At 42.9% G+C, this 72089-nt stretch overlaps 1 protein-coding gene across 1 annotated transcript; it reads right to left on the bottom strand.

Annotated features, from left to right (window-relative positions):
- Window positions 1–50054: 50054 nt before the first annotated feature.
- Window positions 50055–70344, bottom strand: LOC105931285 (androgen receptor). Its single transcript, XM_012869900.3, has 9 exons — window positions 69037–70344; window positions 65845–65981; window positions 65476–65592; window positions 63958–64092; window positions 63604–63804; window positions 61897–62041; window positions 58801–58931; window positions 58486–58637; window positions 50055–51252 (listed from the first exon to the last, which is right to left on the bottom strand). Exons 1-9 carry the CDS (start codon window positions 69903–69905, stop codon window positions 51088–51090), a joined length of 2052 nt encoding a protein of 683 aa, XP_012725354.2. The 5' UTR covers window positions 69906–70344; the 3' UTR covers window positions 50055–51087.
- Between the last annotated feature and the right edge of the window lie 1745 nt (window positions 70345–72089).

Raw genomic sequence — 72089 nt, 5'->3', positions numbered from 1 at the left:
TATTGGTTTGGGTTAGCCATTTTTAGGAGTGCATTAGCAGAACAAAGGGAAGAGAGCCTGAGGAAGTCAGTCTGTCAAAAGTCAGAGAAGGGTGTTCTTCAGTTCACAGCATTGTCACAGATCACAGCAAGCCCCTTTTTTGCTTGATGTGGCATTTTCACCCGTAAAGAAACTGCTTTGGCTGAAGATGTCTTGTGTTGACGCCGGTCAGCGAGTCCACGTGAAGCCCAGCGGTCGGGGAGGGTTTACATTTCTAGTCTCAACTAGCACTTGAAGATGTTCCAGCCTCTGTAAAATCAGTCCGTAAAATCTTTTCAAAGTGTGGCGGGGCATTTTGTCGACTCAGCTTGACCAAGCAGAAACATGACCAACTTCCTCGCTGAACCCAGACAACCTTTTTGCAAACATGTGTAGCTCTGGCAAGGCATCCCGGACCGAGAGTCTTTGCCTGGAGAGATTTCACCAGAGATACTTCCTGTAATGCTTTCAGAAGCTTGAAATAACAATCACAGCCTGTCAGCTGCAAACGAAAAGAATGTTTACTTTAGCGGCATGATTGCCTAATGTGGTCGTTTCACGGTGACTGGTCAAAGCATGTTAAGTGTGGGCCAACTGCGAAGATAAGACTGAAAAATGAAACAAAAAAAGCAATGGCACATTTTCTTTTCTCTCAGTGCACTGAAAGCGGCTGCACGTCTGTTTTTATGCCTTCCACTGTTAAAATCTGAAACCCTGTGATTAGGTCCCAAAACCTTTTTTCTATGCACACTAGTTCACAAAGTTTGTGAGATAAAATAACAGATTTCTGGTCTTATAATGCCTTTGATCAAATCTTTCAACAGTTCAGAAGTTGGGTACTATTCTCAATCAAATGTAAAGTGTGGGAGATATTTGAATATTTTGCAGTGCACAAGTCGTACACCAGCCATGTCCAAAGTGTGGCCCCCGGGGCCATTTGTGGCCCTTGTAGTGATTTTTGGTGCCCCCCCCCCCCAACTGCATTTCAAGAAAGATTTGGTCCACCAGCACATGTGCTGATGAAGATGGAAGGTTTCAGCTTTTATTTAGGGCAGAATTATTACAGAAAAGTTAAAATCCTACAACTGAAAATGTTAAGTACAACACAAAGTATTCATCTTTTAATAAACACACTTTTAACATTCTCTTTAAATTTATAGTAACGTATATCTAATGACATTTAATTACTCAAATGCAGACTGCTTTGAATTCAGTTGTTAAAATTGGCCAATTACAGCAAGTGTTTCCAAAGAGTAACTGACCCATATACTGTTCTCATATTGCTTGACCAAAAACAGTAAAGTGTATTATTGTTGAAGAGTTAAATGAAATTATTCAAAATAATTTGCAAACTGGATCACCATCTTTTAATACAACAAATGAGCAAAACCTTTTTTTAAATTTTGGATTTTCTACAAAAAAAATCAGACTAAGTTATTTATTTAAAACGTTTAACATTTATTACCCTAAACACATATAGCCAGAGGTACAACATTTACATGTTCATGTGTCAGAGTGGCCTAGTCAAAGTTCAGAGCTGGATCTAACTCTGAATCAGTGGCGAGACTTAAGGATTGCGGTCCAGAGACGCCATCCATCTGACATGATCTGAGTTTTAGTTATTTTACAAAGAAATATTGACAAAAATACTTATCTTTAGCGTTATAAAGCTGACAGAGACATGCACCAAGGTGGTTGTAAAACATATAAACTCATTTTTAAGATTTTTGTTGGAGAAATATTTTGAAATCATTTCCATTCCACCATTATGTCCGTTGTTGTGTTTGTTGTGTTGTTGTGTTTGTCACATTAAGGTTTGTGACTGTAACGTGAGCAGATGAGAGAAAGTTGTTCTTTTTCAAAGCACCGTAGATATGACACTTGGTCGCAGGTCTGACATTCAGAAAGATCACTAACATTAGACTAATTGGACCTTTGATTTGGCCTCTTATTAAACCGACAGGTGGAGAGAGGATCTTGATATATACGGGGGCAGATTTCAATCAGTGTGCATCTACGAGGGCCGGCCAACAACTTCAGAATCCACTAAGCTAATCTGCCGTGGGATAACTGATCACACTTCATGGAACAATTGCACCCCGCAACCTACACAGATGCTCTTTCCTGAGGTGATCTATAGGCTTCTCTTCGTGCATGCTCCCATACGAGCACAATCAACACAATACCTGTGCAGCTTTTGGAGAGCTTTCGGACTAATCAGCTCTGACAAGTGGAACAAAACAATTTAATACAGAGCTGATTTCACATCTGAGCGGTTCGTCATTTACATAAGCTTTTCACAGTCTGCTCACTGAGCTGCAACAGGCATGTGGTGTGTGCCAAGAGAGACCGAAAAGGCTTGCTCCAAATATTCTGCCCCCTCTTTATCTGACCTCCCCAAGGAGAGTGCCCCGCATGCACGCACAGGCTCATTTGGGATACACGTGTGTGCAGATTTTTTCTTTTTTTTTTTTTATTCCTTTTTCGCCCGCAACCACCCTGTTTCCGTCTTGCACACACAAAGATAGGCATGCACGCATACACACACTTTTAGTGTCCTGTGGTTAGCAGAGAGAGGAAGCAGTGGCGCGTCTCTGTGCTGACTTAATGTCTTTTAACAGTTTGGCTCCAGGACCAAGGGTTGGTCAGAGATGAGCTAAAGCCAAAACTGGGCCTGATCATCTGTGACGGCAAGAAAAAACCTGAGGCGAAGTGGGTTTGCGTGTGCATGAGCGTGTAAGTGTGTGTGTGTGTGTGTGTGTGTGTGAGAGAGATGAGCTCCCTCACTGCCTCTCCTCTCAACCCCTCATTTTCTCCGTTTCAGTGTGTGTGCCCAGATGTGTGTGAGACCATTTGTTGGCGGAGGCTACAGGGGACAGAAACACCAGCAGACTGAATTATCCCGGACAAAGCCATTGACCTCGGCATTAAAGTGACAATGGAATATTTACAGCGCACGGAGCCAGTTCAGTCCACTACCCAATGTGCGGCGCATCAATATCCCGCAGAATGCTTGTAGCACACTGCAGAGGAAATTAGCCCACTGTACAGGCTTGCATGCGCATACAGTGCTGTGAAAAAAAAAAAGGGTTTCTCCACGTTACAGATTTCTAAATCTAGCTGGGCCTACGTGAAGCTAGAACTGCCTGTTTATCCATTAGTTCTCCTCTGGAGGAGGGCAGTGATCCAGAGCACAGCAGCCAGTCTAGGTCTGAATTAAGCAAATACAAATTTTTTTTTTTTTTTTTTGAGGGGCTTAATTAAACTCCAGAATTAGGATGAGATTGAGACGCCGTGGCAAGACCTTAAACGAGACCGCTCATGATCAAAAGCTCCCCAACGTGACTGAATGGAATATATTCTGCGAAGAATGGAGCACCAAAATCTCTCCACAGTGAAACAGAAGAATTGTTAATGCAAACGTTCGATGGCAGTTTTTGCTGCTGGGGATGCTACGGCCATATATAACTTTCTCACCTTGGTCCCGGTTGGATTGGAAAAATACAACCAGAAATGAAAGAAATCCTTTGAAAACACCACTTTGATTTTAGCCTGATGGAAACATTTATTTGATGATTTGAAACATCTAAATGTGACAAAAAAAAACAACAACAACACAAAACAAAAGAAAACAATTAAAAATCAACACAAAAAACAGAGGAAATCAGTATGGGGAGAAATACCCCTGTCCCCCCTTTTATATGCACATCCAGACTGACTAGTCTACTGGTGCTGGCTTGAAGGCAAAGCTGGAGGGTTTGGGAATAGAGCAGAGCAGAGCGGGGACATAGCTGCCACTCTGCCTAGACAACAGACTGCAGAGGCCTCACCTCTCAGGTGGCCACCGTGTCACCTTGTCAGCTAATATCTGACACAGTAGAGCAGCTGCACCTCACCGGCGTTAATGCCGGCGGGGATTCGGTGGTGCAATTACACCAAGCCGGGTCCAAACCTGCTCGTGAACCTTCAGGAACGATTCGAGGTTCGCAGCCCCCGAAGGCTCGAGGTTACCCAGCTCCTACGGCTCAGCTCAGAAAAAAAAAATCTGCATCGGATCAGGCAAACATGTCATTCGGTTTTCAAAAGTTCCACCCCGCCGGCTAACCGCTGCTCCGATCCCCCTCCGTATTCACAGCCAGTTAGATCATGCTCACAGGCACCACAGACCTCTCTCCCTCCTGTCTCAGTTTCACAGTCCAGAGCCGGGCGAAATAGCCAACATATGTTGGGAAAATAAATGCGGAGTGTGGAGGTCAAACCGTGGTCTTTGCACAGCTCTGTTCTCATTTAGTTAAGTACAGACCACCGCATACTTAGCTTGATTGTGAGACGCTTTCTACAGTTGCTCCTTTGCTCCTTTTTAAATATTTTATATCATCCGTAACTCGCAAGCTGTGGAAAATTAAGAGCACTTCCAACAGCTGTAATTTGAGAGAAGAAACAAGTCAGTGGAGTGCTGCATGTTGACAGTGATGTATTTACGCAGCACTGATTAGAAATGTACAAACTGCTATGTTACATGCATTAGAGGAGAAATAGAGCCTGATATATTGCACGTTGGCATACAGCGCTGCCGCGGAGTGCTGAAATACACAGAGCTGTGGTCCAGGACCGTCGTACGAGTGAGAGCGTTTCTTCGCGTTTTTTTGGCATTGAACGTGCTTTGCAAGAAGATGTATGACAAGGATCTGCAGTCTTTACGCAGCAGAACATCGTGGGTTAAACCATGACTTCCTTATGTTACAGCAATTAAAGAGGGGAATGTGGTGTTTTATCATGTGCAGTACAAAAGTTCTTTTCTGTGCACAAAATCTGCTGCCTGAGTAAGGAAATAGAAAAAATCCCCATGCCAAGCTATGCAAAAACGACCCAGATGAAAACCACTTGCAGTGTTCCCAGAATGTCACGGAGCCACAAAAGGAAAAAAAGAAAAAGAAAAAAAAAAACAAGTAGACTGTCCAGATCTGGCAGGCGGTTTCTGAGCTGGCATTTTGCTCTGGTTATGGAGGTGTGGAATCATCGATCTCTCCACGGACGTGGCAGGTTGGTGCCTTTGTTTATTGAAAACTCAGAAAATGACTGCATCAGCCATTTTTAAAAGTTTGATAGCTTTGCCTATTACTTACAGTATATATATTTTTTTGTCAGGAGCACTCTGTCTCAAAGAATGGGGGAAGGACATCACGACAGAGGAAAAAGGTGACCTAGCACTAAAAGTGGCAAAAATATCAAGAACCACTAATATGGAAGATTTCTGAGCTAGTCATACTGAATGGAATGCAATAAAATCCTGAAACGAGTTTATCTATGACAGGAGTCCTGGCACGCATGTTAGCTAGACTTGGTCCTCTAGCATGAGCAGAAGGAAGCAGCAGAGGTGGCTCCTGTATGACAGGATCCCTCTGCAAGCAAGCCCACTTTTCTGTTTCTCCATAACGTTTCAATTATGGTCCATGACTTTCTTTGAGTGCACGGTATGGGAACAATAAAAACTGATGTAACACCCTGCACACATTTTATTTCTGAGCAGACAGTACGTAAGTTTAACAGATTAAACACACACATATAAATCTGTTAAATTCCACCCAATTTTCAGAACTGTAGTTACTAAACAAAAAGGAAATATATATGTATATATGTATATATATATATATATATATATATATATATATATGTAAATATATATGTATATATATATATATATATATATATATATTCTGTGTTATGCTGCCATTTTAACAAAAAACTTTGAAATACCTTCAAATTGAACTCAAATTTCCACCTGACAGCTACAGTTTAATTGTAGAGTTGCCGATTTTTCCAGAAGTTTCCCCAAGTCCCTTTTTGAGTGACTCTGTAACCTGCTCTTTCACTCTGGTCTTGTTTCTTTCTACTGAAGCCTTCCTCTTCTTCTTCTTATAAACTTGTGCACAGTTTGCTTCTTGCGACTCTCAGCCATGTTTAAAGTATACGAAGAGAGCAGCGGAGCTACAATAAACGGCTAACACCGAAGCTAACAGGATACAGAAATGCTAAAAGTGTACATTCGCAGCCATCAACCAGAAACTAACAAGGAACGTGAGCACTATGTGAGCATGTCACAATGAGCGGCATGTAGGAAAAACTAAAAGAAATAGATAAAGTAATACCCCTGAAGCCTCTGACCAATTCCTGCCAAAATCACAGGATTGGTTAGAGCATTTACAGGCCTGCAGCTCTCACAGATTTTTTTAACCTCCTTTTTCTGAATACATAATGTATTGACTACTTTCAGGATGGAAGGACCATTTTTACCCGGTATAACAAAAACTGTTTCTGAACAGGATTACCAACTACAACTTCAAATGTGCCGTTCACGTCCAAGTTCAACTTGCTAGCAAGTTTGAGTTTAGCATTTGTCTCTAAGTTACCTAAAACTGGAGTCAAACATTAATTCTTGCTCTGACCCAGAAAATAAACCACAAGTCAAAAGACAAGTTGTTGCTTAACTAAGTTGTTGTTTATATTAATTCACATTTGCAAACCAACAGCAACTCTGAAGTCTGTCATTGTTGTTGTTTGAGTTAGCGCAGTTAGCGTATGCACGTTAGCGTAGGTCTACTGTGGCTTGCATGCCCAAACACAGCAGTTTGTTGGCAGTTATGTGGATAGGGATGTGAAGATGACGACGTACCTTCATAGCTGTCAGACTTCTCCACTTTGGGAGCCAGTTTCAAATGTAGTTGGTTTTGCATTTGATATAGTCGACGATCTTTTTTGGCTTCGAGTTCTGGGGGTCACCTTATCTATTGGTTTTCCCACATGCCAATCATTGTGACGCGCTCACATAACGCAATGTGCTTGCACGCTCCTAGTTAGTTTCCTCTTGCTGCGCATTCGCACTTCTAGTGTTTATGTATCCAGTTACTTTTGGAGTTGGCTGTTCATTGTAGCTCCGCTGCTCTCGCCGTATACTTTGAAACTGGCTGAGAGTCGCAAGAAGAAAACCGTCTGACAAGTTTATGAGAAGATCCTCAGAAGAAAGAAATTAGATTCTTTCACGTGATCCCCCAGAGGAGAGCAAGAGCAGATAAGATGGTCTTGCACAGTTATTCAAAAAGGGACTTTGGCCTTTCTTACTTACATTTCCGGAAAAATCTACCTTTAAATGCTAGTTAAAATGTTTACAATTTTGTTAAAAAAAAAACGTTGCCAATTTTGAAAGAATTGACCGTTTATCAAGCATTGGATGTACAAACTAAAACGCTTGATTAAAGTTTAAATAAAGCTAATGTCTAATATTCAATACACACCAAAACACCACTTTATAGTGTACCTCTGTTAATTCCCCTTTTAATGGGTTTCAGGGAATATTTTAAACTGCGCATAAAATGGAACTGAATGCATTCTCATGTCATACAAAGCAAACAAGCTGGTAGTCTTTAGAATCTGAGAGTCTAACTTTTCAAAGTCTTTTTTATGAAAAATAAATAACAGATGTCAACTCACAAATATTCATATTTAGTGGCAGAAAATAAATGTAAAGATTGCTTTGGCTCTGTATGTTGACATGATTATCAAAGAAAAGAACAGTACTCTCCCCACGAGGTGCGAGACTTTCTCCTAACAGTCGCATTAGAGGGAAAGCAAAAGCAGGGAGCAAATCCACAGGCGTGGGTACGAAGCAACAACAGAAGACAGATGAAAGAGTCCAGCTTGTCTGCTGTCCTTCATTAGGACTTGTCCGGGATGCAGCTGGATGTACTTACCTTTAATAGTGCTGATAATTAGCCCTGCCATTCTATATTCTCCTGACATAAACACACCGCCACTCACTCACCGCACACAAGCGCACACGCGCACTCGCCGCAGAGTTTATTACTTGGACGGGAATCATTATCGGGGATAATTTGAAAGCAATTTTGAGGCTCACCTATTACCTCTGTTTTGGTTCCTTCTGGTCATTAGCGGAGCTGTCAGGAAGATTGAATATTACACATTTCGAGGGGGGTCCCTGACTCCAGGTGTCAAGAGAGGTTAGGAGGAGCAGAGGAAAATGACAGAGCGGGGGCGCACACAGAGCCCCGGCCGATCCCGAGAACTGGACCCACGTCTGTGTTTCCAGCTGAAAAATGAGTTTGGTTTGTGATTTTCGCCCCGTTTGTGTTTCTATCTGTCGCCCGGGGGAGGCTGGGGAAGACTGAGGGCCGAGATAAATCAGAATTCTGCTCCTCGCTACTTGTTGTTGCTGTAGGAAGTTGAGCACGTCTCATCGCCATTTTTTCTCCCCCCCCCCTTCTTCTTTTTATCATCCGGAGTGAGAGATTAATCACTGTTTCAGGTGATGTGCGGGGAGAGAGGGCTGCGGAATATCAATAAAGAGCCCAATTATGGATGTGAGGTGCGACCATTGTCTGTGGAAGTCTTCCTCTTTGTGGGATTAATTATGAGACTGCATTTTACCTGCTGATTTTATTAAACCCTTTCATGTCTCGGCTCCCATCTATTCTTTAAGGCATTAATATGCAGATCAAAAAGGAAGGAAGAGAGAGAAAAAAAAAAAAAGGGAGACTGATTTTCTCCGGCAAACAGCGAGGTCATGCTTCAAATTAGCATATTACTAATCTACATAAAACTGCTCCAAAGACATAGTCTTATTAGTGTCACAGCTCTGGGTGCAGTTTCACGTCGCCTAAACCGTGACAAGGCTGAGTGGGCTTGTTATTCTGAATGTAACACTATTAGCTTTACACCGGTACATTCCATGGTATGCGCGTGCATATATTTCAGCTAAATGACGCCGCGCTCATGGGCTGTGATTTACAGCTCCCGTATCAGATGTCGCTCCGTTGTAAACTTCGTCCCGCTCTGTCTGTTTCCCCTTAAAAAGTTTTTAACGGGTGAAACCAGAACAGAGAGCAGGAAGTCCCATTCACGGTTTTTATCACGTTACAACTTCAAACTTCAATGTGTTTTAATGGGATTTCGTGTCTTGGACCAACACAAAATTTTGAGGTGGAAGAAAAATTACTCCAAATAAAAAAAAAAGAAGGTGTTTCATGAATTTGTGTCATCGTTGTGTTATCCTAAGATACTTGGTGGAAATGCGTTTTGCTGCCATTACGGCTGCAATTCTCTCCCAGCCTTACGTTCTTGTCCATTCTTTGCCAAATATACTCCAGCTCAGTCGAGTATGCTGTTCACAAAGAACGTCTGTGAACAGCACGTTTCACGTTTTGCCAAAGATTCTCAAAAACATTTAAGTCTGGACTTTGACTGGGCCGTTCTGACACGTGGATATGTTTTCTTAGACTTAGACTTAGACAAACTTTGTCATTTTGTATGCACAGAGTGCGTACAGAACGAAATTTCATTTGCATACAGCTTAAGAATTTCAGTGAATTGCAGTGGATTCCAGAATAAAGTAACTTTGCAGGATAATAAAATAACTTTGCAGAAAAATAAAGTAACTTTGCAGGAAAATAAAGTAACTTTGCAGGATAATAAAATAACTTTGCAGGAAAATAAAGTAACTTTGCAGGATAATAAAATAACTTTGCAGGAAAATAAAGTAACTTTGCAGGATAATAAGGTAACTTTGCAGGATAATAAAATAACTTTGCAGGAAAATAAAGTAACTTTGCAGGATAATAAACTAACTTTCCAGGATAATGATGTAACTTTGCAGGATAAATACAGTAACTTTACAGGATATAAAGTAACTTGCTGGATAATAAAGTAACTTTGCAGGAAAATAAAGTAACTTTGCAGGATAATAAAGTAACTTTGCAGGATAAATACAGTAACTTTACAGGATATAAAGTAACTTGCTGGATAATAAAGTAACTTTGCAGGAAAATAAAGTAACTTTGCAGGATAATAAAGTAACTTTGCAGGATAAATACAGTAACTTTGCAGGATATAAAGTAACTTGCTGGATAGTAAAGTAACTTTTCAGGAAAATAAAGTAACTTTGCAGGATAATAAAGTAACTTTGCAGGATAAATACAGTAACTTTGCAGGATATAAAGTAACTTGCTGGATAGTAAAGTAACTTTGCAGGATAAAAAAAAGGAACTTTGCAGGACAGTTCCAGGATAAAGTGCACGGTGATTTCACAGTACAGCAATTGAGATGTAAACAGTGCAGGACTCATGTGGTACAGAGTCCAGGTTTAGCTTCAGCAGTTCAACAGTCTGATGGTAGCAGGGAAAAAAGCTTTTACAGAGCCTGGAGGACCTACAGCGGATGCTGCGGAACCTCTTCCCAGAAGGCAGCAGGGAGAACAGTTCATGGTGGGGGTGTGTGGGGTCCCTGATGATGTTACGGGCTCGGGACACACATCGCTGTGATGAAAGGTCCTTAATGGAGGGAAGAGGAGCCCCAATGATCCCTTCTGCTGTCCTCACCACTCTCCTCGCGTTCTTCCACCTTCCACCTTCCCACCATTTCCGAGAAGCTTCCATCTCCCTGTGAAGGGCTCTGATTAAGGGATTTCTGAAGGACCTTCACTTTAAGGTTTGTAAAAAACGCTGCTATTACGTTTGACTCAATAAATTAAACACAGCTTTTGTTGTTGTAAGAAATCTACATAAGGTGTATGAATACTTTTGCAGCACTCTGCAACCGGGGTGTCACTGAGTGATCAAGCAGGCACTTGCAAGGCTGGGCCTATGAATAAACTACCGGAGAGTTGTTGGTATTTACAAGCCGAATGCAAATGTCAGCGTCTCTGTAGATCATCCGCTGCTCTCCCGCTGAGCTCTTTACACTGTTTTGTATTCTCACAGCACTTTAACTTAAAGCCAGAGAAAATTAAATCATGGAATCATTACGGAGAAAGGTCAAAATATAAATATTTCATCATCTCATATTTCCTGTGTAAGGGTCGGGTTTATGCAGACTGATGTTAAGGCTGTGGGAATACATATCCATCAGGCTTCTGTGTCTTTATTTTGACTGAGCAAGGTCACACATTGATGGAAGGGCTAAACTCAGAGCAGGGGCTGGACTAGGCATCTGATTATCATGGCGTGATAACCGGTGGTAAAAATACAATTATTTCCACTGCTGCTAAAATACAGTGACACTGATTAAATTGGTCATAATAATGGTATCAAAGATAAAACACATAACTAAAACCCACATTGGTTTTCCAGCTGATTAAACAGTGTAACTGAATGAGGAATAGTATCTGTACTTGGACTTGTTTTTCCTACATTTAGAAGCCCTAAATTAAAAGTTTTCATTCACTGATTATTACAGGGAATATCAAATTCCAAAACATATTTATAGTTATTTGGACTTTGATACATAGACACCCGGACTGGATAACGGAATCAAGATGGTCTGGGGTTTTAAATGGCTGCCTTCCAAAAAGTCAATTTCAAGTAGCTTTAAAAGGCTGAGGTGACAAGAGTTTTCTTTGGCTGTGTGAAGCGTTCAGTAACACATCGCTGCCCCTCCTCCACCTATTACTGCACAGCTCTGGCCAGCCATTGCTGGACAAATGTTTTTCTTCATACTTATTTCAGAAAAAAAGATATTTTGGCTGTTGGGGAGAAAAAAAAAGGACATTCAAGGCATGGAAATCAAAGGGTCACCGCCCATCACTCCTTAACCATTACAATTGGAAAATTGCAAGGTTTTTCAAATCAAAGTAACTCATTATGTTAGAAATTTTTCTTCTGAATCTGTGTGGCAATACAGCAACACCGCTGTATTTTTACACCAGGGGCTCTCACACTGACCCATACTAGACACACGTGTGGAGAATGACAATGAATAGGTGACCATGCTGACCGTCTGTTTAAAACCAGTCACCTTGTTCATGGACTCATCACAATAACCAACAAATCAGTTTTCAGCTGAGGATAGCTTGAAAATCAGGGTGAAATTCCACATCAAATTACAACTAATGAGATTAAATTTCAAGTCAATACCATCCATTTACCAGTTACAGTGCTTACAAAGAGGGGTCTACTTTTTCCTACTGGGTGCCATATATGCTGCCACATAACAAGCATACATAGTGGTGAGAACTTCTTCAATGCTTTTCAAGAGGCAAGTTTAAAGCCTTCATTTCCTGGCTCAACATAGTGGCCTAAATAAAAACAGCAACCCGATGTTGCTTCACAAGAAATATTGCTAGTGCCACGATATGGCACAGTATGTTCTTACACCGCTATTAAACTCTAAACAGCTACTGAATTTAATATCAGGTTTTATGTCAACCTGCTTTTTGTACATAAATAATTTTTTTTATCTTGATCTTTATAGATGCTAAGAGTATAAAAATCTGATATTTGCTGGTGAAATAGTTCATACTTGCAAATAAATGGCATCATATGAAGAGTGATGGTCACTACAACCTTTTTTTTTCTTCATTGCAGACCTTATCTTTCCTGCAGCATGCAGAAACAGGTGAGGGAGGGGGAAGCATGAGGGGATTCTGCTCCACACAAATGGAGTAAATTATGGCCACTCCAGAAGTTTCCCTTGGACTGGACTGAAAGCATTATAAGCCGTAGAAATTCTATGAAAAATGTAAATAGTTTGGAAGATTTACTACTTTAAAGCCTATGCTAAACCTTTATACCACAAAGTGACACATGGTGGGTCCGAACAGCGATAGGTGGAACTAAAATGGCGGAAAATCTTTGCTGTGTTTGCTCCAGCTGTCTTGCATAAGCTAATTTATTTTTTAACACTTTAGGCAGATCAATGAGGCTCCTTACCTGCCGCTGGTGCGACTAATAAAACGGTCGAGTAACTCAAGTCTACGCAGCCTGTCCTGGAGTGCTGAGGCCCACTTCTCTGTGCGCCCCCCCCCCCACGAGCTCCCCACACCCTTTTCCTTTCTTAATGATCAGGATTAGAGAGGCTGGGGCCTCTACTGTAGGAGGAAGCAGCTGCTTCCATGCTCATTATAACCTCACAACTCCGCAGAGTGGTAACAGCTGGAACACACGTTCCAGAAGGAGGGAGCCGAGACACTATGAAGATCTCATGTGGCAATAGGCATTCCACGGCGAGCGGCGAGCTGCGGGGCTGCGGCATCGCATGTCGCGCAGACGACAAGGCGAGCAGAGGTGGACTGACTGATGCATTAACGGATTCATTTGTTTGGGCTGCTTTGGGATTTCGTTTTTCTTTTATGCCCGCTGATTGGAAGTTCTGCATAACTTTCCATTAAAATCGTGTCACCTCCTAATTACCCACATTTTGGTGTTCAGAGGAAGAGATGGATTCACTGTAAAGTGACAGCAGAGCGTTACTTAATAGATCGCTTTAATCAAAGGGCTGTAGTGTGGTTAAATGACAACGGTTATCTCCAGCAGACGATATCAGCTGCTGATGATAATAACAAGATGAGGCCGGCTAATGAAATGAGTATGGGGGGGGGGGGGCATTGATAGGGCTGCCTATTCAGAGTCTAGACTCCAAACGCAGCTTTAATGACTTGATGATCCTTTGAATTTATAATAGGACAGGGCTCATCTGCCGAGGGATGATAAAGCCGTACCTTAGTTTGGAACAGTGATAGGCCAATTGCTTTGCAGAGACGCTCAAAGCTGTACCTGCAGCGAAAGACAAACAGATACCAGAGGGGGGGAAAAAACAATACATTTACACCCCCAGCTCATCACATATTGACTCTTCCTGTCAGTTTTTGACACACAGGGAGCTGCTCTACATAGCCAGATTGTCTGGTAATTTGCTGTGAAACAATGCACCATCAGTGCTCACAGATCACGTAAAGGGAGTGGAGGGTAGGATGTGCTATTTGGAATTTCAATTACAAAGCTGAGTTTTTTTTTTCTGTTTTATTTTCTGTCTTTGTATTGACACCTTTCTGCAGAAGTCTTGAAAGGCAAGTGGATGTTTTTTTTTTCTTTCTCTCTCTCTTGCCTTTCAGGGCTTCCGCATATTACAGTATGTTGTGTTAATAAAGCAATTTGTACAACAAGGATGATCACGTCGCAGGAGTGCATCTCCTGTTCAGCGCACATAGAGCAATACTGGAGATACACCATCTGGAGGCTTTGTGGCTGATTTTGGTTCACAGATTTAAGCCGATTTCGATTCCTCTTCGGGAGATGTAATCTGTTTTTTTTTTGTGTGGATAAATTGAGAAATGAACTGTCTTACTAAAATGTTTATAATGAAACTAAAAAAAAAGCTAAGGTTACACAGTAGAGCTGCATCACTAAAACTCTAACAGAGCAAAAATCCTTTGGTTTTATGTAACACAAATATATATATCCATTTGTGTGTATTTCTTCTATCAGTTGATGTCTAACTCCCTGTCTCAGCAGCATTTCCCTTCTAGAAGCTTCTTGCATTAAGCTTAAGCTTCCTTGAATTTAATTTTGAAACACCTCACTTAAACTGAAAAGAGCAAAGTCTTCTTCATTCAGTTACAGCATAAAACCCTAAATATGTTATCTGTGCAACCTAGTAGGACTTGTGTTGCTGCAGAAAGTGGTCAGATTTTTACATTCTGACCTGCTTATTGCTGATCTGCATTTCGACATGGAAGGTAATAGTAATCTTAGAGCAGTTGTCCTAAAATGAAGGGGGGGGCGGGTGGGGGTTCAATAGTTTGAAAAAAATAAATAATTAAAAACATGTTTACACACAACATAGAACACATGTTGAGAGTCTCATTTGTGATTAGATGCAGAGCATCCCATGTTGTCAGCTTGTCCAGAAACATAATACCCTGGATAAAACAAATGGCAGCTTGTTCAAAAACCGTTTAAACAGGCTTCTCCTAATTTGACTTGAACGGTTGGGTGAGACGTATTTTGTTGCTTCCTGTTTTCACAGTGGATCTGTGTGGGGATTCAGACTGATTGATTTGATCTGAATTCTCATTACAGTGACATCTGTCTGGTATTCCAACACATTAGCACATTAAAACACCTATTTTCTGTTGGTGAATTTTACCCTTTGTGTTTCATACAGTTCCTCAGCATGGTGAGGGGTGTCTAGTTTAGCATTAGCTTCACCACAACTATGGCTTGCTCTTCAGTCTCTCCTGTTGTTTCTCCCTCTCTGTCTGAGTCTTCCCTTTCCTCTTGTTCATTGTGTCAGATGTGTAGTTCTTGCTCTGCCTCCTTTAATAATAATGTCATGTGTAATAGATGTAGTACTTTTCAGATTGAGATCTATTTATTGCTCCACGGCAAAAATTACAAAAACAGTCACTTTCTGTCGTACATTTCCCATGAGCAAAAGGGAGCAGGAAGAAGATAAAATCTTATTTTGTCTGCCTCTATTTTGTAATGCCTCCCGGTTACACCCATCAGATGTCACTTAAATTAGTGTTGCTTCGGTCTTTAAGTTTGCCAAAACAATGTTGGATTCTGTAATCTTCTCTGGTCTCCCACCAGGAAGCAGCATCATAGTTTAACATGCCAAAATCAAGTAGATTAAATGCTAAAAGGAGCAAATCATAAAAATCACAGCTTCAATTCAGTCAAAAAGTTAAAACAATTATGTTTATTAAACATACGATTTCTCTCGTCAAAAACTTTGTTAGTTAATGAATTGATTTCTAATAATCAGATTGATTTATTTTGTCTCACAGAAATCTGTCTGAAGCAAGAGGATTATGTTAGTATAAATGAGTCAACTCCTATTAATTATTTAAATTTTACATTCCCAGAAACCCGGGCCGAGGAGGAGGAGTAGCAATCATTACTTTAAATGCAGATAACTCAATCGCTTTTGGCAAACTGAGTTGCATTATAAAGCTGTTGCCCTTTTGGTACCTAATTAAACTGGTTCCTCTAGTATGGTCATGTATTTCATCTTTCTCTTTTCTCTTGGTTTCATCTTTCTCTTTTCTCTTGAACTGCAGTTGATGTGTTTTTGCTAGCGCCAATAAGGTTAGATTTATGCGCCTACATGTTGGGATCTGATAACTCTGACCTCAAACCCAGCCGATGGATCACTGCCGTTGCTTCCAGAGGTTTTTTGTTTTGTTTTTCTTTTGCTTCTTTTTGCTTTCCTTTTTACTCAGTAACAGATGTGATTTTAAATGTAACTGAGTAAAATTCTTAAATCAAATCATACTGAAGTGCAAGTAAACTTTCAGCTTTTGTAAAACTACTTTAAAAAGTACACAAAAACTGTACTTAATTTCAGTAACATGAGTAAATGTAACTAGTTACTTTCCACCCCTGGTAAATGGATATGTATCACAGACTTTTAAGGTAAATGAAAATAAACCTTAATTTAAGAAACCCTCTTTTGATCAAAATTACTTAATACACTACAGACCTATATCTAATCTTCCTGTCTTATCAAAAATGATTGAGAATGTAGTTGCTAATCGAGAATGTGAATATTTACACAGTAATAACCAGTTTAACTGGTTAAACTTGTTTAAGTCAGGCTTCTGAGCTCATCATAGCACTGAAACAGCTCTGTTGAAAGTCACTAATGATATTCTCATGGCTTCAGACAATGGACATGTGTCTGTACTTGTCCTGTTAGATCTCAGTGCTGCATTTGATACAGTTGATCACAATAATTTAGAAAGACTTCAACGTACTGTAGGGATCGAGGGAAAAGCATTAAATTGGTTTAAATCTTATTTGTCCGACAGATTCTAGTTTGTTCATGTAAATAAGCTCCAAAGTTACTTGTGGAGTACCACAGGGTTCAGTCCTTGGGCCAACTTTTATTTACTATACATATACTTCCAATTGATAAAATTATCAGACATCAGATTCCACTGTTATGCTGATGACTCTCAGCTATATTTATCAAAGAATCCTGATGAATCCAATCAATTACTTTGACTACAGCATTTCTTGATGACATCCAAACTTGTATGATTTTAAATGTTCTGCTTTAAAATTCTGAGAAGACGGAAGTTGTCATCTTTGGATCAGAGTCTTTGAAAAAGTAACAGTTTAATCAATCACTTAAATACCAGAGGCATTAAATTGGCTTCTAGTAATAAAGTAAAAATCCTTGGTGTTATCTTTGACCAGGACAGGACTCAGCCGTCTACCTGCACTCTTTTAAGGACCAAATTGTTCACATTTTGGACAGAGAATACAGATTGGTTTGAGAGATGGGTGAAGGAAGTCATTTATGTGAAGCAAGAAAAAACAACTTTAAACAGAAGAGGGGGTCTCAGGTTTCAACATTCAAAAACTTACAACAGAGCAATAGGTTTGATTCCTGCCAAGTTTCACCCCATTTCACACCTCCATGCATGTGATCACAACATTCCTCCTGTGAGCCAGGCTAACGATGAGCCTAACGACTCTCCATTGTGAGGGGCGATCAATTCCAGGTGAATCTACATGTGAATCTAAGCTCTAATGAGGCCTGCCAGCAGGTCTATAAAGCTTGGAACTCCACACTACTCCAAAGCTTCCTGGATGGGAAGAAAAAGCAAATAGAAGTCCAGTTGTTGTTTTTTTATGTTTTACTTTTTTGGAATTAATTTCAATCCAATGATGCACAGTTGTCTTTGTCTCATATCTTCTTGATGCATCAAATACAAGGAAATTTGTTTCCTTACACTTACCATGCTAATGTCTGCTTCAGAGTGCATCAAATCAGCTGTACACTGCAGGACCATCACTACATCTTATTCTGAGATCCTGGCTTTCTTGTGAATCCCTCCCAGGATGATGATCCCTTATAGGGATGGGTCGGCTTCCGCCCCGTGTATTCCATGTCAAAGCTTTCAGGAGATCACCATGGTATGCAGTGAGCTTGACAATTAAAAGCTTTATATGGGAAAGGGGGAATTTTAAATTCTAGTCTAGATTTAACAGGAAGGGGAAGTTAACATAGGAGAAATTTTAACTCTGTAGTTTTCTTTAGAATTTTTGCTGCAGCATTTTGGATCAGCTGGAGTTTTTTTAACTGTGTTTCATGGACTTTCTGATAGTGGAGAATTACAAGGGTACATCCTTGAAATAACAAATGCTTGAACTAGCTTTTCAGCATCCCTTTGGAGAAGATATTCCTAATCTCGCCAATATTTCTGAGGAGAAAAATGGGAACCCTAGAAACATGTTTAATATGAGACTAAAATGACCTGAGGAGGTAGCGCTCCTGTGTCGAGCCATGCGTCTGTGGAGAGCTGCTTTGGTTTCTCCAATATAAAGATCAGAACATTCCTCACGCCACTGAATCGCACACACCACTCCGCTAATCTTAGGCTTGGGGGGTTTTGTCCTTGGGATGTACCAGCCTCTGTCTGAAGGTCCTGTTGGGTCTGAAATGTACTGGGATTTTGTGTTTAGAGAAAATCCTCCTGAGTTTTTCAGAGACTCCAGCAACAAATGGGATGACGATGTTTCTGTGCTTGTTCTTCTCTACCTTCTGTTCTGCCACGTGTCTTTTGGATTTCCTTGCTGTTTTGACAAAAGCCTAGTTAGGATCTGTGCAGGTTTGGAGAACATCTTTCACATGCTTCTGTTCCTTGTTCTTGCCTCCTGTCCAATAGGGGACATGTTCGGCTCAATGGCGTAAGGTTCTGGTGACAGAAAGTTTGTGTTCCAGTGGGTGGTGAGAATCAAAAAGGGTCTGTGTGGTGTTTATTCCTTGTGGATTGTGGGAAGTCTATATATATATGGATATAAATTAATGGCAAATTCATCTTTGCTTAATTAGTGATGACGCCATGAATGATTTAGTTGTAAAACATTTTAGTACGTGGCACAGACCGGATCATTTAAACTAATTGAGTCAGGGTACGCTTTCATTTTAGCGTGACTGTATGCGTTTCTGTTGCCATGCTTTGATCCTGCAAGCTTTTTGGGTTTTTCACATAAATAATATAGCTATTAGACCAACAAGTGTGCCTCTTACAGGCCCTGTTAAAACAATAGCCACGTTCACAACAGCTGCTAATTTAATGTAGCTGTTTGTAGAGTCCTGCTTTGATTCAAATTACTTTTAGCAAACAGTAAATTGTTTAATGGGTCACTATAAAGGAACATACCAAACTTAGCATATGGCATAGAGCGAGTGATTCACTTAAGAGTGAATTTAATTGATCTGCTGAAATAAACCACAGCTACAATCTATTACTGTCTGTCCTCGATAAATTCACGTTATGCCTTTTTTGGAACAGATTAGACACTGCTGTTGTAAACTCGTCATATTTATAGCTGATAGCTTAAATAGCTATTACATGCTGAAAGAATGGCAACTTAGGAACGAGCACTCTTCCTAAAGGATGAAAACCTTTTTCAGTTTCTACTGAAGCAAGACTAGAGTTATTTATTCAACTTTCTGTCTGGTTCTTTGTCCCTATTTTATTCTATGCAAGTGCATTGCATAACCAAGCAGTTACCGCTTATGTTTTTGTTTTTTTGTTTTTTTGGAGTGGCTTCTTCAACCTGGCCAGCAGTTCACTACAGGTTTAAGCTTCAGCTGCAGCAAACTTTGACAGGGGTTGGCTGTCAAGCGTGTAAACACACTGGTGCCTCCAGCTTCTGTGTCTTTATCTTTTTTTTTTTTTTGGAGATTTCAACACCATGTTTTGCCCATCAGTCACTGCAGAGGTTTCTGGAGTTTTGCCACAAAGTGAAGACTTGCCGGGCGAAAGCAGCAGACATAGTTACACTGAGCAGCACATCTCTGACAGGCTGCACGGACCCCTATAGAGCACGATCGGTTACAGACAGACCACTTTCTGGCACACACCAGTGCACCATTTATTTATTTTTTTTTAAAAATCTTTGCTTTTAATCCGTTTTTTAGATATAAGTTAAATTGTAATCAGGCATTGTACTTAAACAATGCTTAATTAGCACACACAAAAATAATATCAGTGGGTTTGCAAAAAGAGAACTAAAAATAAGTAAAATTTCCTTGAAATGAATGCATTTCTCCTTGATTTGAGCAGGTAAATAAGATTATTTGCCAATGGGATGAGTATTTTTACCCCTAAAATAAGATAATTAGATATACTGCACTTGAAATAAGATAATGGAGATGAATTGTTCTTATTTTAAGTGTAAAAATCTCATTCCATTGGCGAATAATCTTATTTACCTGCTCAAATCAAAGTAAAATACTCTCATTTCAAGAAATATTTTCTTATTTTTAGTTCTATTTTTGCAGCGGCAATAGTTTAGGACTGACCTGTCACAAAGAACTTTTTGTGCCAGCAGCAGTGAATTCATCTCCACCTCTGCTGACCTCCCAGGTGGGGTACTAAGAGGCTCCATTCTTATTCCTATTCCATTTTTTCTAGCTGCTGACACTTTGTGCAATTTCCCTGGAAACTAAACGTTGTAATTTTTTTTCTTCGTGTTGTCGAGTGCTCCGCTTAGCCTTTGCTTGACTGCTTGTTGACTTAAAGAGTTGAATGAAACAGAGTTTTCTGGAATTTATCAGAAACAACAGGGGAGTCACGTAAACACAGTTGCAAAATCCAGCTTGACGCGGTTGCCAAAGATAAAGCCAGTTTTTCTGGGGGGAAAAAACTTAAATGAGCAATTTAGGTTTGGGCTTTTAAAACCTTCGCCTTTATTATTGTAATGTGTTTTTTTTTTGTGTTTCTTTTTTCGTAGCTTCTTTACTCGTGATAAAAATTGGTTGTTTAGTTTTCTAGTGTTGCAAGCAAATGAGAGCAAATTTCTTTAACATTGCCATCCCTCCCAATCATTCGTAAATTAATTTAAAAATTCTGTTCTTTTTCTTTGAATGTCTTTTGGGCTGTGGTATCTGAACTTCTGCACCTCCATGTACCGTATCGCTGTGTTGGGTCAGCAGGCCAGATGCTTTAACGGTGGTGACGGAGCTCTGGTGCAGTGACACCAAAATAGTGGAGATGCTCGCCCGCTGCATATCAGGCAGAGACTTACTCTCGTTGTATTTAAATCCCATTCAGAAAAATAAATAAACCTTTGCTCCCTTGCTTTGACCCTTTGTAAGCAGTAATCATGACCAAATGTGAGTTGTAACCATACATGTGCTTCAGTAAAAACAGGAATTTACTGAAATGCTGAAAAGGTCCAAGTGCACAGAAATAACACTCAGAGACTTTAACGTGTTAACTGGTTCAGCCTTTTGATGATTTACATCCTCCCTCTCATTTTTTGTGCCAGATTCAATATTTTTTTCTCCACCTCTGTTGACTTGCCCTGTGGGTACCACAAGGCTCCATTCTTAGTCTTCTACTTCTTTGTATTTGCTGCCACACAATGCTATTTTCTGGAGACCTAATGTTTTATTAAATTTTTTTTAATCTAATACAAAACACACTCTCTAGCTCTTTTCCAAATGTGTGTAGCTGACAGCGACCTCGTGGTATTTACTTATTGTTCTTGCTTATTTAATGCTTTATATATTTTGTTCATTGTAAGGGTAAATCTGACCCTTTGCCAATACATACGCCTATTTTATACCTATGCATTGCCTTTTTTGTCCCTTCCTACTTCCATTTTATACCTGTAAACAAACAATTTTTTACTTATGTAAATGATCATGCTTTTAGTTAAATACTGTATATTCAAGAATTATAGTGAGAAAGGCTAAGAACCGATGCCTAAATCTCACATGTAATCAGTCAAAGTGTATATCATTATTTGAACACATTGTATTCCACTTTTCCCAATTATTTTGGTTCTGATCCCTCTTAGGGACAGTTTACTGTAGTAAAATATGAGTAATACGCATGAAGAAGCCACTATGACTCTAAATGACTCTCCTCTGATAGAAATGTTATATTTGAGTCATATCATCATATATCCTTTCAATAGACTATGACTAGATCATTGATTGTCAAACAAGGTACAAATGGCCCCTCTGGCGAGCACAGAATATTCATATTATTGTTTTACAGTCTTGATGTTGCTTCTAAATTGCTTTATAATTATGGTAAATGCAGTTCATTGCTTTCCACATCTGGCTTTGCCAACATTTTCCGCATAGCTACAGCAAAGCATCTCACAATTGTTACGGTACGAACTTGGGAAAACCCTCAGCATCGACATCTGACGACGCAGCAACGGGAACAGCTTTGAAAATAAATGTGCTGAGGCAGAGAGCTCCCCGACACCCAATACACTTAGATTTTGAATGACTGCCGCCACCTCACTTGACACCTTCAAAATACCTGCCGAAATTGAACTCGCTGCCATTGAAGTCTCTGAGAACATCTATTTTCTTTCCAAGAGGCAGCCCTCCCCTATGGTGTAAAAATCTGAAATATCCCTGCCGGCTGGCAAGGCCAGGGCCGAGGCAGAGGCGAGACGGAAACTGCAAAATACCCAGAGGCTCCCTTTCTCTAATTCTCCACTAATTGTCTGGAAGGCTCTGCATTCAGGTGTGGAATAATACCGACCCGGTGGCGTATTGAAATTCCGCTCCTCTACTCCCCGGGGTCACATTCACCATATTCAGGCCTCGCGGAGCAGCGAATCCAGTTTAGCCTTGTGCATGGAGTAATGAAGAGCAGCATGCATTAGGAGTGGCTCCTCCTCCGCCGGCGATGAGGTCCCGGCACCTTTTGGGCCCATTATCCCAGCAATGCTGCGACAGGTACAGACGCCTCACGCCCAGAAAGTCCGAACTTTCAACCAAGCCTCAGAAGAGGTGTCAAAATCTTAACAAGGACTTTTTTTTGTTGCTACATTCATCCCGTCGCGCCCACGATGGAGCGCCCTATAACAGGACGAGGCAGAGAGTGGAGAGAGGATAACAGAGAGCGGAGATGACAATGGAAGGTATGCAAGACAATGAACGAGGGGGAGGGGGGGGAGAGAAAATCAAGGAGCAAAGATTTTGCATGATAAAGTGGCACATGACAAAAGCTCCGCGGCAACGCCATAGCAAGACTTCTTCCCATTGTGATCCGGCCATTCAGCCTATGGGCACCACGCAGGTTACGCATACATCCGTTACGACAAACTCCCCTGATGACTAATGAAGTTGACACCGGGCCTTTCAACTATTCATGACTCGGGGTCTGAATTATTTGTTGAGATGATGCAAGCAGGCAAACCGTGTTTCCAGCTATCAACCTCTATGAAAAATGGTCCCCCTCCCACCCCCCAACCCCCCGCCCCACCTTCTGTGGGAATTTTCTGACGAGGCATGCCTTTGATTTCAGAAGCTCTGTCTCTGTTTTCTACATCAGTCCCGCTTCGCAGTTTACAGCATGCTCCTTCGGGTGGATGCTCTCTCCGTGCAGCTGCGGGGATGTGAGGGAGAGACGGAGGAGAAGAAAAAAGGGGAAGAGGCGACGTTAAAGCTCATTATGGCCCCTGCTTACAGGCGCTGTGTGTGTATTCTATTAGCCTTAGCTAAAGTGTAATTGTACCACGGGGTTGGAGGATGGTGGGGTGGGGTTGTTGGGGTGCCAAGCTTGCTCTCAGAGACTAGCGAAGTGTGGTAATCTCACACACCATCTCATTACAGTTTAAACCCCCAGCAGCTGCTTGCATTAGACTTTTATTACACGCTGCCGCTCACAGCTGTGCTGGCACAGCCCCGGACAGGATGGTGAGAGACGGGAACAAAGACAGACAGACACGGGGATTCCAGCGCAGCATTTGGCTCCCATCAAAAAAAAAAAAAAAAAAAAAAAAAAAAAGTGGAAATATTGAAGCTGAGGGTTGTAATGACCCTAACAGCCTCTCAGTGTGATAACTCTGCAGCCCCCTCCCCCATTCCTCGGCTCCAAACCTTAAACCAAGGCCAAGGACGGTTGCACAGATGGACCAAGTCAGACTCAGTCAAACTGAGGTTCAATCAGAACTGCCGGAGCTGGGCTCGTGCTAACACGAGCGCAGGGAATGCTGTCACAAGCATTTGTCTCTTTCCGGGATCCGTACGGAGCGCCGGTGCTCTGTTGTCTCAACAAATATGTTTGCACTTAAAAAAAAAAGGTGCCAATGGAGCGTGGATTTAAGTAGTGTGCACCACTGCACAGCATGAAAGCATGGATACATCCGGCCTTCTACTAACACTTCAGGCTTGTAGGGTGGCTCTGGTCCCTTGAGGGATATCTTCTTCTTGGTATACTTTGAGCCTCTTATAGTACCATTTTGGTCACTTAGAAGTCACAGTCTACCTGATTGTCATTGCTGGCCATACCGACATCACCATGGTGTACCCATCCTCTGATGGCGGCTTACATCAGGTTTATGCACCATGTGACAAAGCTCAACTGTTTTTTTTCGGGTGTTTTTTCTTTAAACGGGACAAATTTAGCGTACTCCAAAGGCCTACACAGTCACCTAAACTTAGTCCAGTAGAGTGTCTGATGCTTTCATTTGGAGCAAGGCCTCTAACATCATGAAGAATCAAGTAGGTTCTGGAGTCAAAAGGGTGTCTATACTGGTACTGTACTTATTGTATTTTATTCAACATATCCAGCAGGAACAAAATAGCAAAAGAACAACTCATATCAGAATTCATCAAAACTGTATGTTTGATTTTAAATAGCTGTTGTCAAAGATCCCAATATTGTCCTGTGCTACAGTACAGCCCAGGGCCACAGTATAATTAATTGACTGCGATGTAACTTTCTTTCTTTGCATTACATAGGTAACACGCAACTCACACTTTCAAGAGGCAAGGATATCGATTAGAAACATTTCGTGTAATAGAATGTCAAAATGAGGATTGAATCAGTGCTTAATTATAGGAATGGTGTGTAAACCATGAAATCCATTAAAGCAGACGTGTGTGTGAAAGCCAGATAAAAGGCGCACAAGCCGATGGACCGAGGTGCAGAAGTCTTGTGGGTGGGAGTAACAATCAAGACTAAAAGCTCTTTATGGCAGCTCATCAGCTCAAGAATGTTCTTCAGGATGTAGGTGTGGGTGTTTCCATGTCAACAAACAAGAAAGGACCTCATTAACCAAATCTCAGAAGATTCACCACGTATGTAAACTCTAGCAGCAGAACCAGTGGCTGAAAAAAAATATTGCTCTTTTAAGAGGTTTAGCTGACAGAGGCAGAGAGAAAACTGCAGCTATGATCAAAGTTGGCCTCTTTAATGCTTTGGAGATACTCAGCGTGATTGTGAAAGGAAGTAGAGTTTATTGATGCGTTCACTTCGCATTCTGCCGCAGCACCTTTCAAAACGAATGCATTGGAAGTCGCACATGATCTCTGAGCACGACAGAGGTTTCCACCCTACAACCAAAGAGCCGGCGGAGGTGGAATGCGCCAGACTGGCTCAGTCGATCACCTGATCGGATTTAGCTGCATTCCACATGCCGGGGAGCAGAATAAAGGCGAAAGAGTCCCCAAAACAAGGAAAGAGATGAATGTGGCAACAAACTGGGAAACGTCTGGGAAAAACATGACCACATGACCTACAAAACGGTGCAGGTCTAAAACTCCAAATCTCTCGCCCCGCAACCAGTCTTTGTTAAATATTTGGTAATTCTATAGTCTGGCTGAAACCTCAATAAAGGCAATTTACACACGACCACTGGGCCTTTTAAAAGTATCGCTACCCCCTGAGCCTTTCCGCTATAATTTCATGCTCCACATGCTACCGAAACAAGTGGAGCATAACTGTGACGCGGAAAGAAGGGAGGAGAAATAATACACGGCTTTGACTTGACTTGTGTTTTTTCCCGTAAGGATCTGAAATGTGCGTTGTGCATTTTTAATTAACACAGTTTACTCTGATTCTCCAAAATAAAATTTGGGCCAGCCATCAGCTTCCAGAAGTCACCTCATTAGTTACCTCGTTATTAAAATGTGCCCATGGAGTAATAAAATCTCTGCGTGAATACAGCTGCTCTGCAAAGTCCTCAGGAGGTTAGTTATTAGTGAACAGTAGTAAACAATCAGCCCAATGTAGACCAAGACATCAGACTGGATGAAAGTTCTGGAGGAGGTTAAAAGCAGATTTTGGTTGCTAAACAATACATGGAGGCGCGCCAATCACTATGACGACCGCTGAACGGATAAAAGCAGAAAGAAGATGGAGGCTATAAAACAATGTCTGTGAGAACGTCTCAAGGAGCACAGTTCAATCCATCATCTGGAAATCAAAAGAGCCTGGTCATAACTCTTGAGACAGGTAAGGATTTCTTTAAGCAAAGAAATACCTGAGAGACGTACCATAGCTCTAGAGGAGCTGCAGAGATTTGCAGCCCAGGTTGGAGAATCTTTCCAAAGGGTAGTCATTTATTGTGAGGCGGAAAACTAATGCTGAACACACCGTCCCCAATGGTAAAACATAGTGCTGGCAGCATCAAGTTGTGAAGATAATCCTGGAAGATCCCGTGAAAGGCGGCACAATGATTCTGATTGGGGCAGAGGTCTTTCTTTCAGGCCCCAACGTCCAAACCCAAAATAATCTGTGGCAATCGATTGTGACATCGCTGTTCCCAGCTGCCCTTCATCTAATCTGATGTTTGTGACAGATGGCAAAGGACAATGGCCAGACGTGCCAGGCTCAGTGTAAAACACGGTGGCGACAGAATCATGGTTGTGAGGATGTTTTTCTTCAGAATCTATGCTAGAGTTGGTCAGAGTTGATGGGAGGATGTTTATAGAGCACAGAGCTGTATCACCAAAATAAAAAAAATAAAAAGAAATCACATTGAAATTAATTAGGTGGGCTGATTCTCGAAAACATGATGAAAGTTCAAGGGGCGACGAATATTTCTGCAAGCCAAGCAGTCAATATTGACGAGGAGAAAACTAAAGAAGCTGTTACACCGGAGAGGAAAAAGGCCTGAATCAGGACAAAATCCTATGAGCATTGTGTGAATGAAAAAAGCGCAGAGAGCTCTGAAGGGTTTTAATCCACCAGTTATCATCGCACTAATTGAACAGCACCTAATTTGTTTGTCAGCTGTTTGAGTCCACGAGTGAGCATTCTCCTCCTGTGATCAAATTAAATGGCCTAGTCACACCACGAGCTTCGCCAGCCCTTAATTGTGCATGTTCGCACTTGCCAGGCTGTGATGAGACCACATCATTTTGCTTCATTTCGTGTATTTTTGTTTTTCGTGTTTGTTTTAAATACTGTTCACACTTTTTAATGCAGTTAAATAATAAATTCTGTTTTTGTTCAATCGGAATAGCACAGGGTCCTAAATGGAACCGCGTGGGCGCAGGGTGATTGAATTAAGGCGAGCAGGTGTTCTTGTTATTTGGTCTGTTTCTACTGATCTCTGCGTGGATGGTCGCTCCGTGTGGCTGCATGTCAGTCTGCGCAACCTTGGTGTGTGCGTGCGTGTGTGTGTGTGTGTGTGTGTGTATTCTTGTATTTGCAACTAAGCGAGAACACTTTTTGCTCATTTTCCCAGTGAAGTGAGGACTTTGATGTACAGTGAGGACCTTTTGTTGGTGCTCACTTTTATTCTGGGCAAGGGGTTAAGTTGAGCACCATGGCATCAAATAAGTTTAAGTTAGGGTTAGGGTTAGGCTATAGAAAGGCTTGAAAATGAATGAAAGTCTATGGAAGCCAAGGCACGGTCCTCACTTTGTACTTTAAACAAGAATAGGCATGTGTGTGTTTGTGCAAACCCGTATCTGTGTCTCACCTTGACTCCTCTGTGAATGTGGCACACTTGCAGAGGACACTGGGGCACCGAGCCCAGCTGGGGAGGGAGATGAGACACAGCTGGGGATAATTAAACCCAGCACTGTCTCTGTGAAAGGGCCGCGGCCGCCAGATTGGCTCGGTCCACCCCCCCCCCCCCACCCCCCCAAACAGAGCAGCGTAGATTGAGACCACATACATAAAAGTCCTCCCGCTCTCCGTCTTCTTCAGTGGCGAAAAACAACACAAATCTGACAGTGACATTGCAGAGAGAGAGAGAGAGAGAGAGAGAAAGATCCAAGGAGCCACCGACGTGACTTTCCCGTAATGAAATTACTCACACACAGTCAATTGCCTTCATCCTGTCTTCGCGTCGCAGTGATAGATGATGCACCAGTTGCTGCATGTGGAAAGATAATTGGCCCGAGCCCCGATAACGCGGAGGTTAACAGCGACGAGCCGGGCCAACACTATCAGCTCAAATTTGCCTTGGCTCCCCATGAAACATGGAAGCTGGCCATATCGCAGCCAGGGCGGAGCGGCATCAAGCTGGGCCTCGCGGGAGGGGGGGGGTTGTCTAACTCGAGGAATGCTCCTTCCTGATCTCCTCCCAGTAAACTGCTAATTCATTTCCAGAGGCGGCGCTTGGAGGCCTCCCCATCACCGAACGGGAAAAAAAAAAAGGTTTACTTTGGATGCGGAGTCCGAAAAGCGAAACCCTCTCTCCAGATCGCTAAATATCTTTTTAAAAACCCGCAGCGTGAGCCAACTCAAACAGTTTTAGAAGGTAGGATGAATTGACCTGTCCCGCGTTTAAAAAGCCCGTACTTGTTGAGATGATAAATACCACTTCCTAAGAGCCATCAAGCCACTTGCTGCTGCCAAAGCGGGGCCGAGGTGAATGACCTAGCGCACAAAACTTTCAGAGCGATTAATCAGAAGCGGCTCGCGGGAGGAAGGCACGGCTCCCGTCGCAGCGTTCGGCTCCCACTGTTTGTTTAGCTGAGTTAGACTGAGCGGATTCATTTGATTACGAAGACACTGAATTGGCTCATTAATGGCACCGTTAATGGCGTCCTCCATCACTCCGGAATCACCGCACGACTGCAGAGGCAGTCAACGCCGCGTGCATTTTGTCGCCTGCACTTTACTGGTCTGTAAAATTTGACTGCGGACGCTTTATTTGCCACTTTTGTGACGGCCGGGCCTGAAATACGCCCGTCTTGAAGTGTGGAGGGGTAAACCCTTCGGTGCGTCCCGCCGCGCACCGCGGGGCTGTAAATAATGCAGCGTTCCGTTCACCTGCGTGAAACTTTGTTGCTCTCACCTTGCGGGGGGGGGAAATGAAGCGGTCCGGCGGGAGATTATTAGCCGCTGTTAGCTCATTTATTTTTCTGATTAAAGCTTCGATGGCCGGCGAGGGGAACGCGCGATATGTCTTCATTACAGAAATCATTAGAATGTATTCCATGGGAGTGGAGAGCCTGAACGCAACTCTCGTGAACTGCCGGGAGGATTTTTGATTAAATCCCAAGGCGGTGGCGGCGCGGCGCTCGGATGAAATGAGCTTCATAGGCAGCGATATTACCACTTATTGCCTGAGCTTTCACAAGAAATTACATTTTACCAACGTAAGGGGCCTTTTTTTTTTCTTTTTCTTTTTCCTGCGATTGGACCAGGCTCCTGCGACGGCACTGATCTAATAGAAAGATGTGTCAGTGTCTCTCCGCTGAGCAACCGTGCTTCAATCAGTCGGGTGTGAGTTGCAAAATAGACTCGGGGGTTCGTTATCAAGTGGATTAGAAACAATACTGATAAACCCCCGTAAGCACGGCGGTTCCCAAACAAATCGTCCGTGCGTTCATCGTATTTGCTCCAGCCTCCACAGCCAGCAGAGAATGGCGCTCATTTCATATCAGGTGACTGTGGAGATTAGCTAACTGTCCCGCTTCGGTTGCCTTTTGCGGCAGCGGGAATAACCCACCCCCCCCCCCCCCCCCCCCCCCCCCGGCTTCCCTCCTTTCTGCACAACCACACGCACAGAGCGAGCACGGCAAACGTTATAATTTTAAAGCGCAGTGTGGCTGCGAGAAGATCATTAAGCTGAGGCCTAATAAACGCGGCTAACAGTAATGGATGCCCGAAACAGCTTCACGGTCCTCTTCCTGCCTGGATGAAGATAAGTTGCCCACGCGATTCTTTATCCGTCGTGACGTCTCCTTTGGGTTCTCGCGGTGAGGGAAAACACCCCGGGCTCATGAATCCTTCAGGCTTTAGAGGGAAGACTCCATTCAGCTTGTTAGAGCAACACATCTGACCACGCGGGAGCCCCTAATGAGCGGCGAGCTAGCCGGGAGAACAGCGTGCGGACGACAGAGGACATAAATCTCCTGTCCTGCGCTTGCGCCCCCGGGGACCGCACCAGCGACCAAAACTGCGCGCCGGCACGAGCCCGCGGAGCGTGCGTGCGTGTGCGCGTGCCGCCGCACACTTAATGCAGGCGACTGACCCGAAGCGGCGTCCTCCTGGGAGTCTCATCTGCGATAGTTGAAAGAAGCAGGTTGTCTGAATTATGGTCTAACAATAGTGTTCCTCTCCCGGTCTATAAATGAATCCAATATGGGCATATCCATCATTACTGCAGGACTCGCAGTCAAATCAGTCCCATTTTTTTCTCTCCCCCCCCACCATTTCAAATGAGGTTTGGGGAGGAATGCACAGACCACCCTGCCGACGCGACGCTTTTTCTGAAGATTCAACTTTAAGGGCAACTGACTGTGAGGATGTTTGTAACGCTGGCATGAGACTCCATTGAAGTGGTGATTTATAGGCAGAGATCACAGTCCCTCACAAAACTATTCCTCCTCCTAAAACTTTTTTTTTTTCACGTTTTGGAAACCACAGACATTGGTTTCATTGTATTTTACTGGTATTCTATTTCTATGTGATAGGCCAAGACAAAGTAGAACATAATGGTGAAATGTAAGAAAAGCAACCCACCGTTTGCTTTCTAGATACTGAAATGTCTGACCCCCTGTTCCATTGCAAATTAGCTCAGGTTCAGTCAGATTGGATGTCAAGCATCTACTTTTCAGGTCTGGCAATCCAGTTAGATTTTGGTCTGGACTTTGACTGGGCCATCCTCATGTATCAACACGGTTTTCATTGTAGCTTTGGCTGTATGCTTGGGGTTATGGTCCTGCTAGAAGGTGATCCTCTGCCTCAGTCTCAAATGCTTTGCAGCATCTAACGGGTTTTCTTCCAGGGTTGCTCTGTGTTCCCATTGAAGCCCATATTTATTCCTCTGTCAAAAGGTGATAAAATACTGCGAAAGTAGTATCAATATTCAAAAGAAATCATCTGCCTTTATTAACGTTCCAAAACAACTGAGTTTCAGATTTAAAGGGGTAAAAATATTTTTTTATATTAATTTTTTTATGGCACAAATAAATAACAATAGTTGCATTGGACTTTTGTTTAGGGGTATCATAGTAAAGGGGTTGAATAGACAGGTGCAAAAAATTTAATATTGCATAAAAGTGCAATATTTTTGCTGTAAGTTTTAGAAAGTGGAAAGGTAATTCAATTCAGAGTCATTACAGATAGAGTAAAATGTTTCAAACTTTTATTTCTTGTAATTTTGATGATGAATACAGATGAAGAGAACCCCAAATTAAATCTCTAAAGAAATTAGAATATCACATTAAACCAACCACAAGAGGATATTTTAAGCACAAATGTCGGGCTTCTAAAAGGTTTGTCCATTTCTATGCACTCAACACTTGGTTGGGCCTCTTCTTGCATGAATTACTGCATCAATGCGCCGTGGCAGAGAGGCCATCAGCCCGTGGCTCTGTGGAAGCCCAGATTGCTTTGACAGCTGCCTTCAAGTCATCTGCCTTGTTGGGGCTGGTGTCTCTCGTCTTCCTCCTGATAACAATCCAGAGATTTTCTATGAAGTTCAGGTCAGAGGAGGTTTCTGGCCAATGAAGAACAGGAACACTATGGTCACGGAACCAGCTTTTGGTACCTTGGCAGAGTGGGCAGACACCAACAGATGACATGGTACCCCAAACCATCACTGACTGTGGAAACTTCCCACTGGACTTCAAGCAACATGGATTCTGAGCCTCTCTTCTCTTCCTCTACATTCTGGGACCCTGATTTCCAAATGAAATGCAAAACGTATTTTCATCTGGAAACAGGACTTTGGACCAGTTCCTTTTCTCCTTAGCCCAGCTAAGACATTGGTAACCCATATCTTGTGTTGGTCTGTGTGTGGTGGCTCTTGACGGACTGACTCCAGCCTCAGTCCATGCCTTATGAAGCTTTCCTAAATTCTTCAATGGATTTTGCTTGCAACTCCTCTCAAGGCTGCGGTCCTCCTGTTAAAAGTGGACCTTTTTCCTGCCACACGTCTTCCTTCCACTTCATTTTCTGTTCATATTCTTGGATACAGAACTCTGTGAAAACCCAGCTTCTTCAGCAATGACCTTTTGTGTGTTAAGATAAGATAAGATAAGATAAGATAAGATAAGATAGTCTTTATTGATCTCACAATGGAGAAATTCACTCGTCACATCGGCTCATACAAGAAGGTGCAGAGTAGGGAAGGTGCATTCAGTTATATACAGTGAATCTTCATATATACAATGGATCAAAAAGAATACCACAAAATACAAAAAAGGAAATAGGAATGGGCATATGATGTCTTATTTACATTCTTAGTGGTCTATATATATATATATATATATATATAAACATATCTATATACTTAAATATATACATATATCTATACGCCTACATACATACGTACCTACGAGTATATATGTGCATATACATTGTATACATTTGTACATACATACATACATACATACATACATACATACATACATACATACATGTGTACTGACTTATGTTCAGGTGTGGATAGCAGCAGAAGTCACTACTTCAGGATTATTGCACGGGTTGTAGGACAGTGTATTAATTAGATTATTGCACATTAGTTATTGCACATTACTTATTACAGTTATGGTCACAGTTACAGTGCAGCATTGTAAAATCTGATAGTGTTCCCTCCTTGTGAAGGGTGTCCATTACTGTCTTAAGCGGTTTCTCCCTCTAACCCAGAGGGAGAGACCGCTTAAAAGAGCAGGACACTTTTTCAGGTGTTTTGAGGTAATTAGCTGATTAGGGTGCGATATTATGAGGTTCTAATAGTAAACTTCTTTACAGTTTTCTAATTTTCTGAGACATTGAATTTTGGGTTTTCATCATCTATAAGCCATGGTAATCAAAATGACAAAAAACACAGTCTTGGAATATATCCCTCTATGTGTAATGTTTCTACATAATATATGTAGAGTTTGACTTTTTGAGATGGCTGGCAAAAATATTGCACTTTTTTTACGCAAAATATAATTTTTTGTTTGAGATGTCCCTGTAAATGCGCTCCGTACCTTAGTGGGTCAGTGGAAAAATCTTGATTGGCATTACATCAACCAAACCCTTCTTACAACTGCACAACGGCTTTTTTTTCCAATAACATTTAGCTTTGCTAACAAACTCCATGTCTTTGGAGGCCTTCTTGCTGTCACCCGTACCTTCTGGTCCCTCCACATATCCTCCAGCAGCTTCACGTCAGGACCAACCCAAAACATGAATGTGACTTCAAATAAGAAGAAAGATTTTAGTGAAACCAAAAGATTAAATTAAAGCTGGCCCAAATGAATAACTTGGAGCTTTACTGTAGCCTAATCCGTGTTCCCGTCATCTCAACTCTGAACAGCTTACCGGTGCTGAAGGACAGCATCCCCCGCAGCATGACGCCGCCATGTTTCTCTGTGGGAATGAGGTGTTCTGGATGATGTATAGGGATGATTTTCTATGCCAAAATACCATAAATAGCCTTTTACAGGTAGGCTAACAAGTTGCATTTTCATTTGCTATGACAATTTTTTGTTGCTCTGGCTGTCAGTTTTGGTGGATGGCCATCTCCAGGTGTAATTTCACTCTCGTTCTGGTTGCGGGTGATGATTTGGAGCAAGACTGTAAAAATGTTCATAGCTTGTGATCTAATTACACTATATACATAATTGTTTTTTTAGGGATATAGAATAAAAATGCACTCCGCACCTTTACTCTTTTATTTTACAAGAAAGTATGATAACTGTGTCCTTTTCGCTATGTTTCTCAATCACGCACTACTTTGTCTTGATCTGACGCATTAAATCCAAATAGAACGCTGACAAGTGTGACAAAATGTGACAAAAACTTAAGGGCTTTTTGTAAACCACTGTATGAGCTTGTTTTTAGCTTTGGGTAAAACTCTGCGCGACGATGCCCAATATAGCAGGACGGACAGACAGCGTGCATTTGTGCCTCAGGAATGCATACCATAGTGTGTGTGTGTGTGTGTGTGTGTCTGAACGTGCAAGAGAGAGAGACACTTTATGTGCAACTTATATAGCCTTGGGGAGCTGCTATGGTCATATTTTAATAACTCACACTATGTTGGATTATGTACTGTGGGCTTGTAATATCACACCATCAGGGCAAAGTCCTAACAGATTCTCTGTTAGCTGGCCCTTAGCAGAAGGGGGGAAAAAAAAAAAAAAAGAGAGAGAAACACGTACCAAGGGACTCGCCAAAACATTGTTTTCAGTTCTGCAGCACTTGTGAAAATGTGAGCTCCCACATGATTCCAGTTCAAAGGTATCCCTTCACCGTTTTGTCTGCCTCAGCATGCAGGCTCTGCCTCTGCCGGCTGCAAGGAACAGAGCTCCAGGTTTAATAGGCCTTAAGTAGCACAGCCCCTTAGCTGCCTTTGAAGAGCAGAGGTTCTCTCTCTCTCTCTCACTCACTCACTCACTCACTCACAAACACACATACATACATGCCGTACGTGGAACATTCGCTCTGCAGAGTGAGCAATAAAATAAAAAAGCTGCGGAACAGTGGCTAGTTCTCCCTCCGACACATCAAAAGGGGAGCTGAAGGGAGTAATGCGAGGAATGATCCGAGCGTAGTCCAAGGCCGGGATGCCATTCATGGTTGTAGCGGTGCGGTTTTAACTGCCGAAGGAGGCTCTAAGGCTGTGACTGGCAAGCCTGATCTGTTAAAAAAAAAGAAAAAAGTATCATCTTTTTAGATGCGCACAAAGTGCAGAGGACACAACTACATGGCTCTCACACGCTAGAGAATGTACTCTAGCTCCACTTCTCCTCACTCTAGCCACGTATCTCCTTGTGTACAGCTCCAGTGGGAAGGTATTTACTCCCTTACAGATTTCTTATTGCTTAGCTTTTTTTTTTTTTATGGCCACACTTTAATGTTTCAGATCTTCAAACTAATTTTAATATCAGACAAGTTTAACCTGAGGAGATACAAAATGCCTTTTTTTTTAATATCCAATTTCATTTATTAAGGGGGGAAAAAAACTACAGAAATACACTTGGTCCTTTCCGAGAAAAATAATTGCTCCCTAAACTTTATAACTGGTTTTCCCCGACCTTGGAGGCAAGAATTACCATGAACGATGTTGTTCGCTCTCTAGCAGTAAGACTTTTGGATCACTTTGGATGAAAGTACTTTCACTAGTCTTGGAGGGCTTTCCAGCATGAACGGATTGTTTAAGGTCTCGCTTCAGCATCTCAATTAGATTCAAGTCTGAACTTTGACTGGACCAATCCACAACATTAACTTTTTTTTTTTTATCCTCTCAGAGGTGTGCTGCCATTTTCATTGTTCTGGTGCAAAACCCAAGAGTGTTGTTCTTGCGCTTAAGGAGTAACTCATCCCAGTATCACATCTCTAGCCCCCCCCCCCCCCCCACCACCCTTTTTTTTGCTCTGGAAAATATTTGTAGGTCGAACATTCCTGAGTAGGTGCAATATTACCTATTGTTAACTATTGTTGCATGATTTCTCTATTTGTAGATATTGTCTCTCATGTGGTTTGCTGGAGACCTTGGAAATGGCTTTGTGAGCCCTTCCAGACTGATAAATGTCAACAACTTAGTTTCTAATCTATTGGTAAAGTTGGATAGATCAAGGCGTGGTGTGTTCCTGTATGAAAACTTCTAGCTTACTTTATGTTAGACAGATTCTGTTTGAGTGTTTTTTTTTTTCTTCGACTGGTGTGGCAGTAATTGGACATGGGTTTGGCAGGGAACTTAAATTTAACAAAAAAAAAAAACGTGGTTAATCATAGTTCACTCATAGGGGATACATATCGGGCCAGGTTGAGTGGAAACAGCATTCAAAAAATCAATTTGTATTTACTCAGTTTATCTTTGCTATCAGCATGTTTTTTTTTAATCAGAAAAACCTGTAAGGGAACAAATACTTTTTAGTAATAAAAAACAAACAACGCAGAGGAGCACCCCCTCCTCTTTTTCTTTCTTTTTTCTTTTTTCTTTTTGGAAGATTGAAAGTAAAATCGGCCCGAGGGCTCAACGCAGCATGGGAGCATCTGTGTGGGTGTGTACTCTCATGTCGGTGCATATGCATATTCTGGGGTCTCACCGTGAGCTATCGCATAACTCAGGCACCGAAAGGAGACAGGGGGAAACTTACAATTAGCCTTCTGCAGCCTCATGTTTACGCTTTAGTCATGCGGTAATTACATATGTCGTCTTTTGTTTTCTTTCTTTCTTTTTTTTAATTTCCCGTAAAGCGGGGGGAAACATAATGAGGGGAAAAAAAAAAAAAAAAAAGCTAATTTCTGCGCAGCATTGTGTAACACTACACAGTGCTCTTTTTGTCTTCAAGCTCATTTAGGCCTCGGAGGATGTCTATGGGGTTTGAAACGGGAGGAAGAGAGGACTGTAAACAGGGACATTGCTTCGCCAGATGGGAAACTTCTGCTAAAGCTGTAATGAGAATGCATAATGACTCAAACAAGCTTGATGGAGCCCGACGTAGCGGCGGCCTCTCGGAGAAATGTGAAACTGAAAAATCTATTACGCCTCTCTTCTTCCTTTTCCAGTCTTATTCACTGTGATATCCATCCCGAGCCGTAAGCGAAAGAGAAATGTCTTCGTTAAATGTTTTTCGAGGGAGCATTCTTTTTTTTTATTTCCGTGCCCAACAGGGAGAGACTATGAAAAGGCAAGCCCAAGTGATGAGAAAAAAAAAAAAAAAACTAAAAACAAATAGCAGGAGTGACTGCCCCTAATGGGACTGTTTTCAGCAGCTGCATTAACAAGCCTGTGTGATTTGCTGTTCCTAAGTGAAGTTGTCAGCCCATGTGTCCAGCCAGCTATGTTTAGGATGTCTAAAAGAGTTGTGTTTTCTGGCGCGGGCGGATAATAAATGCTAAAGGCTTGACCCCGCGGCTCCTTCCAACATGTTGCTCCACGGTCATTCTCAGAGACGGGGCCCGGCGAAATCCTCCTTGGCTGAGGTCAGGAATCCATCACCGGTGTTCGTGCAATAACACTCATTACCATATCGGCTCGGTGAGAAACAGGCCCGCCGGGGGTGGGGGGGGTGCTGGGGGGCCAGGAGGAGACGAGCCCGGCCTCTGGTCGCCGTCAACTCCTCTCAAAACCTCATAAAGCACCATATTGCTTCCGCTTTAATCTCTCGTGTTTCAAATTAGGTGAAAATACTTGTACCTCTTGGAGTGCCGATCTTTGCATATGCAAATGAGCGAATGCTGAATTGTTCGGCTCTCATTTCCATAATGTGAGTCATGAAGAAGCCTCAGATTTGCTCGGCTGATTTTAAGCTATGTGCAGAAACAAAATCCATATTTGGCTCCGCAACAAGGCATAAAAAAAGCATTTTTATAGGAAAACCATATTACACATGCCCACATGTCCTCCGATACACACAGGAGTGCAGGCCAGAAGTTTACATACCCCCAGTGGCCGTGAAACTCCTATTGCTTTAGGGCTTTTAGTGACGACTGGATTTCCTGTGATTATTTTCCAAATCCGCAAAAGATTAAAATTACGCACACAGAATCAAATACACACACACACACACACACACACACACGGCAAATTTTTGCATCCCCCCTCCCTTACAGCAAGTTGCAGAGAAACCACATGTTTTTTTGTGGAGCCGTCAGCAAGCTACTGACATAATTCTGGCAGGATTTTTTGACCGCTATTCTTGGCAGAATTGGGTTGCTTTCCTGGCAGGCTCCCAGCTTTTAAGTATAGTCCACACATTTAAATTTGGTTGAGGCCGGTGGCTTTCAAAAAGTTTAATGTTAGCCTGCTTTCTCCATTATAAAAACCAGCTCTGATGTGTTTTCTGGGATCGTTTTTTCTGATAGAACCCCCCAATTGTGTCCATGTTTCAACAGCCTGACCCCAACAGCCACCCTCAGATGAAAGGGAATTGCTTAGGATGTTTAGGAACAGCCTTAGGAATCACTGAGCCTGAAGGAGGCTCGCCCCTGTGAGGAAGCTTTACGTGGATCTGAAGTGAGAGGGCGATGACCAAGGAAGAAGCTTCTGCTCCAAAACGACATTTTCAAGCTCGATTAAGATTTACAGCTTCCCGCATGGACAAGTCAAACGCCGTCTGAAGAGAAGTTCCGCGGTCAACCCAAGGCTTTTTGGCTCGTCCGAGGAGTCGAGGTAAGGTGTGCGAACGTACGAACTCGGTTGGGTTTTCCAAAAGGATAGGGATCCCAAACACGCATTGAAATCGATCGTGGAACAGCGAATTAATACGCCTGCGGAATGCCCTGACCTCAATGAAAACCAGAAAATTATAAACTATTTTCAAATGTCCGGTCCATTTGGGGGGGGAAACAAACAATTTTTAAAGAACTTTACCAAATTTGCCAAGAAAAGGGGTTCAAATGTTCAGCCAGAATCTTGTCAGAAGCTCACTGATGGGAATACGGGAGCATGAAGCCGGTTAAGTTGCTTTAACCAAACATTAGCGAGGATGCGTGCGTAATAGATCCGCCGCACACTTTAACTCTTTTTCTATTGGCTATTCATGATCTGACTTATTGAACTCGTCTGTTCATCATCCCATCAGCACATGTTTTTTTTTCTGTTTTGTTTTTTCCCAGAACCAGTGACAGATCAAATCCCACGATTGGGGATTACTGTTACTCTGTGTGCCTTGATAGAAATGCATCGTCTTGTCCTTGGAAATATGGCACAGAAGTCAATACGCATCCAGAGACTTACTCGCGACATCGGAGGAAACATATACTTACTACTCGTATTTGACTGATGAAACAATAGAGAGGGAGGCGAGGGGGTGAGGAGGGGGGGGGGGGCGTTCTTCTGCCGAGTCTGCGTTATTGGATTTGGATTGTAACACTGTAGGATCAAATAAGACTGGGAAGAGGCTGCGGATATCGCGTTGGACCCGCAACAGACAAAGGCAGATTGTTATTGCGCCGAACCTGCATTAATAATTCAATCATGACCCGTGACACGATTTCCCGTAAAACAATCTGATCCTCCGAGGGCTGATATTTGAAATCTATGAGTGTGTGTGTGTCTGTATGTATGTATGTATGCATGTGTGCGTGTCTGTGTGTGTGTGTGTTTTGACCTTCCCAGTACGGCGGAGTCCAAGCCCTAGGCAGCAGCTACAAGTGTAATGCTTAGAAGGCAGGAGAGTAAAGAGGAGAGACGAGATATGAGAAATAGCGTGTGTGTGGGAAAGATATCTGAAGTCTGCTGGAGCTATTCCCCCAGCGTCTGATGTGCCTACCCCAGGGGGGTTTCAATAAGCATGCCGCAGAAAATGCAAGGTCTGAGGGAAGGGAGAAAAAGAAAAGGGAAAACAACAACCTGAGAGGCACTCTAAAAGTCAGGCAGAAAACGTATGCAGAGGACATTAAAAACAAAACCAGTGTGTGAGTAAGTGCAAGCAAAGCCCTGTAACATCATAACGCATTGTTTTAGAGATCATCAATGACAGGGGAGACGTTTCCAACCTGGGCCGGGGCCTTTTTCCCCGTGCACACGCGAGACGAGCGGGGGAGACGTAAACTGCGGCGAGCAACAACAGGGCTGCTCGCATGCATGCACAAGCAAAAAAAAAAAAAAAAAAGGCAGGGGGTGCCATCTATCAGGGGCACGGAACGGAGAAGGGGGGGGGGGGGTGGAAAAGGAAATCTGTCCAGTGATGTCTGCAAACGAGGACTGCGGCGGCGCTGTCACATCGGATTTGGCTGCGACGTGGGAACGACGACGGGGGCGAGAGGGGGGACGGGCTCTGCGTGCGGGTGCAGATAATGAACTTGGAAGGTAGGCTGGACGCTGCGGTTCTGTCACAGCTGGTGGTGCCTCTGATGCGGCTGAGGGAAACCCAGAGAGGATGAAGCGAAGAGTGAAGACAGGAGACAGAGAAGGAGGAGGAGGAGGAAGAGGAGGAGGAGGGGGGTTAGAATAGAAGAGGCCTGCAGAAAAAGACACAGAGTTAATTGCTGTTAGAGTGATGAGGCAATGCTGGTGTTATACCAGAATGAATATTTACTCTAATTAGGGACGGCTAATGTGTCCCCAGGTGTAAAGGTTACCGTGCTTGCCTGAGAATAATTACAGAGGCACAGAGCTGGCATTGTCCGGGAGAGCGCCGCAGAGTTCCCTTTGTACATCATTAACAGTTCACTGACAACAAAAGCCCAGTTAATAGAATGTAATGCGGTTTCCTCAACCATGCCTTTGTCCAAAATGGTCATTAGAGTAAAGCCAAGCCAAAAACTCAGCAACTCCTCCCACCTCTCCATGTGACCCTCCACTTTTTCCTTTCTCTTCCTTCCCCAAATTCCTGCCTGCAATCTCTACCCCCCACCCGACCCCCACCCCTCCACCCGACCCCCACCCCAGCCCTGACCCTCCATATCTAGATGATAAACAAGATTTCACGGCAAGTTACAAACATCGGTCTTTGTAAAACACGGCGAACCTCCCCCATAAAAGAATTAATTCTGCCGGGGAGACAGAGAGAGAGAGAGAGAGAGTGAGAGAGAGAGAGAGACTGAGCCAAATGTATAGATTTACAATTGCACCCTCGAATTCCCCAGCATGTTTTAATGCATCGTAAACACTTGCTGTTTTTTGGTCTCTGTTCCAATAAAAACAGAGCAGCAGCGTGGGGGTGTAATATCTGGAGCTGGGGGAAATTAAAGCTGAGGTTCTTCCCCTCCTCGGTGCACTCCCAGCTCTGACACACACACGCACACACACCTACACACACACACACACACACACACACACACACACACACACACACACACACACACACACACACACACACACGGTTAATCAGCAGCCCAAAGAGAAATCTAAGACCACATCTACACCCAGTGGAGGGAACCTGATACAACCACATCTTCCATACCCCCCACACCCCCCCACCCCCCACCAAAGTCCCCCCCCAGTCCTTCTTTCTTTCTCTTAATCATCAACACACAGAGACACATGCCCCCGCTGATAAATTAGACACAAGGTTCAGTATGATTAACTAAAGTTAATGAGCACTGAAAGTGATCCCAAACAAGGTAACCGTAGAGGGGAAGTGTTTGAGGAAAACGTTAGGTCCGCATTCGATAACAGAGCTCCTTTTTTTTTATTTTCTCTTCCCCCCAACCCCCCCATTTCAGCTCTTTGTTGCTATTTCGAAGAGTCCTTTCACTGCGCGGTGACAAACATAACCCTTCCGACTGGTGGAAAAATAAATCATACTTTCAAGTGAAGACAAATGCCTCATCCGTGGGGAGTAGCTGCAGGCTATAGTCATAATGGCTTCTCTTTCTTTCGGGCCTCCTTCTCCTCTCTCTGTTTCTTTTCTCCTCTCAAGGCAGGGAGTTTCCCTTGAACTCGTTTTTTTTTAATATCCACACAAACCAGCCTTACGCAGCAGAAAGCTACAGTTCAGGAAAGAGCAGATAGTCATCTCTGTTTTTGGCTCATAGCGCCTTGCAAAAGTATCCATACACACTTCCCCCTTTTTTTTCTAAGAATTTGTCACATTACAACCACAAAGATATTTTGTGTGTTTTTTTTTTTTCTTTTGTGATCGACCCCCTCAAGACAGCAGAACATCACTGTGAAGCCAGAGTAAAGGATACAGAACAGGGGGAAATTAAAGCGGAGGTTCTTGCCTTTCCAAACTGCCTTGAGAATACATGTGTGGTATATTGGCGCTATATAAATAAAATTGAACTGAACTGAACTGAACTGAACTGTGAAAAGTGTGATGTGCATTTGAATTCAGCGCGTCAATATGGCTGCAAGTCTTTTTGGGGGGATGTCTTTATTAAGTCCAGAATTATTCATACCCTTGGCAGATTTAGATGTAAAAGGATTTTTGTTCAACTTAGTTTGTTTCTGTCAGGACGCGAGAAAGGCATCTCTCAAAAGATGAAACAGCCAAGTAAAAGGAGTAAAGAATTAATACGTCATTTTTATTTCCATTTTAAATAAACATGGGGTGTCAAGAATTATTTATACCCTTCTCAATAATCGATGGAAAAATCTGTATTGGCATTCAAGCAATCAAACCCTTCTTAACATCACTGAGCTGACTCTACATGTTTCCACTGGTATTTAAAAGATTTATCCTTGGTGATGAGCTCTAAGACTTTCAGGCTGGAAGGCCTCCTTGCCATTACCCTCATCTTTTGCTCTCTCCACAGGTTCCCTATCAGATTCATGTCGGGACTCGGTCTGGGCCACTCCAAAACCTAAATATTTCTGGAATGACTTTTGGCTCGACCCCAGAGACTGACATGTTTTCAGTCTCCTTGGTAAAATACCTCGGACTCAGTCAGACTGGATGGAGAGAATACGTGAACAGCATTTTCAAAACGGCATATTCGGAATTGCTGCGTAGTTTAACCATATTTAGCAACATCTATTTTCCCATCACATATGGCCAGCTTTGCACCAGTACACTGCTCCCACCTTCAGGTTTGCTCGTGGGAAAGTTGTGTTTATGTGCCGTGTTACTTTTCCACCAACAGTGCCTAGCATATAGACCAAAAAAAAAAAGAAAAAAAAAAAGAAGCTTCCTCCACATGTTTGCCAAGAGTTGTGAGGATGACTTCTAAGGGCTTTATTCTAGCCAGACATTCATGAAAGCCAGATTTGTCCAGTGCACAGCTAAGGGTTGTGTGGACCGATTCCTGCAGCTCCTCCAGAGCAGAAATGGTGGGTTTTCATCAATACTATGCTGTACTTGTTAAATTTTCAGGAAGGTTTTTTTTTCATAATCAGGTGAATTGTGAAGGCAGTTTGTTGTACTGGATTTTATTTGGGGTACATTGTAATTTCAAAAATATGAATGTAATTTTTTTTCGGGGATAAATGTGGAAAGGTACAAGGACAAAAAAAAAATAGATTGCAAGAGAATCTATTTTGAAGTGAATTCCCTTAGAGGAAGAGTTAGAATCAGAAATGACTTTTTTTTTTTAATTCCCATGAGGAATTTCAGCTTTGCCACAAATCCCAAGAATCAACTATAAAACAACAGGTCTAAAAGTATAAGAGAAAAAGCTACTAAAATACAACACAATTAAGAATAGGATGAAATATGACAAAAACACACATCAAAAGTAATTTAGGTGATTGCTATATGCTGTGTGCGCGTGGTGAATTAGTGTTTCACAGTCAAACTGTGCCATTGTACAACTCGACTGCCGCGAGCAGGAATGATTTTCCGTGTCCCTCCGTAGTGCGGCGTGGAAACACGAACCGTTCCCTGAACGTTTAAGTAGCGAGCTCAGGTTCCTGGAGGCGAAGTCTGCTGTCTGCTTTCACCGTTTCTTTTATTGAGTAAACAACAGGACTCATCGCTCATACCTTACAAACCATCAAAACACTCAACACACGGCCCGAGCTCGTCGCTCACGTCTGATCTCATGTCAGGGTCGGTGCAAAAAAAAACAAAACGGTGGATTTCCCCAACACTGCTGCGCTCTGTGCGTGTTTGGCCCGACTCGGGGCCAGACCAGCTGCAGAAGTCTGTCTCCCCTCTTCAGCTCTCAGTGCTATCAGGTTGCCCCTACTCCTCCTTCAGCTCATTACACAGGCCTCTTTATGCTGCGCTAAAAGCTGCTCATGTTCAGACCCTCCTGGGAAAAGCTCCTTAAAACATGTCAGGATGAGAGGCCCTGTCTGGTAAAATATTAATAGGAAGTTAATTGGTTGTTAATGGACTGGTGCTTGGGCAGGAATCACCCCTCCATTAGATAGACCACACCGACACCCCCATTCAGGGGTGTCATCTTACCACCTTTTTGATCTAATTGGTTTCCGGTCACTGTAGCTGTGGGCAAGCGCTAACCTGTTGTTAAAAACATTATTGCTCGGGTTCATTTATGATTATTTTTACTATTATTGTAAGACCTGCTCCACCCGTTCTCAAAATATATTTCCTTTTGTTATATTCTCAACCTGTTCTGTTACTTTGGTGTCAAGTTGTAACTGAATCGCGCGCTCTGTTTAATTGTTCATTGTTTTGGCTCTCCCTCTGTCCTTGCGAAAAATCTTCCCACCCTCTGCAACATAAGGAAATACTTTCCACTTTTGTTGTTTGTGGTCGGCATAACTGTACTTTCTGCGGTCGTCCTCACTCAGCAGAAACAAACAACTGAAAAGAAAGAAAGAACGAAAGCAAGAAAGAAAAAAAAAATCCCCTCTTGCGCTGGAGCACACATGTAATATTGATGCAGAGCAGACTCGGAGAAACACAGAAAATCAAATGGAATCCAAGCTAAGTTCAAATGTCGACATCAACACATGCATTTTTGATCTCTGCAAACCTTACGAGACGGCGCTCCTTTCAAGGGAGCAGCCAGGAATATGCGTTTGTATATTTATATTTAGAAATAAGTGATATTTCGGCGTTCGCAGCCTCGTTCAGCTCCAGTTCATTTATGAGGGGGACAAATACTTGTTGAAAGAAGTTGTTCAGGAAATGGGACTTAAAATGGCGGCGGAGCTTACCCAGACAGACCTTTTTTTTTTCTTTTTTTTTAATAGATTGGGCTTTCAAACGCACTTCAGCAATAGCCAGATCCTAAAGTAAATCCATTTCCTGACTGCATCTTCTGAAAAATGTTAAATTAAATCAGATTTTGCCATGACATAAATAAAGTAGATTTTTTTTTAGATTTGCAGGATTTTTTTTTTATGTAAATGCCTCTGGAGTTCTGGAGTCCCTCTTTAGTGGCTTTTTAATACTATAGATAGGAATGGGCAATATTCTTACATTGGCCAATGAAAAATACAATTTTAACAGTGTTTTTTTTTTAAATCTGGTTTAAAAGCTGCATTACTGACAGACTATTAGAGTTCATCTAATAAACAGCTCCAACAATTTTTCATCCATTTCATTTTTGGTAGATCTTTTTTTTTATCAATAGAAATTATGTAAGCATCACAGCTGAAAGATGGCAAATCAAATGAGACAATATCCAACTATTTTCTTAAAACTGTATTAACTCAACAGAGTGAGTTCAAATCCAACTTTCCACCAGAAAGGCGCTAAAACTACATGGCATTGTTGCTGTGTTCAATCTTATTCTTATTCAAGTGCAGCTATTTTTTTTTTTTTTTTTTATTCTTGCTTTACTTTACAGTGGCTTTCATTTGGGGCCGTTTATTTTATTCATTTCCCTCGAATCTGGAAATATCTACAATAAGCAGAGTTAGCAAGAGTACTATAAGAATGATGTAATTATGCTGTTTCACTCAAGTGAAATAAAAACAATGGCTATAATATCAAATATATACCTGAGCAGAAGTACACAGTGACTTAATAAAGATTGACTTTGTTAAACTACAAGGCAATCTTTAGTAATTGAATAAAGGAGCTTTGCACATAATGTTTAAAGCATGAGGAAAGTATAAAATGTGCTCTGAGCTGCAGACCAGCCTACGTTGCCACATAACAGCTGCTATAAAAACCTCGTAGATAATTGCCCGGTTGTCTCTCCAGCTTGACTGTTCCTCTTGAAAGCTAGACAATCGTGCAATCCTCCTTCACAGACACGAGCACGAATGCCGCTTTTAGATCTCTGCAAACTAAAAGTCTACTATTCTAGATGACTTTTTTTTTTTTACTTAATTTGCAGGTACTTATCCGGTCAGTGTATTACGAGCAGCAGACAGAGCTTTACATTTTTCCCTGAGTGGAGTAGACAGAATTTACTGAGCTGCGCGGGCGGACTGGAGAGAACATTCATCCTCCTGAAACAAGTCGCCGTCGTCGTGATGTTGCTGCAAACTGCAGGATCGCTAAAGGGCTGTCAGAAGTGGGACACGGGCCTTACGGCACAGACAGCTGGACCGTCGCTTTAACATTCGTTGGAGCTGCTAATTTAATGAGTTTGTTTATAAAGTCATTAACTCACTCAAATCTAAACAGAGCAAGGGTTTCGCAGTCATAAAATGTAAAATGCCAGTTACAGACTGCAGACCTGTTACAGAGAAAATAATCAGCTCACGTGGGAATTAGGCTGGTTTTCTGACTTAAACAAACTGCAGGTATGTTTAGTAATTAGAAATAATAATTGGGGAACCCTGATAAAATATGATATAACCCTTTTCCATGATGCAGGATGTTTTAAAATTCAATTGGATCCACTTTTACATTTAGCTTTGACATGTTTTCAGAAGAGGTTTTAAGTGTTAAAGTATCCTCTTTTTAAATCCTATCAATTAGAAGCATTTGTATAATCATTAAATTGTTGCAGGCCAAACGTGAGAGCCAACAGTGAGTGGCCATCACTAAGCTATTTTTTTACATCAATTAACAAAATTAGTCATGGATATGATTCGATTCAAGCAAAGTATTACATTTAAAGTTTAAAGTTACTTACAAAATGACTATTCATTTAAACTGATGTGCTAAAAAAAAGTATTTGTAATCTGTCTCTGAATGAAGCCTGCATAGTTCACCAGCGTAAAACACACTTTATTTATTCGATCTGTCCTAAATCAACTCATTTGGCCATCCGTGCCACTAAGAAACAGAAAGCAAGCCAACGGGAGAAAGCAAAGATGTCTCCTCTGATTGCTTGACTTCTGCTTTTGTTGACCCCGAATCGTTCGTCGTCTGCTTCATGTAAACTCTATTTACCGTAACCCTTCTGTACAGAGAGGTCCGCTCTCGTGACCGTTCAATGGAAACAGCTCTCAAACACGGAGTGAATCTGTGTCCAATTACATCGCAGGGCAAATGTCAATAGATTTAACAGATGTCGCCCACTTATGCTTATTTCCGATTTTATTTATCTAAAGCACCACTAGATGGTATAATGTATTCAGACTCAGTGGTATATATATATATATATATATATATATATATATATATATATATATATATATATATATATATATATATATATGAATACTTCTTTTTAGAGCTCATCTGAGTATCTACGGAAGTTGGTAACAACTGGACCCGAATACAGAGGCCTGTTTCCCTCACCCACTCTCCAAAATGGGAAGCACAAGAAAACATGAGGCATAAGACAGCCCTTTGTTAATCTTTACAAGTCAGGAAATAGCTAGATGAAAACAAAAACAGTCAAGAACATTTGAAAATTATTTTGTTTAAAAGGGGTCTGGAAAATAATGTGTTTCTCCGCTAATTACTACTAAATGCCATGACTTTACTTTTGGTGCCTGTTCTGTCATGCGTCCTTGTTCAAATGTGCTCCATTTATTTAGCTTTCAACCCTGTCGTTTCTGTTTGTGTTTTGGCCTCTAAAGCCTGTCTAGCCGGTGGAAAACATTGCAGAAATAAATCAATTTGACAAACACCCAAGCACAAGCAGAAAGATCCCTGCTTGAAAACATAAATAAAAGCCCCACACCATAAAAAGGAAATTGCAAGTGTATTAAATGTCAGCAATTTTTTAATTAGTATTATGAAGAAGCACATTTGTTTCTAAAGGTAATCTCCATAAATGGTTACATTAGCTACTTTATTTTTCGTTACAAATCCTTCCTAAAGCTTTTGGTCAGAACTGAGAATAAGTTGTTTTTTTCAGTCAATTGTGGTTTTAATCCCTCATGTGCGGAGACAGGCAGGAAATTGTAAGGATGACATATTTATAGGGGTTCTATTATGAATGGATTTATCAACTCAGTACAAGTTCGAAACAGTCATAAGACGTGTGCCTAGAGGAGTCTTTATGCCGGAGCTAGAACTTCAGTTCGTATGCACCTTCAGCTCCGTTAGCCACAGCGCTAACGCTCAGAGTAGCCAGTAAGCTAGGAAGTTTGATTGTGAGGAGGCTGTCCCCATGAACGGCTACATCCTAGCTTTAGCTGTCAGGGGGAAGGCTTACATTCAGCCTTAAAACATTTATCCCTATTTCAGTGGCATTATACTCAAAAGCTGTTTTATTTTTAACACATAAAACCAACCACATTAATCTGGTGTATTTTGGTATTAATCTATCTAAACTTGTAGGTTTTAAATGTGTTTTTAGGGAAGATGGTTCTTAAGAAATTTGAAAAACATGGTATTATCTTGGTGTTTATGAACCGTTGTTTGTCCTTTACGCCTCCGTTGTTTTAACTAATTGTGTTGCTTAAGTACATGTTAAAAAATGTTTGAATTGTAAAAGAAAAGTTTCCTGCACACAAAAAAATACATAAAAATAAAAACACCAGTCACTCTTCACATTTATGCTTTTAGGTAATCAGGGCTACTGTATTGCAGTGGTTCAGGACCTATTTGGCAGGGCGAGCTTTCTTAGTTAAACTGGGGGACGTCTGCAGTTCATCTTCACTGTGGGGACCACTGAGCTATATTATACACTGGAGTGCTAATCACCGTCTGTTTGAACGAGTCGCTTTGAAGCCACCAGCCACCATATTGGTACTCCCTATTTCCCCCCAGTAACTAGGGAATATGTGCGCTGCAGCATCGAATAACGAGGATTTTTCTCATGTTTAGGGGGGGGGGGGGGGGGGGGGGTTTAAGACTTTTCAAATGTCAAATGTCATATACTTTTATGTTATGTTCTAAAAATATCAAATACTGAGAAAGTCATGTGCTGAAATATTTTGCATTTTATTCATTTAAATATATATGTTTAACATTTATAAATATATAAATAACAATATACAAAAACATATATATATATATACATATATACATACTTATATATATATATATATATATATATATATATATATATATATATATATATATTTAATATGAATAACATGTAAAATATTTCAGCATCTAATTTCCTAGTAGTTGATAGTGTTAGTACATCCACTGACTGTAGAAATACCTATGAAACGTTTTCACACAGCCAGAAAACTGCTTGTTGTTGCAACCAAATCCTATGGGATTCTGTGAGAGTAGGGAGTAGCAAGATGGCGGCCAGTGACTTCAGTTTTTCGGCAAAATCAGCAAGCCAGTGTATTATATAGCTCAGTGGTGGGGACCCATAGGGGTCAGTGTTAGGCCCCTTGGTTCCATCGTCAGGAAACATGTTAGGGTTTCCTTCCACTGTTATGCAGATGACTCCCGGGTTTATCTGCCTCTTAAAAAAGCCAAGAGCTTCTCATTAGATTCATTGTTGAAATGTCTCAATGATATAAAGTCCTGGATGGCCTCAAACGTTTTACATTTGAATGAGCAAAAAACAGAGGTGGTGGTTTTCGGTGGCACATCTGACATCTCCAACATAAATCTTTGGTTCTCTGGCACAATATGTTCGGCCAGCTATCACAAATCCGGGATCTAAGATGGATGCCGATCTTAAACTTGAAAGCAAGATTTGGGCGGTTGTTAAATCTATCTTTTTTCTTTTGAGGCAGCCAGCTAAAGTAAAGAAATTTTTATCAAGGCAGCTTTTTGAAACAGTGATTCGTGCATTTGTGACATCTAGGCTGGACTACTGTAACTCACTCTATCTTGGGGTTAGTGAGGCATCCATCAGGCGCCCGCAGGTTGCGCAAAAATGCTGCGGCACGACTTTTAACCGGAACAAAAAGGTCTGAGCACATTACCCCCCATCTTAAATTCCCTTCATTGGTTGCCTGTGCGTTTTAGGATCCATTTTGAAGTTCTCCTGTTTGCTTTTAAATCTCTTAATGGTTTGCGCCCCACCTTTCTGAGCTGCTGCACTCCCATATACCTGCCCGCTCCCTAAGGTCTGCCACCCAGAAGCCCTTTGTTGTCCCTAAATCAAAACCGAAATTAAGTGTAGATTGTGCCTTCGCTGTAGCAGCTCCACAGTTAGAATAATCTGCCCCAGGATGTCAGGCAGGCCTCCTCTCTCTCTGAGTTTAAGACTCTTCTTAAAACACGCCTCTTTGCGGAAACATTTTGCACATCCTAAGAGGTTGACTCTATTTTTTGAATTACTTTTAATTCATTTGAACTATTTTAACAGTTTGTAACTATCTTGTTTTTCTATTTTAGCGTGTCTGAGTTTTACCTGTCCATTTTAAGTTTACTGTTATTTTCAGTTGTATGTATGGTAATATCTTTCACATGTATGACATTTGCGAAATAGCAAGTATTCCACATTTCAGCACTTTAAATCCAACTCCACTTTTTGCAAGAAACACAGAGACCAATGAGGAGTGTCTTTGCTGGACATTTATTATCGAAGCCACGATGAACACATGACGACACACAAGAAAGCATTTGCAAAGAACACCTTTAAGAAACGGTAGAAAAGTTCCACAGCAGTATGAAATATCCACTTTGAAAAAGTTGTACTTTTTTTGGCACTCCAAAAGGCTTCTTTTTTAGAAAGTCACCCCACAGTGTTAACTGACAAACAAGTCTGACAGACTCCTTTTGTCTAAACATGTTCCACACTCGCGTCTTGAGTCATCTTTTTTTTGTTTTGCCATAAATATACACTTAAAATCAGCTTTGCCGCAGTCACTTGCACTTTAAAGGTGTTCATTTTTACACACTGAGCAATACACAAAACTATTCATCAAGGGTTGTTTTTTTTTTCTTGAAGATTTTTTTTTTTTTTTCTGAGACATGAGAACAGCTTTTATAAATGTTTTTACATGCCTTCTGGCGAGATAGCTTTTCCTCTTAGCATGCAAGTCACAACTGCCTTATTATTAACTGTCAATCAAGCAGGTTTTTTTTTTTCTCTCACTCTCAGGTGCACACAATAACATTCATTGTGGAAAAAAAAAAAAAAAAAGCTAGTTCAAATGTCATACCGCAGCACACAGAAGAAAAGCTGTTGGGGATGAGAACTCTGCAAACACGTTTTTCTCACTACGCCACTAGCTTCGTCTTTTGGCTGACAGTGATCAGTAAGAAGAGCTGAAGAGGTTTTACATGCCCAGCTTCATTGGTTGATGTGTGCAGGAATGCATGCAAGTGTTGTGATCAGCTTCCACCCCCCCCCCCCCCCCTTCCCCGAAAAAAACAACAACATGTGAGGTGTGTGATGCGGTAAGCGGGCAGTGAGAAAGGAGAGCGGAGGGGGCGTTCATGGATTACAAAACGCTGGATGAATGCGCCATCTCCCTCCCCGAATCAAAGCCTCTGTCACCTTGTAAAAAAAAAAAAGAAAAAAAAAAAAGAAAACCTAAAGCGTCCTCGTGTTTCCGATTTGCCAGACGTGGCCGGGAAGCCTTATGTGGTGTTGTGGAAAAGGATGGGCTTGACCATGCCCGAGAGGATCTTAGGCACGTGAACGCTGACGATCTCAGAGATCATCTCCGGGAAGTTGACGCGCATCTGCAGGGACTGGGCCTGGATGAAGAGGTCGTAGGTGAACTGGTGCAACTTTCTCACCACCTAAAATGAAGGGAAGAAGGTAGAGCAAGAGAGAGAGATGGTTTTATACACACACACACATATATATATATGTGTGTGTGTGTGTGTGTGTACAGAGAGAGAGAGAGAGAGAGAGAGAGAGACACAACGGGTGAAAAGTTGAGACACACTAATAATTCTATGATTCTTCTCTTATTTAATTATTTTGTATTACTATATTAATGTGAAGATATCAAAACTGTGAAGCAAAAGTATTTAGAATTTTGCAGCAAACCAGAAATTGAGAAAAAAAACTGCAAGCATCTGTCATACTTTAGATTCTTGAAAATAGACCCCCCCCCCCAAAATCCCCTAAAATCATTTTCCAACAGTCTTGAATGAGTTCACAGAGGTAGTAATAAAAACAAAGACAAACCCATTGAATAAGGTGTGTCCAAAAATTTGACAACCATATATATATATATATATATATATATATATATATATATATATAATATGATGGTATTCTAGGCTCTATATATCTATATAAGAGTAGGGGAAAAAAGCCTGAACTGCGAGACCTTAATCAGTTCTGCTCTTCGGTCTCCTCTCTGGCTGCTCTCCAGCTCATGACACACATAGCTGAGCATTTAAGAGGACAAAAACTATTCTCTGCAGGAGAGATCTGATCCTCTTGGGGTTACACCCCGATCAATGATCTCAGGAGTTTGTCTTCTGGTGGTTGAATTGTTTTCACTCAAGTTCTCCAGCTACTTCAGGAGAAAAAGTGGTCGGCCTGCTCCCCCTAGTGGTGGAATATTTGTTAGCATCTCGTTACAAAAAAAATCTCAGTAGACTAATGGAGCTGCGGATGCATTCATTTTCTTAAATAGAAAGACATACAGTGAGAAAGCAGTCCCATCCATAACCATAAGTGATTTGTAAGCTTTTCCCTCACTAAAAACATTTACTTTGTCTAAATACCGACTCTGTTCTCAGGCGCTCCCTCGGGTCATAACGACAAATATTCGAGAGATAAATTTTGGCAGAAAGAAAGCTCACAGCCGGCCCGACATGTCTGCATGATAAACAAGCTCTCAGCCGGTGATTTATTTCAGCTTTTACTGAAGGAATTTATCTTGGAGGCAAACGTGCCCAGATGTTTTACAGAAAGAGACGGAGAAAGAGGGTGAGAAATGATGGCGGAGGATGGATAGGGAAGGAACACGCACGGTGACCCCTTTAATCTGGCAAAACCTTCTGTGTGTCTTCAGGTTGCTGTCTAGCCATGCTTACTGTCTCTGACTTCAGCGAATGTAAAGAAATGCAGCGTAATTTATTACTTTTAGAAACCAAGCGTCTGCTGCTAATTTCCCCTCAGTCGGTCTGGTTTGCCTGGGGGGGAAAAAAGCATTCCTGGGAGGTTTTAAACTATCCAGAGAGGACATTACTAATAAAAAATGTATATATAGTTTATTACTCCAACAGTTCATAACACGTTAGCGCAGATGTTCAGACACTAACCCAAAAGTATTCACACCCCATTGAACTATTTTGCATTATTTGTCATGTTACAATTATAAATTTCAATGTATTACAAAGATTCTTTTTAAAAGCCAGCACAAGAAAGCTCGTAGGTGAGAAGGTGAAGGAAAGTAATATATGGTTTTTAAAAGTAATCTATCTATCTATCTATCTATCTATCTATCTATCTATCTATCTATCTATCTATCTATCTATCTATCTATCTATCTATCTATCTATCTATCTATCTATATATATAGGGATGAAAAAATTTAGGTACAAAGCATGCATATTCAATAAATAAAAATATGTATTTCTAAGAGGCTTGTTTGTCAGATTAAAAGTACTCTTTTAGTTTAGTAGTAAAAACGTGAAAAAAACCCACAAATTTTCTTCCTTCCACTTCACACACAATTATGCACTAGCTTTGTGTTGATTTATCTTCACAAAGACCCAATCAAATATTCAACCTGTCTAAGAAAAAGTCACCATCTGGATTTAACCAAGCAAACAGGTAAGAACCTTCGATTGGATGATTACTGCAAGGAGGAGTATGTTTCAGCTGACAACAAGTTATTTAACCCCAACTGGTGGAGTGAGTAGCTTCTCATTTCCCACACAACCATGTGAGAAGAGACATCGTGTGGTCGCGGAAAATATGTTAATCTGCTTCAGAAGGGTCTGAGCATCACGTAAAGAACACCTGATTGGAGATTGATGAAACTAGCAAAATTGGGTTAAGAGATGTCCACCACAAACTGGACAGATGGTGTTTGGAAAAAAAGGTTAAATGATCCGGGATCGTTTGGTGAGTTGAAATTGTCCAAAAAAAAAAAAAAAAACGGCAACAAAAAACAACATCTTTGACAAATTCAGTGATGAAAGTAAAAACATTTCATGAGCACTTAAGCTTTTAAAAAAGCACTGATCAGTGAGACTGGGGGAGCATAAAGATTGGACTTTGCAGCAATGGAGGAAGACCATGTGGTCTGATCAGTCCAGATCTACCCTGATCAGGAGTGGCGGATGCATGAAGTTGCCAACAGGATGAGCCTGTGGAGGCGGGGCTATGATCTGGGGTTACTGAAGTCCGTCTTGTCTAGGTTCAGCAACGTCATGAACCCTAAGAAAAAAATCAGCCGAGGACCTGACTGCAAAAAACATCAAGACAAAAACAGGTTATTCCGGCATGGCATGTCTTCTTCCAGATGACACATCCATGTTCCTGGCAGTGTCCTGGCATATCGACAATGCCAGGACTGGATTAGGCTCAGACTGAACAAGGATGCTTCAAAAAGGATGAAACATCTTCTTGCACGCAGACTGGTAACCAGAGTCCACATCTTATCCTCACTGAAAGTGTTGGGATGTGCTGGAGACGAATTTGGAATGGCCCCACTGTCCCCTCATTTCTACAGGATCTAAGAGTTATGCAACTCTAGATGGAAATACATTTTGTGACATTTAAAGAAGCAAATAATCCAAACTAAAGGCAGTCCAGAGAAACAAAGGATGCTGTCAACCTGGGTCTAAACTTCGACCACCCAGAAACCTACGCTAGGACCCTATTTGTAGACTTCAGCTTGACCTTCAATACAATCAACCCAGACATTCTCCATCAGAAGCTCACTGGATCACAGTGCCGTCCTCCACCTGCCAGCAGCAGGTGAGGCTGGGGACTCCCCACCCCCTCCTCCACCCCACACCCCCAGGGGTGTGTTCACTCCCTCACTCCTCTTCTCTCTGTATACAAGTGAGTGCACATCGGCAGACCCGTCTGTGAAACTCCTGAAGTTTGCAGATGACACCACTGTCTTTGGTCTGATCCAGGACGGTGATGAGTCCGCACACAGACGGCAGGTGGATCAATTGGTCCGCTGGTGCACCCAGCTAAACCAGGTAGTGCTGGTGGACACTGTGTCTACTGTGGATTACTTCTAGTCCCTAGGAACTAGTGTTGCGCCGATGCCATTTTTTGGCCCCGATACCTGGCTGTGCAGTATTGGCCGATACCGATACCATCTGTTTGAAATTGATGTGTTGGTGTGCATATATGAAGAACTGCATACTACTTAGGGTAGTAGAACTTATTATTGCCTACCTGGAATGGATGAGAATAGTTGAATAAGATTTTGGCTCTCAAAGGCCAAAATAGTGCAACTTTCATGAACTTATATAACATGTATAATACTAATCTGGAGAAAGAAGGCTGCGTTCAAGTGACATACAAACATCAAAATGGTATCGGTGGCCTATTTGTTGGTACTCGCCGACACCGATACCACCATTTTAGTGCTGGAACGGGCCCCGCCCGATACTGGTATCGGTATCGGTGCAACACTACTAGGAACCACCCTCTCTCCCTGAGTCCCCACACATCGACTCCATCCGTAAGAAGGCCCTATATATATATATATATATATATATATATATATATATATATATATATATATATATATATATATATATATATATATATGTGTGTATATATATATATATATATATATATATGTATATATATATATATATATATATATATGACACCACTGTCATAAAATTTTCTCTCTCTCTCTCTCTCTCTCTCTCTCTCTCTCTCTCTCTCTCTCTCTCTCTCTCTCTCTCGATATATATATATATATATATATATATATATATATATATATATATATATATATATATATATATATATATATATATATATATATATATATACACAGATATGCGTGTATGCAAAAGAACAAAAACTCCTTTGTACTTGCCCCTGTTCTTATCTTTTCCCAGTAGATTTTTTTTGTTATAGATTGAAGCTGCTGTTCTGCTTGTCCGCCTGTTTTTTTTTTTGTTTTGTTTTTTTTACACGATGCAAGCGTTGGACTCAAATTCCTCGTCTGCACCCACAAACTTGCCGAATGAATTTGAGCGTGATTCTGATGTTAGTGTGTGACTTTTTATTGGATGAATTTTATGTTCAATAAATATCAGACATTTTATCGGTTAACGGTACTGAAACGTTATCAGATTAGCAATGTGGACGAGGTTGATGTCAGGTCAGCAGCTAGGCAGACCTGCATACCGCAAAAATGCCTAAACGAAAACCACATTTACTCCCGAATGGACCAAAGAACATGGATTTAACTCCAAAAGCAGGAAGGATGACTGCCAAGCATATTGAACTCTGTGCCGATGTGATGTGGATGTACAGGAGCAGCAATGGAAGCGCGGGTACCTCTTCACTTTTTTTCCTTTTTCCATGAAGCCACGTCTCCCCAGGATGACAGAATGTCTGCTGCAGAACCTTGCAAAGTTTATCCCACCATCAAGCATCACCAATCATACAGGAGAGTAGACTGTGGATTAAAAGTTGACCGAGAAATCTACAACGACTCATTAATAGCTACAGGGGTAAACTGTGGAAAAAACTAAAGCTAAGGCAGTGTGTGAAAATGTCCTGGCACCCTAGTCCATCCAGGCAAATTTGGACTATTTAAAAGAAAACGGTCTGCATTTTTCGCTGGCGAGTGATGCGTCAAACAAAGGGACGATCAAGTGTTTTCCCCGTGGTATTGAGGTACTTTCACTTTAAGCCCTGGCGTGCAGCACGCTTTGCTCGACTTCTACGGTGACAGGAACGAGACACGGGACGCTGTAGCAAATCAGCGAGCGGCAGAACCGGAGATGTCTGATGTGGAAAACATCTCAGCATATACAGCAGACAACTATGGGAGACACAACAGTGTTTATCAAAAGGTGAAAGCGGCTCAAAGGGACGTGCCTGCTGCAAACTGTTTAGCGCGTGTTTTTGCACGGTACCACAAGATATCCAGACGTTGAAAACGTCGTGCTGAAAGTGTACCGCCATTCCGGCCCCTCGGCCAGTAGAGCAGCGCGGCTGGAAGAGTTCTGTGAGTTTGTGGAGGCGGCGCGTCATCACACGGCGGCTGTCTTTGTTGCCGTCCATCCACTGAATGCTTAAGCGTTGAAAGCCTCTGACCAGCTATCTTTAGGTGAAGAAGAATGTCCTAAGATTTTTTGAAGGTGCTTTGCTAAAGACAGCACTGAAGTAGGGCTGGGCGATAAATCGATTTAATCGATTAATTCGAATTTACAATTCTTTAAGATTTCATTTTTGGAAAATCTGGATTTTATTTTGCCAATACACTCGTTGGGTTTCCATGAAGAGAACAACATGTGATGCTGAATATATGTTTAGGCAAATGTATTGTCAAAATATTGTTAAGTGGAAACTTTATTTTTACCATAATACGAGGTACTTCATTTACTTATTTACTTTTTTTTAACTTAGTTTGAAGTTCACAAGTGCAGTGAAGCCTGTTCTTAGCTCAATGTGTAATACCACTAGCAGCAAATGTTTTGTTATATTTTCATTGTTTATAATGGCACGGCTGCCATCTTGTTTTACAAGCATGTTTCACAGCTTGCTTTTAGTTGCACTTTGAATTCAGGTCAACTCCCTGACAAAATACTTGACATAAAAAGCAAGGTTTTAAAATAATTTCTTTTTATGAAACAAAAAGGAGGAAAAAATCGATTAATCGGATTTGGTATCATAAAATCTGAGATTTATTTTTTTATCCATATCGCCCAGCCCTACACAGAAGTGTCTGAGATGTGCTGCCCTTTCCTAAGGTGTTCTCTGGCTGTGCCGAAGCGTGACCTCTGTCTTTAAAGTGATGACTGAAACCTGAGAGGAGGCCGAAGGACCATTTTTTTCCCCGGCTTTGCTGTAAACCTCAGAGTTAAGCAACTAGCATCTTAATTAGACAAAGAAAGGCTGGTTTTCTTCAGTTCTATGAAAGGGCAAAGAAGTATTTGAGCGAGAGGTAGGACTTCTCTGAGGACGGCTTTCACAGCGAACTGTCAAAGCTCAGCCTCACAGCTGCTGCGTCCTACGAAGAGTACTGTGATGGGGTCCAGGCCTGCACGCTGAAAAACTGATATGGACGGACTCTATGAGGAATACGGCATGGTGGAAGCTATTCTGAGCTCCCCAGAAGTGGAAGGTTGCCACAGCGAGGAGCGGGGCCTGAAGCCCCCCCCCCCCCCCGGTGACCCAGGGTCAGAAAAGTCAGCGCCTAAATTCCATGCAGCGATGCACACACAGAGCGCATCTTTTCAGCGATGTCCTCAGCATGGAGACATGAGCGCTGCAAATGGGTGTCAACTTCACACTGGAGTGCACAGACATGTACAGGAAGTTTAATAAAAAAAAAAACTATTGGAAGCAGCCAGAAAAGGCCACACCTACAAGAAGTAGACCTTCACACGAGTTCAACAGAGTCGTACTATGTCACAGGCTTGATAAGATTGTTTAAGTTTGTATCCTAGCTTTGTTGAGTCTTGAAAAGTGTCCTTATTTTTTGGTGTTATGAAAATGGCCACCCTAGAAAGCAAAACTACCCAGGAACGTTGTTAAATCCAGTAGGGACAGTCTGTGGCCAGCAGGGGGAGCCAGAGCAGAGGAAACGAGAGGGAGTGCAGCGAAACCCGCCTGCCAGGAAACTTTTTAATGTATTCAAGCAGAATCACCGACTCTGTTACAGCAAGCTGGAGGTGCTAGGTAAAAATAAACCGACGCTGTACTGCTGGGAGCCAACTACAGTGTTTGTGCTCCGAGATCCAAATGTCTTTCTACTGAAGTAGGCCAATGACAAAAAAAAACGACCCTTACGTAACCGATCAGACGCATGCGAGGAGCGAAGGCGGGCGGGTCACAGAGTCCCCATGTATTACCGACTGGAGGTAGTCCAGGAGCTGCGTGAGCTGAAACAGCCTCTGTGTCCGGGTGGTCTCCCCATGGTGGCTCGCCAAGCGGTCCAGCTCCTTGATGTAGGAGGTCCGCAGTTCGTCAAAACAGCGCTGGCTCCGCAGGCCCTCCACTGGCACTGTGACCACAAAGCCAGAACACAACAATAACTCTCACAGACTTTATTCCCCCCACCACCATCAATTCTCCAGAGCACAGGCCGCGCTCCGTCCAAGTCGTATTTCACTTTGCGCGGTCGAGGCTCGGTCTGCGTTTTAGGAGGATGATGCCAGCTGACTCACTGATGCTGAAGAGGACCAGGGCCTTCATGCAGAGGAACTCCTCCTCGGTAACCTCCAGCTTGCAGAACTTCTGGGCGAGCAGCTTCATCCTCACGCAGTGTTCGTACATGCTGGACACTTGCATACGCTGGCTGGGAAGGAGGTTGGGGGAAGAAGGAAAAAAAAAAACACGAGAAAAAAAAAAAAAGCATTAGAGGCGGCGGAGAGAGGAGAGATTGAATACGAGGTGCGACAAAAGCAGAGGTGTGAAGCCAGGAGATGTTCTGACAGAAACACACAGAGAGAGGGGAGGAAGAGGATTAATAGTCGCGGGGACAAGAAGGGAGGAGAACGGAGAAGGCGCAGCGGGGGTGAGAGGAAAAATGAGCTAGATGGATAATGGAAAAGAAGAACGACGGATAGGCAGAGAAAAATGAGGGTCAGCAACACGGGCAGGCGTATCCGCTACCCATGCTGGTCACCGGCAGCCCAGGAGGAGCGACAGAGGTCTAATGCACAGGGAATGTTTTTCTAGTGTCACACAAAACGGCAGAAGAAACTGGAAAGGCCAACGCTGCAAAAGGGAATTAAAAAATAAGTTCCATTTTTTTGAAACAAGTGTGTTTGTCCTTGACTTAAGCTGGTAAATAAGACGATCTGCCGATGCAATAAGATTTTATTACTTAAAATGGGAACAACTTATCTCCATCATCTTATTTCAAGTGCAGTATATCTAATCTTTATTTTAGGGGGTCAAGATACTGATTCCATGGGCAAATCATCTTAATTTCCTGCTCAGATCAAGCACAAATACGCTCATTTCAAGAAAACTTTACTTATTTTTCCTTCCCTGTCATCCGGACGACACCCCCCGTCAGCACAGCAGCTCACTTGAGTGCTAAGCAGTGGGGTCCGCCCCCTTTCTCACATTTTGTCGAGTCACAACCACAAACACCACCTCACTGGGGTTTTAATGGGGCAGACCAACACAACGCAGTGCCTCGCGGTGAAGTGGGACCAAAATGATCCGCGCTTTTCTACGGTTGTTGCAAATTCGACGAGCATTTTGTGTTTCAGCCACATTTACGCCGATCCTGCTAAATAACAAACAAGGACTCGCGGGCCTTTTGTAACACCTTAGAGACAGAAAATTGCCCCCTTTTCCAGAACGCTGCTGCCCGTGTCCTCACTAAGACTAAGAAAGTAGATCATATAACCCCAGTTCTAAAGTCCTTACACTGGCTCCCTATAGCTCAGAGAATAGACTTTAAAATACTTCTGTTAGTCTATAAATCCCTAAATGGCTTCGCACCTAAATACATCACAGACTTGTTATCAGGGTATCAACCCTCCAGACCACTAAGGTCTTCTGGTTCCAACCTTCTCTGCATACCTAGAACCAGAACCAAACACGGAGAAGCAGCATTTAGTTCCTATGCTCCACTTATCTGGAACAAACTTCCAGAAATTTGTAAAGGTTCGGAAAGCCTGAGTTCCTTTAAATCAAGATTAAAAACACATTTGTTTAAGATTGCCTTCAACTGTTCTAGTTAACTGAATCACCACTTCTTTGTTCTAATTTCTATCTACATTTTATTCCTACTTGCTTTTATTCTGTTTTAATTTGCTATATTTTAATCACGTAAAGCACTTTGCATTGTCCCTGTACTGAATTTTGCTATATAAATAAATTTACCTTGCCTTGCCTTTCCTTTTCCTCTGGAAAATAACACCATCTCAGTCGGACTGGACGGAAAGCGTCTTTGAACCCTGAAAACTTTTCGAGCGTTCCCACGGATTCTAAATCCGACTTTGACTGGCCCGTTAAAACGCCGCCGCCTATTTCGGTGTAAACCCTTCTATTGTAGCTTCGTCTGCCTGTGTCGGGTCGCTGTCTCTGCCGGAGGCTGAAACTCAAGAGTCTTTTTACAGCCGCTGACATGTTCTCTGCCAGGACTGCCCCGTGTTTAGCTCCGTCGACTCTGTGCCCGGCTAGAGAAACGCACGCCTGCAGCACGCTGCTGCGACCACGTTTCGCTGTGAGGACGCCATACTCAGGGTGACGTAAAGTTAGGTTTCCCCCCAACCAATCGTGTATTTATTAGATGCTGCCCAAGAAGCTCAATTTTGGTCTCCTTTGACCAGAACGCGTCTCCCTGATGGCTTGGAGCAAACTTCAAACTGGAATTCTAATGCCGTTTTTCCCACAATGGCTTCCTTCTAGCCACAAAAAGCCAGATTTATGGACCGCGCGTCTGAAAGCGGTCAACGGTTCACGTCTCTGCGATCACAAGCACACCCCGGCATGACACTGCCACCACCATGTCTTACAGTGGGGGGGTGTTCATGTGCAAAGTTAGCTTTGCACGTAAGCTAAGAGGTTCAGTTTTGGCTCCTTCTTCCACGAGATTTCAAATAACAGTTTCAACAACCGTTCTATGAGTACGAGCCCTTTTGGCAAGGCGCCGTCTACACGTATTATCGCGCATTGCCATTTGTGTCAAAAGCGGCAGCAAGTTTTTTGGGGAAAGTTCAAAGCAAAGACAAAAGAAGCAAGTCAAAGTTAAAGACAGCTTGTGGGTGGAGGCTGGAAGGTTGCGGCGCGAAACCAGCACACATCACGTTCGAACAAAAAGGGAACGCGTCGACGAGACGACGGCTCCTGTAAGGAGATAAAATGGAATAAATCATCAGAGGTGATCCCTCTGCGGCCACGCGTCTCAGACGCAGAAGGATGCGCTGAGATCGCAACGCGCTTGTTTACCGCCTCGCCTTGACAAACAGACGTTTTTTTTTTTTTTACTGTTTGATTAGTCAGTCTTCCTCTGAAGCTCGTATTCCGCTGTGGCTCCCCCTCCCAGTGACGGTGACAGGTGAAAATCTCTCGATATTCCGGGCGAAACCCCACGCCGCTGCGATTAATGCGGCTGATTACGCCCATAAAAACTTTATTCCCGCTCGACAAAGACGAGGCGACAGCCTCGGAAAACTTTTGTCGACGCTTAAGCGGCAGACAGAAAACTTCTTAAAGTTAGATGCCAGGGGACGTCATGAAAAGAAATAAATGAATAAAACAAACAAACAAAAAAAAAAACGAAACTTTTTTGTAGAACTTACTCATTGAAGACCAGGTCGGGAGCGAAGTAGAGCATGGAGCAGTTGGTGAGCGTGTAGGACCTCCAGCCCAAAGCGAACACCATCACCCCCATCCACGACAGCTGAATCACTGACATCTGATCGTCCACATGCAGGTCACGGAAACCTGATCAGACAATAAAAAGATGATTAAAAAAAATAATAATGTTCTGCTCAAAACTAAGTGGAACGCTATTCTATTAATAATACCCTATTTGGTTCAGTTAAATGAACATGGAGCCTGATAACAGCAGGGCTTCCACAGGAGACAGTGCTGCCTGTGTTCAGTTCTCCATCTACATGAGCGGCAACACATCTCCCTCTAGTGGTTAATACCTGAACAGCCTGCTTTGCTCTGCGCCAGCCTGCGCTGGTGTTAAAGGGATAGCTCAGGTTCCTGACTTTTGAAGTGAGGTTCTTTTCAAAGGTTACAGGCAGCTGAAATTTTACCTGCAGTTACGGTATCTTTAAGCAGTTTAAATCCAGATTAGTCGGACCCGGAGGCTCAAATCTGAGAGGGGGGACGAGAGCAAAGCGGACTTCCAATGTGCCGAAGCCACTCCGGTTCCAAAAAAAGGTCGCAGTGGTTTGAGTGAACCCCTGTTTTACGACCCTTTTAAAAGCGTCGCCAGGCGTGCGCTGGAAGAAGCCGAGGATCATGTATTTGGGGAAATGGCGGCGGGAGGCAAGTGATCCTTCAGAGTGAAACACGTCCTGAGAATAGAACATATCCCAGTCCGAGTACTTCAGATATAAAAGCAACAATGTATAAAAGGTCAAAAAACATTGTAGTGGTGTGAGTCAGTAGATTTCATGGATGGGCGGAGCCAGAGGGAATTGTTTTTTTTGCAGCCTGCTGGATATGTTTGTGACCTGCTGTGCTGCAGTTACGCAGGCGGCGCGGTGCCTGGCATGGCGGCAGAGCTGGCATGCCAGGCAGCAGACCTGTTTGGTGGGTCCTGCAGGGAGGTCTCCGGCTTTGGAGCGGCCTTCCTCACAGTCGGGTCGTCTATCTGCACTACAAGTACGTGTCAAGCACCCCAGCGGGAACGGCCAGATGTTATTAGGCGGGAGCTGCTTTTTCGGCACGCAGCATTTCAGAGCGGGATTCTTTCAGCGGGTTCTGGTGCTAAGGGGTTAGTGGCCAGCGATGCCATTTTGTTGTTCTTACGCGAAGAGGAGACTAAATGTTTCAACAAGGAAGAACCCGTCCAGACGACCTATCCAATCTTTGTTTTTGTGCTGCTGAGCAGTTTTTATGAGACGGTTACTCGGATGGGAAATGCTTTACGTGTTCCATCCTCGGTTCACGTTCCACTCTGGCGCACTGCCTCCCCACCTCCACTTCTCGTATAAAAGATCTCCGGTTTGCTGTGCATGTGATTGCGCAAATCAAGTGAAAGAACTGCTTTATCGTCGTTTTATTACAAACTTAAAAAAAAAAATCTAATCCTGAATGAGCCCTATAGGGGCCATGCACAGAGCCAAAGGGTACTGCTTGCTTCTCACGGCTGCGTTTTGACACATTTCAATATCGCTACAATCTAGTGTGAGTCACACAGGTATGCTCGACTTTTGAGATGGCGCGGCGCAGATTTAACCACACGTAGCCGCCGTTGGTATTTGCAGCTCAGAGCGCTTCCAGGAACAACGTCTGCTCCTCCTCACCGCGGTTCGTCCCTGGCTTACCTGGTATGGCCTTGGCCCAACGCACCACGGTAACCAGCTGTCGCTCCCCGAGCTCGTTGAGGCTGGTGAGCAAGGAGGCGGGGCTGTCGGGCTGGGCGGGGTCGTGCCCGGCGTTGACCACGGTGGGCTCGATGGACTGCAGGATGGTGAGCAGGGAGAGGCAGGAGCGCATCGTTGGGGGGATCCCCGAAAATTGAGGCCCTGCAGAAGTTAACACAGAAATCAGGAGTAGCAGTGTGCATATATATATATATATATATATATATATATATATATATATATATATATATATATGGTCAGACTCTTTGGAAATGTCTTTGATTTTTGAGCTTGTGAGCCACTAATCCTCCCCACCTTGAGCCCTGGCAGCAGCGCTTCCCGGCTCCAAGACAACGTCGTGCCGCCCTTCCCTTTCTCCATGCCCCCAGGCAGCAGGCTGCTGCTCCTCCTCTCCGCTCCTCGTCTGTCCGGCTCCCTTCAGCCTTCGGCCTGTGATCGCGCAGCGGCAACACAGGCAGGGAGGAGGACAAATGGTTAAAACGGGACGCTCCGGTTCAATTAAAAACTCGCTCTAATTTGGCCAGACGTCCCGACACAGAAAACAGCAGCGCGCGATTACAGCAAAATTGCGCCGGTCTGTGGAAGGCATGACGTTTTGGCCACGCTGAACCCTTCTTTATCCAAACGCATAATGAACACAGCAGCTTACAAAACCGTTCAGACTCCCAAAACTTCTATTTTGTCCACCTCTAATGTGTTTTAATGTTGTTGTTTCTATATATACATCATACCAACACAGTAAGGCCCAACTGTGAAGTGGAAGTCAGATCACTACTGTTCTTCAACATGTTTTGCGAATAAAAATCGGACAGGTATTACATGCATTTCTTTTCGGCCCCCTTTACTCTGATAGCCCTTAATAAAATCCAGAGCAATCGATTTTTCTTCACCTAATTAGTAAACAGAGGCCATCTTTGTATAATGCAATCACGACACAAATCCAGCTGTTCTCTGAAGCCCCCCAGAGGTATGCCGGAAGCATCATGAAGATGAGTGAAGACGACGGACAGGTCAGGGAGAGGTTTAAAACAGGGTTAGGTTATAAAACAGTAACCCTGGAGCACAGTTTAAACCGTGGGCAGCGATTATAAAGAGTGTGGCACGGCTCCGGACCTTTAGAAAATGAATCAGAGAAGCAGCAAAGGGACCTGCAGTAACTGTGGAGGGGCTGCTGAGATTCACGGCTCAGTTGGAAGAAAGTCTTAGCATTATTTCCTAATGTTCTTAACAAGTTTAACCTTCGTAGAATGAGAAGAAGAAGACCAACCCCAAACACGTCATTTTTAATCTGGGAAGCATGGTGGAGGAGGCATCATGCTTTGGGAGTGCTTTTCAACCATGGGGACAGAAAAGCCGCGTCAGAGGCGCGGAGAAGATGGGTGGAGCTGAACGTAGGCCAGTCCCTGTTGGAGGCCGCTAAAGACCTGAGTAAGAAGTGTTAGAAATGATCAGAGGCCTGAGCGAAGTCCATTTAAGAATCAGTTGGGAAACTTGAGCTTGAGCTGTTCTACCAAGGGGAAATGGAGACGTTTTCCCTCAAAAGGGGTAAACCTGGTAGTGACTCACAGCCGTGGCAGAAGCAAAAGTTGGTGTGTCGCAAACACACACACCACACTTTTCAGATTGCCAGTTGTAAAACATTTGACAACCCCATAGCATTCTCCTCCCACTTCACTGTTACGCGCAGGTCCATCACGTAAGACTCGGAGCACATTACTCCGAAGGCTGTTGTTGTAGCGACGGGGTATGAACACTTTGGCAAGGCACGGCCCCTTTCTCCTCTTTAGGTATCCATGGCCCATAGCTTTGTACCTTTCAAGCTCATTCCGGACATGAAGCACCTCTTTAGCCGACACGAGGCGCAGTTTTTCCTCCTCAGCTTGTCGATGGTGCAGTCGTTCCGGCTGGCGCACAGGTGGTTCTGCTTTCCTGGAGACATACAACAAAGTCCGCATTGCCACGGCCTCTATTCATAGCAACGCCACGTGGGTGTTTACTGATAACAAACCGCTTGGCCTCATAATGTCAGGTCACTGTGCCCTGAGGGCAGCAGAGAGTAAGTGGGTGTAAGAAATTAAATCAGGGGATGCATACTGTAATTTTTATGTGCACTCAGGGATGCTTGAGTGAATGTGTGTGTGTGTGTGTGTGTGTGTGTGTGTGTGTGTTCGTCACTCCCACCTGCGGCGGCCCTCTTGAAGAACACTTTGCAGCTGCCGCAGGTGACCGCTCCGTAGTGACAGCCTGAAGCGTCGTCGCCGCACACCTGACACACTCTCCTGTCTGACAGGAAGACGCCGGGGAAAAAATCCTCGTGCCTGGAAGTGCACACAGACACAAGCTCGGTAGGGGTTATGAAGCCGAAGCGTGATTTGAGAGCGTCACGGTTTCAAAATTGCTAAAAGCCTTCATTCATGGCGTCGCCCCGGTTTAAAGACATTAAAATAAGAGGCCAAAGAAATTGGCGGTGAGATACGTCTCCAGCTCAGCGGCAACGCGGCGCTCCCACCCGCCGCAACATCTGCTGCACACTGCGGGTCGGCCGGCTGAAAGAATGCTTCGTTCAAACAAAAGATACATTTTGGTGCAAAGATTCAAAAAAGCGATGCTAACGAACCAGCTAATACGTGAGTGTTCCTCTAAAAAAGATCTTTATGGCAAAAAGATATATTAATCGGCACAAAAAGCACTTAAAAGCTGCAGCTAGGTTTAATGTGTGTGTGTGTTTATATTTTTTTATGAAGTCTGTGTATCTAAATAAAAATCAAAAATGTAACATAGAACATTATTAGAACTAATATGACATATTAGTTCATCAGCAGTAGAAACACTTATGTTCTGTTTTTAATAAAGTAATTTGATCATGCTATCAACGGTGGTTCTAGCATGAAGCTGCCCTGGACCAATTTACAAAACACAATATTGGGTTCACAAGGAGTAGATGATTTTTTTTTTTTTGCTATTTCCCAAACAGAAAGGTTTCATAAATCTCAAACTCAGTTACAGAACCTCTGTTCAGCTTTTTTTTAATATAAACTATAGCTAATTAAAAAGTCTCACAGTCCAGATTTAACTTTTTGCTGAATAGGAATCCTGATAAGAGTACGCCCATATTCGTAACAGTGCTTACAATGACTGGCCGTAACAAACGGAGGGGGCACTCAAGCCAACACCCCCCCCCCCCCCCCTCCCCGTCATGGCGCCCTGGGTGGTGAGCAGTATCACTCAGATCAAAACCTGCCACTAGTTAGGCATTGTTCCTCCAATACAGGCTCAACAAACTAATGAATAAAATCTCAGAATGCAGATGATTAATAAATTAATAAACTCAGTTTCTTTTATTGTAAATTTACTTAAAAATGGCTTAGGCTTGAATCTTGAGGAGAACCGATGAGAAGATGGGAGGGATTCTGAACTTGAGCTGACCAAATGATCGTCTGGAGCTCAGAGCAGGAATCATAAAGCAGATACCAACTCAATTAGCCAGCGGAGGTGTACAGCCTATATTATCATTTTACCTACCAGGTCTCACAATCTCTTCCATATTCAAAAGGACAATAAGGAACAAGATTTATTTATTTTTACCACTCACTAACACAAAGGCACCCAGGGTGACAGGCCATATCGCCCATAACAAAACCCATCAATGCATCTTATACATTTTTGGTACAAAAAATTGCATAAATAATCTAAAATTGTTTTTTTTCTTAACACAGTGATCATATCAGGAGAACCTAATACTGACCCCTGCCTTTCAGAGTATTTCAGAATCAGTTTCATTTCTTTCGGCCTCGATGTGAATGTACAGTAAAAGAATTTAAAGACAGATTAAATCGGATATATTAATAGATTAGGGTCAGCGGGAGCTTTCCTTTGTGCAGAATTAGAGCACTAACCCTTTAAATCCAATCCAATTACAACTGTGAATTTCCTCATCACAGAGCTGATGACACAAGAAGTGAATTCAGCCGAGACACAAATAAAGACTTGTGATCAAAGAATGCCACAGCTCTTGAAATCTGTAACCCGTGACTTCTAGACTCTTCCCCTCTGGACCCAGAATCAGCAACAGGTGCTGTATCTCTTGTTTATAGCCACGCTGATACATTAACTCTTTGTCTGGAAGTCGCTGCGGCTGCAGGACAAATAAGAGGAGGTCTCTGGAAAGTTTGCGGACTGGGTGAACTTTGCTTTACTCCGGCTGTATGCCGAAACACAGCTTGGCCAAGGACAAGAGGAGAGGAGCGGGCTGCTAGAGCTCAAACTGCTTCACATGTAGACATGCAGGTGGTGCCGCAGGACGGGCCGTGATTCCACAGAGAAGCAATGCCAGTCGTGGCCAGTAACGGGGCATAGTCACGTTCTTTGAATTAGCAGTCTATTGATGACATGTGGCCTTTGAAGGAAAGGGGAAATTTGGATGGAAATGTGCTGTTAGTGAGTTTCACCACCGCGCTCTAAAAGCAAAAGGCCGGGCGAGATCCCTGAGCGCGTTGCTCTTTTGTTTTCCACAACGTGCAGAAGAGATTGACTGATAGCCTGTCGGACGATTAGAAGCGGCAGGACCCAGACCCAGACCGAGGTTTTATAGAACCCTGAGCTGAAATTCATTGTAGAACCCATTTCCAGTTCATATGATAATAAAAAAAAGAGGTGGAAATAAATTGTGAAGACGAGGTTATTTCTCCGCCTCACTCGTTGGGTTTGGCACTCGCGCCTGGAGTGCAGCGTTTCAATGCAGACTCAGCAGAGTCGGGAAGGAAAGAATTATTTATCATTTAATTATTGATTAGTTTGCAATTACACAGGGCATAAAACGTGACTCCGGCACAGACACAAGGAGCAGCAGACTAGGATTAAATAATAAATCCAACTACAGACATTTCTTTTCTTTTCTTTTTTTTCAAAAATAAATGTGAACACAGGAGGTCTGACTCATCCAGCTAATTGCTGTTGGGCTAACTAGCAGCTTACACTAAAAGAACATGTCTACACATATAGACTTTATAGCACTGTGTGATTCACAGCTTTGAGGAAATACAAACCCTCAAATGTCCTAATTGTTTCTATTCTACTTTCACCAGCCATTTTGGATCCTGAGTTTGGTGTGGCTCTGAGACTCTCCGACTTTCCAAGTCGGAATTCTGACGTACTTACTGGGGCGTTCTTTACGACTAAAAATGTGTTGAATCTAAGTCCAAACACAGCACAAACAAATATTGTTTGGGACAGGTCAAGTGCTCTTGGGGTCCTCCTGGTGGCCCGAGCGCCCTAAGCAGCTGCTTACTTTGCTTATGCCTTGGGGCGGCTCTGGACAGGACCGTCCTCTTGGTCTGAAATAAATACAGCAGGAACTCAGAATGAGTGATTTACCTGAACCCGCGATCTGTGTAGTGCAGCCAAACGGAAGGTTCAGTCTTGATAGTGGAAAAAGTGCTTTGCCCTTGAGGAATCGCGTCTGGGTAACTTTCCACTTGGCCGTACGCCTGAACCGTCGCAACAGGCGCTCCACCTCTACCGCCCCGCTCGCCTCTCCTGTACCACACACAGCTGCACTCCTGCCTGGGTCCGAAAGAGGTTTGTCCGCAGTATTTACACAAGAAACTGGGTCCATCGTACGCGCCTCTGCGCGGCTCGGGGCGCTCGCTGTACGCGCGCTCGGTTGCGCACCACGCGCCTTGGGTCTCTCTGTACAGGTTCGCCTCGGCAGAGTAGGCAGAGTATGGTTTCAAAGGTCCGACCTCAGTCCGTTGAGGGGTCGTGGGAACCTCCGCTATCGAGTTCATGAACATGCTGGAGTCCTTGCAAACGAATCTGGAGATCACCGAGCCGCGCGTCATTGACTGCGCACTGTCCATTTCCCCCGAGCTGAACTGATCCACGCAGCTCACCTGCCGCAAGCCGTGGCACATCTCCCCAAACTCGTCCACTTCGAGGCTCCTGCCGTCTCGGACGAGCCTGCTCCCCTCCGAGCTCGCCCTTCCAGCCGTGCCCGACTCCGGCGCCCCGCGGGAGCCGTTTCCGCCGGCGGGGTCGCAGTCCGCGAAGGCGCTGCCGGGGCACTGGCTCATACCGCCGAGCGGAGACGACAGCGAGTCCAACCCCAGAGACACCGAGACGGCTTTGCTGAGCTCCAGGCTTGGACACGCGAAGGCGTCGGTGGTCTCCAAGCGATCCCTCTCGGTCATCCTCAGGGAGTTCGCCGTTCCGTCTCGGTCGGGCAGGCAGGAGCGAAAGGCCATGTTCGGCTCTCGTCCTTGGAGTTAACGCAGAGTGAGCAAACAAACCACTTTTTCTTCTCTCCCCGGCTTGAAAACGCCTACTCAGTGAGACTCCACTCTTGCGTCCTAGCGGATGGGGAATTCAGATCAGCCAACGACGTTGCTGAAGGGAAGGGACGTCCCGCCGATCTGATCTGCGAATGAAGCGCTGCAGAACTTTCTCTTCCCCCCCTCCCCTGCCTTTCTTTCTTACAAAGAAACCATTTTCAAAATTGACACTTCGGGTTAAGGCTGTTTGCGCGCTACTAAAATTAACCTCGAGTGTAACAGATAGAGACAGCAGTGGGAGGACTTTGAACTTTGATTGGCTACTCTGTCCGAGCTGCAAAGTGAACAATAAACTCCACGGAGCAAGCGAGAACTCCCTCACCCTGATGTTCGGGTCCGAAAAGTAAATAGATCTCGCGAGAACAGCTCCTATTAGGTAGTAAATCAATTTAATGTCACTGTCCAGACTCAACAGCAACACTGCAGCAGTCATATTTCAGTTACACAATCTCTTCCCGCCCCCCTTTGCCATCGTTTTAAATAACAACTGCCTGTTGAATGTGGACAAATTGATTTTTCTTTCTAACATTCACAATTAAGAACATCTGTGATCACGATGAATTGAAAAAAAAAAGTATTCGTTGAACTTTTTAGCAGCAATTTTAATGGTATTTTACACGACAGAGATCCAGAGTAGTAGCAGCAGTAAAAATGTTGGCTTGTTGTTCAAAGCTTGTCCTTAAAAAAAAGTACGGGGGAAAGTTTGTGTTTGTATTATAGGACCACAGGACAACAACCCCGAATACGCAGCCAGAGCTACAATGGAGGGATTGAAATTGTAGCGTAGTCAATGGCTTGCAAAGGTGTGCATATACCCTATTTATATTGTCACAGTACAACCACAGACATGATGAATATATTTTATTGGACTTATGTGAACAACCAACACAGAGTGGTATACAATTGTGAAGTGGAAATCAAATTATACACAGCTTACTTTTTTATTTTACAAATAAAAAACCTGAAAAGTTCGGTGTGCAAAAGTATTCAGCCCCCCTTTTCCCTGAATGCAACCAACTGCCTTCAGAAGCTGCCTGATGACCGCCAGCGAATGACCAGAATCCACCTGTGTGTCATCTGATCTCAGTACAAATACAGCTGCCCTGTGACAGCCTCAGAGGTTGGTCAAGAGAGTATTGGAGCGCAAACAGCACGGTGAAGTCCAAGGAACACACCCGACAGGTCAAGGATAAAGTAGTGGAGACGTTTAAAGCAGGCTCAGGCTATAAAAATATTCCCCAAGCTTTGAGCATCTCACGGAGCACTGTTCAATCCATCATCCGGAAATGGAAAGAGAATGGTACAACTGTAAACCTACCAAGACGAGGCCGTCCACCTGGACTTATGGGCCGAACAAGGAGAGCCCTGATCAGAGATGCAGCCAAGAGGCCCATGGTGACTCTGGGTGAACTGCAGAGATCCACCGCTCAGGTGGGGGGGATTTGTCCACAGGACAATTATTAGGAGAACTAACACTGTACATCTCTCTGAACAGAGCATCCTCACTGTCAATATGGTGGTGGCAGCATCACGCCCCGGGGGTGCTTCTCTTCAGCAGGGACAGGGAAGATGGTCAGAGTTGAAGGGAAGATGGATGGAGCCAAATAACAGGGTAATCTTGGAAGAAAACCTGTTGGAGTCAGCAAAAGACTTGAGACTGGGCCAGAGGTTCACCTTCCAGCAGGACAACGACCCAAAACGTAAAGCCAGGAGTACAATGGAAATGTTTAAAACAAAACATATTCATGTGATAGAATGGCCCAGTCAAAGTCCAGACCTGAACCCAATCGAGAATCTGTGGCAAGATCTAAGAAACGGCTGTTCACAAACGCTCTCCAACTAACCTAACTGTGCTTGAGCTGAAGAAGCATGGGCAAAAATTTCAGCCACTAGAGAAATACCCTAAAAGACTTGCAGCTGGAATTGCAGCAAAAGGAGTTTCCACAAAAGTATTGACTCAGGGGACTGAATACTTTTGCACAATGCCCTTTTTTGTTTTTTTATATGTAAAAAACAAAAACAAAAGAAATAAATCATGCATAATTGTCTTCCTACTTCACAATTGTATACCGCTTTGTGTTGGTCTTTCACATAAAA

This window comes from Fundulus heteroclitus, unplaced genomic scaffold (genome assembly GCF_011125445.2).
Source record: "Fundulus heteroclitus isolate FHET01 unplaced genomic scaffold, MU-UCD_Fhet_4.1 scaffold_516, whole genome shotgun sequence".
Taxonomy (NCBI): Eukaryota; Metazoa; Chordata; class Actinopteri; order Cyprinodontiformes; family Fundulidae; genus Fundulus; species Fundulus heteroclitus.
The sequence above is the reverse complement of the archived record's forward strand: the minus strand, read 5'-3'. Positions and strand labels throughout refer to the sequence as shown.

Excerpts from the sequence above, each read along its gene's own strand:
- LOC105931285 (XM_012869900.3), bottom strand. The coding sequence starts at position 69,905 with ATGGCCTTTCGCTCCTGCCTGCCCGACCGAGACGGAACGGCGAACTCC. Across the intron at positions 65,593-65,844 it reads CTTCAAGAGGGCCGCCGCAG|GAAAGCAGAACCACCTGTGC; the intron begins GTGGGAGTGACG and ends GTATGTCTCCAG. Across the intron at positions 58,932-61,896 it reads CCCGACCTGGTCTTCAATGA|CCAGCGTATGCAAGTGTCCA; the intron begins GTAAGTTCTACA and ends CCTCCTTCCCAG.